General features: G+C 33.2%; 4 protein-coding genes and 1 long non-coding RNA gene across 8 annotated transcripts; 2 read left to right on the forward strand and 3 right to left on the reverse strand.

Moving 5' to 3' along the window:
* Positions 1-873: 873 nt before the first annotated feature.
* On the reverse strand, positions 874-2,322 carry LOC131647123 (uncharacterized). 2 transcript variants are annotated; one of them, XR_009297744.1, is made up of 4 exons: positions 2,044-2,322; positions 1,903-1,962; positions 1,619-1,711; positions 874-1,166 (listed from the first exon to the last, which is right to left on the reverse strand). It is a non-coding gene; the product is annotated as an uncharacterized LOC131647123 (long non-coding RNA). The 2 variants fall into 2 exon arrangements; XR_009297743.1 differs by having other exon boundaries at positions 875-1,166; positions 1,903-1,969.
* Positions 2,323-22,128: 19,806 nt separating this feature from the next.
* On the forward strand, positions 22,129-23,731 carry LOC131652559 (protein CDI-like). 2 transcript variants are annotated; one of them, XM_058922453.1, is made up of 2 exons: positions 22,129-22,286; positions 22,568-23,731. In XM_058922453.1, the coding sequence occupies exon 2, from the start codon at positions 22,570-22,572 to the stop codon at positions 23,386-23,388; it is 819 nt and encodes a 272-aa protein (XP_058778436.1). In that variant the 5' UTR covers positions 22,129-22,286; positions 22,568-22,569; the 3' UTR covers positions 23,389-23,731. The 2 variants fall into 2 exon arrangements, with proteins under 2 accessions (XP_058778436.1, XP_058778435.1); XM_058922452.1 differs by lacking the exon at positions 22,129-22,286 and adding an exon at positions 22,411-22,430.
* Positions 23,732-24,090: 359 nt separating this feature from the next.
* On the reverse strand, positions 24,091-27,684 carry LOC131652558 (uncharacterized). 2 transcript variants are annotated; one of them, XM_058922451.1, is made up of 5 exons: positions 27,534-27,684; positions 24,973-26,947; positions 24,750-24,865; positions 24,541-24,653; positions 24,091-24,417 (listed from the first exon to the last, which is right to left on the reverse strand). In XM_058922451.1, the coding sequence occupies exons 1-5, from the start codon at positions 27,643-27,645 to the stop codon at positions 24,310-24,312; spliced, it is 2,424 nt and encodes an 807-aa protein (XP_058778434.1). In that variant the 5' UTR covers positions 27,646-27,684; the 3' UTR covers positions 24,091-24,309. The 2 variants fall into 2 exon arrangements, with proteins under 2 accessions (XP_058778434.1, XP_058778433.1); XM_058922450.1 differs by having other exon boundaries at positions 24,973-26,974; positions 27,534-27,660.
* A 3,493-nt stretch (positions 27,685-31,177) lies between these two features.
* LOC131652560 (uncharacterized) lies at positions 31,178-35,144 on the reverse strand. The gene is made up of 6 exons (XM_058922454.1): positions 34,591-35,144; positions 33,115-33,280; positions 32,682-32,858; positions 32,522-32,605; positions 32,036-32,117; positions 31,178-31,941 (listed from the first exon to the last, which is right to left on the reverse strand). The coding sequence occupies exons 1-6, from the start codon at positions 34,956-34,958 to the stop codon at positions 31,508-31,510; spliced, it is 1,311 nt and encodes a 436-aa protein (XP_058778437.1). The 5' UTR covers positions 34,959-35,144; the 3' UTR covers positions 31,178-31,507.
* Positions 35,145-62,136: 26,992 nt separating this feature from the next.
* LOC131647124 (uncharacterized protein At2g34160-like) lies at positions 62,137-63,527 on the forward strand. Its single transcript, XM_058917036.1, has 5 exons — positions 62,137-62,353; positions 62,553-62,601; positions 62,964-63,026; positions 63,121-63,188; positions 63,289-63,527. The coding sequence occupies exons 1-5, from the start codon at positions 62,207-62,209 to the stop codon at positions 63,349-63,351; spliced, it is 390 nt and encodes a 129-aa protein (XP_058773019.1). The 5' UTR covers positions 62,137-62,206; the 3' UTR covers positions 63,352-63,527.
* Positions 63,528-70,481: the final 6,954 nt, after the last annotated feature.

Below are 70,481 nucleotides of genomic sequence, written 5' to 3' on the forward strand. Positions count from 1 at the left end.
TAGGAGTTCCCCACAACCCATACATGGGTGAACTCTCAAAACACTCAAACACACTAAAACCTCAGATAGTCAAACATAAATAGGGCTACCCCTCATGTATTTTTTTTATCAAGTACAATTGACGTCCATCGTTGAACTAGATAAAACTGACACGAGTCACACTCACCTTCCATTCATCCGCCGCCTCAATCACCCTCTTAAACATATTGGTAGAATGATGTGTCACAACATCTATCAACGTAGACGTACCCAATTATACCATAGTGGAAGGGTTCAGTAGAGGTGGAGAATTCAACTTTTCTCGTTGAAAGTATGTTCGGCAAGTTCTGGTGGGAGATGGCATACACGCAGACCTTAAATTGAATTTTAAAAAGGAGCTAGAACTTGAAATCATATTTTCTAGTAGAGACACCGCTGACATCCACTCTCACAACATTGATCTCATGGTCATAACAATGAACTATGACGATTGAGATATAAAGCGGGTGTTTATTAACCCCTGAAGTCTGACAGATGTCCTGTTTTGTGACGCATTTGAGAAATTCCGCACTACAACAAAAAAGAGTTTAGACAACGGCAGAAAACCGCGGCTAAATGTCTAAAAACCGTAGCCAAAGCCTTTAGCCTACGGTTATCGAGGCGTGGAATATGCTGCCGTTGCCTATTCTTAGAGGCTACGGTTTTGTCACTTTAAGCCACGGATGAGTAAACGCGTTGCCTAAATATGAGAATAGGCTGCGACTTTGTAACTTGTTTTAGACCACGGTTTTATTTAGGCTACCCTTATATAACCGTTGTCAGTTTGATTAAACTACGCTTATTGAGTTATTTTAGTCTACGGTTTTTATTTAGGCCACAACATAAAACCGTTGCCAATTTATTTTTTTAATTAAAAAAATAATTATAGACTACATAGAATTTTTTTCTTAAATTATAAACCACATATAAAATAACAAAGTTACAACTACAATAAATTGCATCTTAAGGATTTTACAATAGCATCACAACCTAGTTTGTTAGACGTTCTTTTTTATTTGTACAAGAATAATTGGCAAATTTGTACAAGAATAATTGGCAAGTCCAAAATAGATCTGTTTAAGAGCCATGATATCTCTTGTGTCTCAATCTCGAACTTTATAAACATTGTCGTAGGTTCCTTGTCCTACCTGCAAGTGTAAATAACATAAGCCAATTCAACTATATCATACTCCCTTCTAATTTGGTTTTCTCAAAGCAAACTATAAATGAATAATTTTCATTAACTTACACATTCGCGTAGTAATGAACAAATTAAACTCAAAATAGAAACCATCGAATCAATTTGGTTCCCAATTGCAATGACACAAATAGTACAAAGAAAATTAAAGATCCATAACTCACAAATTGATACGATGAATTTTTACTACTCCATAAGATACAAAGATTCTTATTAGACATGATACAAAATACTAGTTTGATAAAAAGAAAAACTGCTATATGATAAAGAATGAGGACAATCACAAAACAATAAATCTAGTGGTATGATATTTAATTAGAGGCAGCAATCCAAGGCATAACAACATAATTCGACACACTTGCTAACAAATAAATACAAAAAAGTTTGAGAAATATAACTCACCAAGTACATCAAAGTGTCATCCCATTCTCCATGCCTCAACTCAACTCTTAACTTATACAATCAACATTTAGTTTGTCAAAAACCTATGAAGTCCTGTTATAGTAAAAAAATTGGGAATTGTTAAAATTAAATTGTGAATTGTTACAAAATATCTTATATAGTAAAAAAATTGGAAAAGATCATCTGAGTTAAATCTTCTAAAAGTCCTGTTATCTTTTTATAAAATTTTCTCTCAGATTCCATCAGTGGCCTATGTCAGTAAATTAAATTGAAAGAAAGCATACCTCTTGACAAAGATCTGAATTTCTTCTTCTAATAGGAGTCAAGAATGCATACAAGTTTATCTAAACACTAATAAACAATAAGTAAGTAAAAGAATAATAGTCTCAGAAAAAAACAATCGAAATCATGGACTATTGGCTTACCTCCATCAATTTCAAGATCTTGTAGTCAAAGAAGGTGCAGAAACCCCTTCCAAAAGAGTACCGTACAATCATTCAGTAAAACCTAGATGGGTATCCTCCTCTCTATTTTGATGTAATGACGTTACAAAACAGCCCAGTGCGAAAGAAAATCGATATCTAACAACCAGCGCGAAAGAGAATCGAAATCTAACAACTATGACGATTTTGAAGCGAGAAGAAAGAAAGGGTTTTGCGGTAGCGTTAATCTGAGAACAGAGAAAAGGGTTTCAAAGGATAAGAGGCAATTCAATTTTGAGTGGATAGGGTTTTCTTGACAGTATATATTTATTTAATTTAAATTTAAAATTTAAAATCTTTTTAAAGGTTTTTTCTTAATAGAATTAATTTTTAAATTTTTATAACTGCTTTGTATAAAAATTTATCTTTAGTTTACTTGTCATTTTAAATTTGTTTCTATAAAATATATTTTAGTAAAAATTATATAAAAAAGTAAAATTTATATTTAGTTTACTTGTTAATTAAATATATTTCTATAAATAATTTCTATTTTGATAAACTTTTATTTATTTTTACATATAAAAAATCAATGTCTTGAAAAGATATAAAAATTATATGACACAAAAAAAAAATTTTAAAAAAGGAATCTAAATATATGAAAAGATATAATAGTTATCAATTATAAATTTTACCAATTTTACAATAAATTTTAATTAACTACTTTAGTGATAGCTATCAATTATAAGCATAAAATTTATCTCCTTTTGAATTTTTATTTATTTCAGAATAAATTTTTAACGTAATTTGGTGTATTTAAATTAAAATTATAAAGTATAAAACTTAAATCCTTAACATAATGCATTTTAATTTGTGTGGTGTAATTCAAAATAAATTTTTATAAATAATTATTTAAATATTATGATATTTACTTTAAATAACTTTGTATATTAAAATAGTAAACTTTGATGATAACGGGTTCATTTAGAAATAAGTTTAAAAAATTAAAAAACAAGTTTAGGTAAAACACACTTAAAACATAATAAATGCATATTGGTATAATGGCCACGTGCATTTTTAATTTAAAAAATATATCACCACCAATTCAATTCTGCAGCGATAAGAAAAAAGGACGGTTTTCTTATGCCCACAATTTTTAACCGTTGCATAAGCTTAATAGGCTACGGGTATACTATGCCCATAATTTCTAAGCGTTGTTTGAGTTAAAAGGCTACGGTTATATTAAGTCCACACTTTCTAAAGCGTAGCTATAAGAGAATACGCTACGGTTTTAAAAAAAAACTGACAACACATAATAACCGCAGCCTATTATGTCTTTAAGCACGGTTTTTCAGCTGTTGCCTATTCTTTCGTTGCCTAAAGTCAAAAATGGTGTAGTGCCGGTTAGACCCAGATGACATTTGATTGTTTGAGGTTTCATGGTCGGGCTCTTTGGCGATCACATGCATGTGAGTGGCCACATAACTCCCATAGCGACGTTTGGGCTGGACGAGAACATGAAGACAATCAATGTCAAATATCTCAAAGTAAATGCCCCATCGTCATACAACATCATCATGAGACGATTCATCCTCAACTTGCTAGGGGATGCCCTGCCAACCTTACATTTGAGCATGAAACATCCGCTACTTTACAGGAGGTTTAGGATAGTCCAACGGGAGCAAGCAATCGTCCAAAGAATGTTAACACAACCCAAGAATGTTTTCCCGTATTATTTTTTAAAGTGATTGTAAAAAATGTGGAATTAAAGTTAATTGTAGACCTGCATGGTGCACCAGCTTCACAAAATGGAACTCTTTTCTCACTCACAATTTCCTTATTACTTTAGATCAGGGTCGGCCCTGGGTTAGGACAAACAAGCCCACAGCCCAGAGCCTCATATTTTATGGGTTTGGGCTTTAGAAAGAATAATAAACTATTTATATATAAATATTCGATTGCAAAGTGAACACAAATGCAATTAAAGTGCAGCGGTTGTGTTGTGTTATGTGAATGAGAAGGTTGTGTGTTCGATCCTGAAAGAAATATATCTAAATTTTTATTAGAATCTAATTTTTATTTTTTGCCCTGGATCTCTAAAATATCAGAACCGGCCATGCTTCAGATCTTACCGATATATTTTCATCTTATCTCTTGTATTTTATGCATGAAAGAATCTACTTGAAATTCATTTTTATTTTTATGCTACTAGGAATCAATTTTATTTGTTGCAATTTTTTTCATTGATTGAAAGTTGATGACTCATCCGTTTAAGTGTTACGACTACTTCATCAAATTACAATAGATTAGATTTGAATTTTTTTAGTGAGTATTTGTCAAATACCCTACTCGGTCTTAAATATAAATAAAAGGTGAAATATATCTGATTAAAGTTGGACTAAATATATTTGACTTTTTCTTATATTTAGGACTAGAAAAAATAGTTTATATTGAGTCAAATTTTACTTACTTTATAACAAAATATTTTTACTGTTAGTTTATAAGTTCCATTTTAATAGCATGATACTGATAGAAATTTCACGGCAACTATCATTTTAATAGCATGATACTGAGAGAAATTTCACTGCAACTATCAAGGCAATTAATGTTGATCCAGTCCATTAAAAATATATGATATTAAAATGTAGGGAAGAGATACCTTAAAAAAAATATTACACATACAATTAAAATTTTTAAATTTATTATGTCATATATATATTTTAAAAATAAAAATGTAATTTTATGAGATACACCTCTTATTGATTACTAATATAAAAATATTTGTGTATATTTCTTTTTTCTGATATGTTAAATCAAGGCAACATAAAAAAAAATAGAGGGTTAGTTGCACTTAATGAAATGTTTTTTTGGTTTATAACCACTAATATAATCCGGTTCAGAAGTCAGTTCTAGTATCAATCACAGTTACAGGGAATTGAACCGTGATTTTTCTATCAAATTCAAGATCAATCACTATTGAACCAACTAACCACTGGTTACAAGCAGTTTTGATCCTTATTTTTATTACAGCAATTTTGACTTATTATTTTTTCTCTTTTGTGATTTGATAGCTCCCACAAAATGCAATTTTATAAATATATATATATATATATATATATATATATATATATATATATATATATATATATATATATATATATAGGGGACGACTCAAGTGAGAACACTTGGTTATTATGAGAAATGAGAACAATGAATCACGACCATTAAATTTTGATTTTGTTGATTTTAATGGATTTGATTGGTTTCTCTTTCTATATTGATTTAAAATAAATATTAAGGATCATAGAAAGAGAAACCAATCCAGTCCATTAAAATCAACATAATCAAAATTTAATGGTCGTGATTAATTGTTCTCATTTCTCATAATAACCAAGTGTTCTCACTTGAGTCGTCCCCTATATATATATATATATATATATATATATATATATATATATATATATATATATATATATATATATATATATATATATATAAAAGTAGATTTAAAAGTGAAACAATGGGTTAGAACCATTGAATTGGATTGAATATATATTACAAATCAAGATGTTACATTTACTCGATCTCAATTTTGGAACCCTCCATTATCGGAAATTGAATCCAATGCAGTTACGTTGTTGCCGCAATCACGCTGTTTTGATCTCGATCATACTGCTCAGAAAAAACAGATTTATTTTTTCTAAAACTACTCAATTTAAATCAGAACCGTCCGATCAAAATCGGACGGTTAAATTCAATTGAATGTGTGAATGCCGGATGATGCGACTGCAGGGAATAAGTCCCCATTGTCGGTGAACATACTCAATCCGTGTTTTCAAATCAATCAATTATTATTACAATTAGGTCATTTTGAAAATTGAAAAAGATTACATTTCCATGAATTAGCACAATCATGTAAGTGTCAAACAAAAATAGGTGAATATGTGATATGAAATGTAGAATAATAATTTTAAAAACTTCTTTTTTTGGATTAATTATTAAGAAAATATTTTAAAATGAGCGATAAGAAATCATTATAATATAGATAAGCTATCATATACAGACCCAACAGAAAATGATAGTAGAGACCACACAATTTTTTTTTAAATGATTAGTATAAATTATTATAATATAGATAAGCATATATGATAAAGACTACACACAAAAAAAAATGATAGGTAAAGACTACACAAAAAGCTATCATACCATATACTCCACCTTCTCATACTATTTTACGCGTATTAAAAAAAAAAAAAAAAAAGTTGAATTCTTATTTTGGGTAAAGTTACATTCAATATAAAATATTTTGAAAACAATCAAAAAAATATATTATTTAATAATTAATTAAATAAGATAAAACTAAATGATGCAATGTGATTGGTGAAAGATACATTACCCAACTTTTTGTGATAGACAGAAAAGTTGTATAAAAGTATGAAGGAGAATGTTATTTTTACTATAATACCCTTATCATGTATTGAAAATTATGAATTTTTTATTGATTAGAGAGTAGAATTGGAAAACGTGTATTAAAAATTGAAATGAGTTACTCATTTTAAGACATCATTTTATTCTATATAGGTCACTTATTATGGGATAGAAGAAATATGATATACCAAACAAAAATACTCAAAGAATTGTATTATTTATATATAAAAAAAAAAAAAGAAATATGCATTTGAAGATCTCACATTATATTATAAAGGGTCACACTAACTTTTGTCCTAAGAAAATATGTTAAAAGTTAATTGTCGAAATTTTTTATTAGAAATTGTGTAATTTTTTTATTAAAAAGTTATAATTAATATTTTCATTGCATTTTTTCAAGACAAACTTTCTATTAATATATTTTTTAACATGTGCCCTTAGGACACGTGTTACCCTAAAATAAATAACAAAGATGTTCCAATTATGTTAGGTGTATGGTTATTCAATATAATGATTTTATGTGAGAGTTTGAAAAGGGAAAAAAAGTTTTGAATTTTTTTTAATTTGTTTTGAAAAAATATTTTATATAAAATGATAAAATACAATTAAATATTAATATATTTTTAAGTTTTGAAATACTATAATAATATATATTATATTTGAATAATTTGTTTAAACTCTCTGAACTTATCTCTAATAATTTTTTCAGTTTTCCAAATTAGGAAAATTTTAGTTTTTCATAAAAAATAAACTCCAAAATTCTCTCCATCTAAATCCTTCTATTATTTTCACCAAATCATTCTCTTTTTTCAAAGTCATTCCCTCTGTTCCTCGGTTTAGTTTGGAGACTAATCGCTTCAAGTTGGTCTTTAGAAAGAAGACTAACCGCTTCAATTCATTGTTTGTAGTGTAAAGACTAACCACTTGAATCTACTGTTTAGAAATAAGACTAACTGCTTCTCTCTACTGTTCGTTGTTTGGTTGCACGTTAGACTGAAACTTCATTTTTTCTTGTATAAAGAAGTTCGAGAATTCAATCTACTAAAAGCTCTTAAAGATTATTATATACTTTCAAGATCTTGAAGAGAGGATTATGTCACTTCATTTCGACCGAATCTCTATAATTCCCGGTGTCACTTTTCTTAACATTAACTCTTTATTTAATGCTTATTTATTTTTTTGTTGCTAATTTCTATATAAAAAAAATCAACAACCAAACTAATCCACAATTTCTAAAAAAAATCAACAACCAAACTTTAAAAATATATGTAAAAAAATCAAATAATTGTTTTTCTGAAATCCACAATTTACACCCCTCGTGTGTGGAGTCACGTGTCGAAGACTCATCTCCTTCCCTCTCATTCCTTCTAAAAATTTACAACCAAACTAATCCTTAAGATCTGTTTGGTTTGGGCTAGTTGGATGAGAGGAAAAAAATATTTTTAATTAAATTTATTTAGTTCAAATTTAAGAAGGAGAGATAAGGGGAGAGGAGTAAAATTCTTTCTAAAGACACTTTTGTTTCACCCCTCAAATCGAAGGAATTTTGTCATTGTTTCTATATTGCGTGGGGGTGAATTATGTCCCAATATTTTTTGAGTTCATAAGTATTCGGGGATCAGTGTGAAAGTTAACAATATGAGTATAGTTATGAGTAAGGTAATCAGAGTCAAAGTAATTTATGGTTAGAGTAATAATTCGTTGAGAATTGTTATCTCACCCCATGTTTCTTTTCTTAACATATGAGCAGGTGGCTGATAAGGACAATGGCAAGATATTTGACTATCGCAACCTTTCGTTTTGTTGTGCATTTATTATGTTATTATGGGTGTATTTGATTTGTAAAATATGAAGTACTGGACAGAACAGTACTAGACAGTACAAAAAAACTTTTTGTATTGTACTCTGTTTGGTGCTTAATGCACTGGACAATTTTTTTCTCGATTTTTTTGATATATCTATGCACCTGATAAAATAATATAATTTTTACTAAAATATTATTTATTGATATATAAAATATAATATTTATGAATAAAAAATAAATAATAAGGAAAAAAAAAGATGAAGAAATAATTTTTTTACTCAACTTTGTTTAATATGTTTACGCAGCAGACAAAATAATATAATTTTTTATATAATATTTTTTATTGATATAAAAATATTAATATTTATGAATCAAAATATTAAATAATAAGAAAAAAATAATAAATAGAAATATTTTTCTCTACTGTGTTTGATATGTCGATGAATCGAACAAAATAATATCATTTTTATTATAATATTTTTATTGATATATAAAATATTAATATTATATTTCTGATTTAAAATATTAAATAATGAGAAAGAGAGTAAAAATTGGTATTTTGATTTTTTTTTATAATTTTTGTTTTGGACAAAAAGTTGTCCCATGGTTTAGTGGGGGACAAGAATTCATGATTTTGTCCAGTCCCTTACCATATTTTTTGTTCAGTACCATGATTAGTTTCTGCATCAAACAGGGTCCAAAAAAAGTTGTCATGTCCAATACCTTATTTTTTAGCCAATCAAACGTACCCTATGTGTATGTTATGACATTTTGTACTTAGATGCAAAAACAATGGAGCACCATTGTGTAATCTTATGTAAATATGTTGTTTTCAGACTATTATGCATGTAAATCAAGTACGTATAATATTCAAGTTAATATTTAAAATATTTGGATGGATTAAATATGATGTTGGTTCTTATCAAATTACTTTTGCATGCAATTTTAGTTCTTACAAGGATTAAAACTGCATGCAAAACTAGTTTAAAGGAACTAAAAGTCAATATTTTTTATAGGGATTAAAAGTCAAAAGTGATAATTTTGTAGGGACTAAAAACATATTTAATTTTATTATCATTGAGGTGTTATAAATTTGGAGGAGATGGAAAGAATATAAATTTTAATATTTAAATTTTTTTTATATTTATTAAAATATCCTCAATTTTATTTTAGTATTTTGAAATTTCATTTTCTTTTGTGTTATTGTTTCTATTGTGTGATTTTTCTCTATTGTTTTCATCAATTTATTATAATTGGTCTCAATCTTTAAATTATTTTTACTTTTTTACTAAATATGAATTATAATCACTATATTTTTTATTTTTAGTAATTTTTATATTTATGTTTATTTATATTCGCTTTTTTTCTAATTTTTCTATGCATTCTGTTATATTTTCTTTTATATCAAATTTTAAAAACTCATTTTATTTTTTGTCTATTACATTGTAATATATATAACGAGATAGAAAATATGTTTCGAGATTTTCATAAATAAAAAAGTCAAAAAGCAGTAAAAATGTCTGGTTCGAGCGGTTCGCTAATATCAGGTTTGATCGGTTCGATTTGCGGATCCATTCATTAATGTTAGAATATTGAATATATATTTTATATTAATTTAGATATGCTATAAATTAACATAAAATATATTATAAGATATTTATAATATTTTATTTTAATAATTAATGAGTTTTATTTTGCCATTTGTTTTGGATCTGTTGGGTTTTAGCAATTATAAATATGTATCTCTTTAGTTATTACAGTGTGGTAATTTTAGAATTTTAGAACAAATGTAAGTACATAGTGCACCTAATATGGGGTGAAATAGGTGCTTTGAGCGATTTTTGGTTTTAGAGATGTGTTACTTAAGTTTTCTAGTTAGACGGTGATTGTGGAAATAGTAAAGTGCAGAAAAGTAAAGAATACAAAGGGATTATACTAGTTCCTCTCATAGTTCGAGAGTACGTCTAGTCCCCTTACAACATGTAAGAGATTTCAATAGTTGTTAGAACCATGTACAAGCCTAACCCTAGTCTCTGTACATAAGTTTCTAACCAAATCACTAAGGCAAACCACCTTATGATTTAACAAAGTAGAGAAAGAGAACAGTCCTCTCTTTTTCACTATCTTGTTTCCAACAATTCTGAACAACGTATATACACAAATATGAATTTATATAAGAAGTTTTAAGTTGTAATGCTCTCTATTGATTGTTAGAATTGACCTTCCCTTTTAAGTAATCAATTCACAAGTATGATACACAAGTGCTCATAATTATAATGGTGAAACTTTTAGAGATGCAACGAAATTGAGTGCAGAAAATTTCACACAAAATTTTATGACACAAGGCACTTGTTTGAAATTGAGAAAATAAGTTTAAATTGTAATGAAAGAGGTAAGTTTTCAAAATATGAAACTTATACATTCATTATACATGTAGAAATGAGTATAATACCATGAATCAATGCTTTGATTGGTAGATGAAATTTAGAATATGTTGGAATCAGTGATAATCAGTGAACACATAATCGTAAACGGTTATAGCTGAAACGTTTGTGAATACAAGGTCACATTCACAAAGAAGTTTTTGATCCATGGCAAACTCCACAAGCAAACAAACAACAAGGCTTAAGCAAAAGAACTCAAGGAAATGCTAGGTTAGCTATTCAAGACAAATCAGGTCGACCTGCTATGTATCTAGGCCGACTCAAAACTAAGAAAACAAGAAAGATTCAGAAATACCACAAGTAGGTCGACCTAACCACACTCCCAGGTCGACCTAAACTGAAGAGTTTTTCTCATATCACTGTTAGGTCGACCCACTCACATCCACAGGTCGACCTAATCTGAAGAAATCTCCAAAAAGCTGAATTAACTGATTCTAGGTCGACCTAACCTACCAATGGGTCGACCCAACTGGCAATAAATTCATTTTGACTCATTTTACCTCTGTTAGGTCGACCTAAGCACTAAGGGAGGTCGACCTATCTGCTGAAAACTTCCCAAATCATGTGTTCACTCTGCTCCAACATACCAGCAACTATATATATCATTCCATGTTAATTATTCAAAAAGACCAACAACTGAAAGATACACAAAGGCTTCTCATCTTCGTTCTTCATCATCTCTAACACAATTACACATAATCATTCTTGTGTTGAGGGTTAGTGATCAAGTTCGATAACGTCCATGGAACGGAATTGAAGATTCCTAGTGGGTGAAGATTTGTGGGGTTTTTGGTGAATAAAATCTGAGGGTTTTGTCCTCCAAGATAGGTGAATTTTGGGGGGTTTTATCAAGAGGTTTCATCAAGGATCAAGCTGAGTGTGAAGATTGAGGAACTAGGGTTCAAGCAATTCAAGACACTGCAGAAAGGATCAAAGTGAAGCTCTGGGAACACCTTGATCTGGCTCAAGATTAAGGGGGAAGAAAATTCAAAGGATCGACAAATTTGGTTTATTGTTTATTCGCTTTGTTATTTTCTTTGTATAAACTGCTTTCAACATTAATGGAAGATTTCCTAATTTCAATTTGGAATTGGGGGCAGACGTAGTCGTAGCGAGGACGATCGACGAACTGCCTGAACAAATATCGTGTTCTTGTCGCTTTTATCTTTTCATTTAAGTTCTGTTCATATTTGGTTATAATTGCAAATTGATCAACGATTCGAGTGTTAAAATTGTGAATTAAGAACTTGTATAAACATCACAATTCATCACACATTGAATTACTATCAATTTGATCATTATCACCAAGTGTTTGTGTTTTTGCTTCTTTCACTATTACTGCATTGCAAACATCGTTCATCATATAAGAAGTTAATTGATTTTCATTAGAGCGACATATTGATTCTATAGGGTATTCTCTTATCGTTTATCTCAAGCTGTTTAGTGGTTTTAACACATATACAATCGTTTCAATAGTGGTCCGGAATAGACGCGAGTCGATTCAGAACCGCTTTCGCTTAAAGTTCAATTAACTCCGAAAAACTCTGTGAGATCTATTCACCCCCCTCTAGATCCTTAGGCCAACGTCTAACAAGTGGCATCAAGAGCTCTGGTTTATTCCGTGCTACGTGAAACACTTATTGGAAAGATGGCTTCTGGACCTAAAGGGGCTCACAATAGAGCTCCAGTTTTCAACGGTGAAAACTATGGCTATTGGAAGGATTGTATGTGTGTTCACATCAATTCAATTGATAGGAACATCTGGACAGCTACTGTCAATGGTCCCTTTCAGATCACCATGACAAATGCAGCTGGTGCAGTTGTTCCAAAACCAGAAAATACTTGGGATGCTGAAGATGAAAAGAGATATGGATACGATTGGAAAGCGAGAAACATTCTAATCTCAGCTCTAGGAGTTGATGAATACTATCGCGTTTCCCATTGTAGATCCGCTAAAGCTATGTGGGACACATTGCAAGTTGCCCACGAGGGAACGGATGATGTCAAACTAGCTAGAATCAATACGTTAACTCAAGAATTCGAACTCTTCCACATGGAAGATGGTGAATCCATCGAAAACATGCAGAAGAGATTCGTTCACTTGAAAAATCGTTTAAATTCTCTTGATAGACCTGATTCCAATGCAGTTGCTACTAACAAAATCTTAAGATGTTTGAACAGGGAATGGCAACCCAAAGTTATAGCAATAAAGGAAGCAAATGATCTAAACACCTTAGACATTACCACTCTCTTTGGTAAACTAGAGGAACATGAACAACACCTTAAATGCCTTGACATGCATGAGAAAAGGGCAAAGAAATAGAAGAACATGGAGAAAGAGGTAGAGAAGAAGTCAATAGCTCTAAAAGCTTCAAGCTCCAAGACCTCAAGACAAGAGCTAGAGGATAGTGATACTAGTGATGAGGAAGACTCCGATGATGAGGAAATGAGACTATTTGTGCGAAGATACAACAAGTACATAAAGAAAAATCGAGCAAAACTCTCCGGAAAAAGCTTGATTAATCATAGGAAGCAATTAGACAAGTCCAAACAAGATGATAACAATAAAAGAAAATCCAAAGGCCCTTGTTTCAATTGCGGCAAAGATGGTCATTACAAACCGGATTGTCCATATCTCAAGAAGGAGAAAGACAAGAATCAAAGCAAAATTCACAACAAGTCTAGAAGAGCCTGCATAACATGGGAAAGTGATTCCTCAAGTGAATACTCATCAAGCGATGAAGAAGAATCGACAAACCTATGTCTTACGGCTCATCAACACAAGAAAAAGAAACGTGTAAGTCATCTTAAACCTGAACTTGTAGATAAGGTATCTCATGCTCAATTAAAATTAGCCTTTGAAGAACTACATAGAGATGCAATTGAAGCTTTCAAACTTTTGGCCTCAAATAAGAAATTTTTTTTGTATCTTGAATCAAAAGTTGAGAAGACCGAAAAGGACATGGAAGCTTTGAAACAATCTATGCTAGATATTCAAAAGGATAAAATTGAGGAAGATCCTACATCATGGTTTGGTTGTGAGACATGTCATATTTGGCAAAAAGAAGTAAGAGATCTAAAGGCCAAATTAGATAAGGCTCTACAACCAAAAGTGACTTTTGCGGTTGATCCAAATAAGTTCAAAAGATCGTATACTCCTTTATATAGTAAATACACTTTTGTACCAAAAGTATCAACTAGCAAAATAGCATACTCTCATCATATTACTTGTCACTATTGTTGCAAAAAGGGACATACCATTGAAAAATGCAAATTTAGGAGGATTTTAGTTCCTAAAGGAGTATTTCAATGGTTGCCTAAGTGCAACAATTTCTGTACTCACCACCTAGGACCCAATGAAGATTGGGGACCTTCCATTCTAAATTAATTTTGCAGGAAAAGTGTCTTGACATCGCCGAAAGGTGGTGGTCCCTTGATAGCTGATGCTCAAGACACATAAAGGGAGACATATCACTTTTGGTATGTCATCTATGAAGACAACAATCGAAGAACTATACTTGGCAAAGGAAATGTAGGTGACCTGGCCACCACTAATGTATATGATACATCACAAATACAAGTTAACCCGAAAAACACAAAGGACGCATTACTTGATGAGCAATTGGCAAATTGCATTGCAAGGAAATTTAAACCTATTCTAAGCAGAATAATGTTTGGGACCCTGTCCCGCATCCGGGAAAACATCAAGTAATCGATACTAGATGAGTTTTTCGCAAAAATCAAGCAACCAAGTCATGAAACATTCTATCAAGACAATTCATCATCAAATCTAGGAGTGTGGCACACTGACAAGAGGATTCCACACAATGATGACAAAACACCTACACATTGAGAAAGCGGTAACATGTTTATTGTTCACTTCCAAAAATTTTATCGATACTATAATATGCTATCAATTAACATGCTTATAGTGACTCCATGTATGATTATTCGCATTTCTCACTTACATATGTATGTCCTTCATCATCAATCATAACATATCATGTTTTTGGGAATACAAGCTAGTAACTAAGCATAAATCCATCACATATGCACATCACCATGGCACATCAAACAATTGATGCAAGCTAGGTCGACCTACTATGCATCTGAGTCGACCTACAGAAGTTAATTTTTCACAGAAAACAAAAACACTCAGTTACGTCGACCTACCCCTCTTTTAGGTCGACCTAATTTGAAAATTCTTCTTGGTTCTTCTGCTAGGTCGACCCAGCCTTCATTTAGGTCGACCCACTGCTGTAACAATTCCCAAAATTGGGTCTGTTGGTCGACCCGACCCATCCCCATACATAACTAATCTTTCCTCTTTCCATTCCCACTCATTCTCATATCATTGTGTACGGCCAACCCTAATTCCTCAAGTTCAAAGGTTGTCAAAAATCATCCCTCTCACACAAATCATCACCAAAAATGCCTCCAAAATCACGAAAGGGAAAGGATATTGCATCTGGTTCATCTTCTCGACCGGTAAGTGCTGTCGCTCTTGTTCATCCTGATTGTCAAGAAAATTTTGAAAAGTGGCAAATGAAGAGAAAAATAGTTAAGCAATACATCTATAACCCACATGTTGCCAAACGTATGCACATACCTGATGTTGTTAATCTGATTGAGCATCAAAACATTCATCCATTGGTGTCATGTGACACTCCGTACTGTGAGAACACTGTTAGGGCATTCTATGCAGGGTTTCAAAAGGAGGATGGCTGCAATTTTCGATTCAAGATGGGGTCGAGATCACATGTTGTTGACAAAAGGACCTGGATAAGCATCTTTGGTCTTACTATTGTGGGAGATGAACTTCGTATAGAAGACGGTGGAATCCCAGGGGTCTATGATCATGTGGGATACATGAAATCAATCCTCAAAGATCCATCCATCCTGGACAGGCCAAATGAAACAATCACAGCAGGGCACTTGAAGAGAGATCCTAGGCTCTTAAATTGGGTCATATCAAGAGTCATTAGACCACGAGCAGGAGATTTCTCAAGAATTGAGCGAAATGAAATTGTGTTAATGTATCTGCTTCAAAACAGGACGCGTATACACTGGCCAAATTTCCTCGCAGCTAAGTTCCATGAAATTCAACAGAAAACTACTTCTCTATGCTATGGCTCAATCATTCAAACGATTGTGAATCATTTCGGCATGAAACTTGATGGATTGAATTACATTCACATGAAGCAGCATCAGGACTTCTCCCAAACAACCTTACCCTCATGGGATATCATTGGGATCCAGATAAGAAAACTTACTATCTCATTCAGAAAGGAACCGAAAAAGTCATATACAACTATGACGATCCCACAGAATTTGGGCACATTACAGGAAATGAAGAGGAAGGAAATGACCAAGACATACCGAATGATGATGATCAAGAGGAGGAAATTCCTTGGAATCATCCTGCTCCAACTCAGCCGGATCAGTCCAACATCATCTCCATGCTTGAAAATATGCAACTCCTACAGCAACAACACTTCGACACACAGCAGCTTCAGTTCCAGAACATGCAACAACTTCAACAAGATCGATATGACGAACAACAACGTCAATATCAATCACTATACAGCCTGGTTCAAGACCACAAAAACGACTTTGAGACGTTTGCATCAAACTCTACTCTAAGACAGAATCAGCTTGAGGAGACTGCATTGAATCTTCATGCAAATATAAGTCAAAGCTTCAATACTCTAAACCACTCCGTGCTTGATCTGTTGGAACAAGTTGAAGAAGATCGTCCTCAAACATTTCAAAGAGGAAGAGGAAAACGGGGAAGGTGTTAGGATGCATCTCTTTTCATTCCATCATATCATCACATCTCATTCCATCATTGTCATGAATATTTGCTAAAGCTTTCTAAGTACTTAGTTTAGTTTCCTTTTAAATTTATCTGAATATTATGTGTGCTTAGTTGTAACATTAAAAGTCTGTGTTTGGATATTATGTCACCTCTACTTGCTTCTGTTAACTATTATGTGTGCTACGTTCCTACCTTATCTATTTTTATGCTGTCTCTTGCCCCTATTACTCGTGTGTTCCTTTTTTTGATGTTGTCAAAGGGGGAGACAGATGCTGAGAGTACGGGGGAGAGCAATAGATGTTGAGAGTACGGGGGAGAGCAATAGATGCTGAGAGTACGGGGGAGCTCAGTTATGGATGCTGAGAGTACGGGGGAGCTCAGTTATGGGTGCTGAGAGTATGGGGGAGCAATCACTACTTGTCTGCTGGAAATGTCACTGAGTGTTTGCCATCATCAAAAAGGGGGAGAATGTGAATACAAGGTCACATTCACAAAGAAGTTTTTGATCCATGGCAAACTCCACAAGCAAACAAACAACAAGGCTTAAGCAAAAGAACTCAAGGAAATGCTAGGTTAGCTATTCAAGACAAATCAGGTCGACCTGCTATGTATCTAGGTCGACTCAAAACTAAGAAAACAAAAAAGATTCAGAAATACCACAAGTAGGTCGACCTAACCACACTCCCAGGTCGACCTAAACTGAAGAGTTTTTCTCATATCACTGTTAGGTCGACCCACTCACATCCACAGGTCGACCTAATCTGAAGAAATCTCCAAAAAGCTAAATTAACTGATTCTAGGTCGACCTAACCTACCAATAGGTCGACCCAACTGGCAACAAATTCATTTTGACTCATTTTACCTCTGTTAGGTCGACCTAAGCACTAAGGGAGGTCGACCTATCTGCTGAAAACTTCCCAAATCATGTGTTCACTCTGCTCCAACATACCAGCAACTATATATATCATTCCATGTTAATTATTCAAAAAGACCAACAACTGAAAGATACACAAAGGCTTCTCATCTTCGTTCTTCATCATCTCCAACACAATTACACATAATCATTCTTGTGTTGAGGGTTAGTGATCAAGTTCGATAACGTCCATGGAACGGAATTGAAGATTCCTAGTGGGTGAAGATTTGTGGGGTTTTTGGTGAATAAAATCTGAGGGTTTTGTCCTCCAAGATAGGTGAATTTTGGGGGTTTTTATCAAGAGGTTTCATCAAGGATCAAGCTGAGTGTGAAGATTGAGGAACTAGGGTTCAAGCAATTCAAGACACTGCAGAAAGGATCAAAGTGAAGCTCTGGGAACACCTTGATCTGGCTCAAGATTAAGGGGGAAGAAAATTCAAAGGATCGGCAAATTTGGTTTATTGTTTATTGCTTTGTTATTTTCTTTGTATAAACTGCTTTCAACATTAATGGAAGATTTCCCAATTTCAATTTGGAATTGGGGGCAGACGTAGTCGTAGCGAGGACGATCGACGAACTGCCTGAACAAATATCGTGTTCTTGTCGCTTTTATCTTTTCATTTAAGTTCTGTTCATATTTGGTTATAATTGCAAATTGATCAACGATTCGAGTGTTAAAATTGTGAATTAAGAACTTGTATAAACATCACAATTCATCACACATTGAATTACTATCAATTTGATCATTATCACCAAGTGTTTGTGTTTTTGCTTCTTTCACTATTACTGCATTGCAAACATCGTTCATCATATAAGAAGTTAATTGATTTTCATTAGAGCGGCATATTGATTCTATAGGGTATTCTCTTATCGTTTATCTCAAGCTGTTTAGTGGTCTTAACACATATACAATCGTTTCAATAGTGGTCCGGAATAGACGCGAGTCGATTCAGAACCGCTTTCGCTTAAAGTTCAATTAACTCCGAAAAACTCTGTGAGATCTATTCACCCCCCCTCTAGATCCTTAGGCCAGCGTCTAACAACGTTTTCTAAAATTTGAATTTTTTCGAAGCTGTAACCGATTACATCATTTGGTTAACCGATTACAACTTAATTTTTTTCTAAAAATATACAATTTTACGTTTGTGTAACCGATTAACCATATGGTGTAACCGGTTACACCTGCTGCAACTTTGAAAAATTACTTAAAAACCAATTTTATTGCAAACCATATGATGATAAAAGATAAGTTATGCATCAGATGGACATTATTTTTGTAAGCGCTATAGTAGAACATATGATGGAATGGCTACTTGTACCTTAATGATGCTATCAAAGTCCAAAGGTCCAAGATCATCTTCATAACCTTGCTTGAGATACAGGTTTTGAAACCATAGCTATGACTCATGAAGCTTTTAACCATCCTTTGACAGTGCCCATAATCTAGAGAGATTACAGTTGTCTTCATTAAAACACAATGTTGGAGAAGTTTGACTTCACACAAAAGGGAAAAATAAGAGTTTAGGAAATTCCAAGAGAAAACTTAGAAAGATAAGGTTTTTCAGGAAACCTTTGGAGTTATCTAAGGGGATTGGGAGATACTTCTAAATACCTTGGGTTTGTGTGATTCTTATATTGAGAGTTGGAGAGATCCGGAAACACTTGGATAGAGAATAGGGGTTTGTTCTTGGGAAATTGGAAGGTTATTTTCTTGTAACTTATTTGTAATCTCTTGCAAAATAATTTGGAGTATAGTGAGTTAGAGAGTTTCTCCCTCTTCTAAACATAGATCATTTGACAAAACTAGATAAACAAACCTTTCGTGCTTCTTGGCTTATCTTATCTTCTTCTGCTAAACTCATTGTTTATTGGTTATTATTATTGAAGATCATTTATTTTGGTTGCTACTGTTCTTTGTCCCTACACATCAAATTTCTTGGTGTGAATTGATCCTTATCATTTTCACAACAAGTGACCCCCACTGTGGGGCAAAGGGATATATTTTATTCTAACAATTAATGGGTTTTTATTTTGGGCTTTGTTATGGATTTGTTGGGTTTTAGCAATTATAAATATGTATCTCTTAAATTATAATAGTGTGATCATTTTAGAATTTAGAACAAAAGGAGGTTTAGTGAATTCCAAGGGAAAAGTTAGAAAGACAAGGGTTTTTGGGAAACCTTTGGAGTTATCTAAGGGGATTAGGAAATACTTCTAAATACATTGGGTTTGTGTGATTCTTATATTGAGAGTAGGAGAGATTGAGAAACACTTGGGTGGAAAATAAGGGTTTGTTCTTGGGAAATTAGGCGGCTATTTTTGAAATTGTGGTGCTTTCAAATAGATGTTAAGACTAATGTCACAACACTAAAACTCAATGTCAAGACATCACCTAAATGGCAGAATATTTTTACCAAACAATAAATAATGCAGAAGTAAATTGCAGCAGAAAAAAGACACAGTCAATTGTTAACCCAGTTCGATGCAACATCACTTACTCTTGGGGCATCCAAGCCAAAAAGGAAATCCACTATGATAGTATTAATTCAAAGCTAAACAACCCTAGCTTACAACTTATCACCTAATCACTACCTTATGCTATTTCCACCTAGGACACTCCTAGATATGAGAACCCCCTCTCTCTTCCAACAATGACCTCAGTGATAATATCAAAAGACCAAAAATAGAAGAACACACTTCGAATTAAACACAATACATTCTCTGCTTAAATGCTCATGAGTGATTGATAATGAACAATCGACCAAACTCTATGTATCAGCATGATACATGAGTGATATACATAAACACAAAGCACACTAAAGTGACTCTCAAAATCTAAGACTCTTAAAGGAAAGCTTCCCCTTATTTTTGTAAAAGTTCTTCTTGATATTAGGTTTAGATATTTCTTTAAATACTCCTTAGCTGTCCATGGGCTTCAAAATCTTCACCCAAATAGTTATTGATCCATAAGTTGAAGGTTGCACCAATTATGTAGAAAAATCTCCTTGAATCTTGGAACAAAACATCATAAGTTTTCTAAATTGTCTCAACATCTAATTTTAGAAACTTATGCACAGTTGGAGATAAAATCAATTGTTCCAAATAAAATCTTCTTGACCTCAAATAAGTGAGCTATATCCATAGAGAATCTCACAAAATCAAATGAAATCTTTCAAGAAAGTAACAACAATTCTTGTTATATCAGTTGTTCAAGATGTCACAACATCTGCCTTCTGAGATGTCTTACCAGCATGTTAAGACATATGTCACAACATCTTGTTGTGAACCATGTTTTAGTAAAATTGATGCCAATCATTACTAAAGAACTTACAATTTTCTTGTAACTCATTTGTAATCTCTTGTAACAACTTTTGGAGTATATACAATTGAGCCTGCGACTTTCTGAAGTTGTTTTTTGGCCATTATGGACCACCTCATTTGTTTGAACATCTTCAAACGATGTGGCTTCGACAACCATCATTTCTTGAGAAATGGCCTCTAGAGCCGATATTATCTTTTTTTCATCCACATATGCCAAAATTTGAGCTAGTGTGCTCGATTCAGACATCATCATCGTCTGCTTGAGACCATCTGTTATAGCCCTCAATGGTCTCGTGCTCCCACATAAAGCTATGCATAAGGTGTAGCTTTATGGAGTAATAAACTTTAGCCCCTTGAAAGTCAAAGCCTGTTCCTGCGGGAGTACATGGCAAAATGTTCTCCAATTGTTGGTCAAAATTCCCTGCCAATATGGTTCACCTTTGCACAAAAAAAACATTTATCCGCTTCTATATGTTCCACGATCTCGTCAGGCTTCTAAGTTGTGATTTGTTGGTGCATGGAAGAAGGAACACAACCTACCCCATGTAACCACTCTCAACCAGGTAACAAATTGTAATTCGCTTTGGTTGGAGTTACCATGAATAGTGTTGGTCTAGTGGTGGTCCCTACAACCACATCTACTTGTATAACCCCTCCAAAAGGTTTATTGGGCTTTTCTTCGTAGTTCTACAATACCATATTATTAGGCTTCAGATCTGTATCGTACTTGCCCATTTTCTCGAGTAAGGAATGTGGCATACCATTAATGCAGACTCTATAGTCGACCATAACCTTGTTTATTCCTACCCCTCCAACTTTAACCCTTATATATAAATATTTTAGATGTTGCTGCATTGCCATGTCGAGTCTCTCGAATATGGCTTTATCTTGATGGACAAAACCATCATTCATAAACATAATAGCATAAAAAGAAATTGAAAATGAAAAAATAAATGTGGCATTTAACGTGTTAATATATATATATATATATATATATATATATATATATATATATATATATATATATATATATATATATAATTTTTATTAAAAATAGGATAAAAAATCAGTGAACTAATAAAAAATACTTTAATATTATTTGTTTAACTAAATAGAATTAAATAAATGTGGGTTAAAATAGTTAGTAAAAGAAAAGTTATGATTTATTTTCAGTAGTAAATTAGAGAAAAGTAATCAAAAGATTGTGTAATAGGAAAATCTAAAATTGAGAGAATCTCTCAACTATGAATAAAATAAAGTAAATCAAATCAAACTATATAGTATTACTAATAATAGGTGGATTATTTAACAGTGAAACAATGGGTTAAGGTACCTGATTGGAAGAGATTGAACATAGCATTCTATAATCCAGCTATTGAAATACACTTTTCTACGCGTCAATCAAATTGCTAGATTTACTCCTTTCATTTCTGTGGCCTATATATAGCCCTACATTGTCGGTCTAAATCTCAATCTTTCTCTTCAATTTCCTCTTTTTTTCCAACACACTCTTTCTTTCTGGTAATTACTATTTCTCGTTTTATTCTTAGTTTTTTGTTCTTTCATGTAAGGTTATGATGTTTTCACATTGTTACAACTATTGGGTCGTTTAGAAAATTGAAAAAGATTGCATTTTTGGTTTCGTTTTTGTGAATTGTCAAATGGGTTAGAACTATTGGGTCATTTTGAAAATTGAAAAAGATTACATTTTTGATTTGGTTTTTGTGAATTATCAAATGGGTGTGTGTTTGATTTGATATTCTTGCATAGATTAATTGTGGGTTTGTTTTTGTTTTTGACAGAGATGAGTTTGAGCAATGAGAATGAGAAGAATCAGTCTTCATTACCAACTAGTAATGGTAATGGAATAGCTGTTGTTGATTCTGCTGAGAATGGGAATGTGAATTCAAAGAAACCCTTCAAGATCTTTGTGGGTTATGATCCACGTGAAGAGATTGCGTTTCAGGTATGTAGACATTCAATCATCAAAAGGTCTTCAATTCCTGTTGAGATCATACCAATTAAGCAATCAGATCTGAGAAAAACTGGTCTATATTGGCGTGAAAGAGGTCAATTTGAGAGCACTGAGTTCTCTTTTACAAGATTCTTAACACCTTATTTAGCAGATTATCAAGGTTGGGCTTTGTTTGTGGATTGTGATTTTCTCTATTTAGCTGATTTTAAGGAATTGGTAGATTTGATTCAAGATAAGTATGCTATTATGTGTGTTCAACATGATTATGCTCCGAAAGAGACGACCAAAATGGATGGTGCTGTTCAAACTGTTTACCCTAGAAAGAATTGGTCTTCGATGGTTTTGTATAACTGCGGTCATCCTAAGAACAAGGTTCTTAGTCCTGATACTGTGAATTCTCAGACTGGTGCTTACCTTCATAGGTTTCAATGGCTTGAGGATGATGAAATTGGTTCTGTGCCTTTTGTTTGGAATTTTCTTGAGGGGCATAATAGGGTTGTTGAAAATGATTCCTCTACTTTACCTAAGGCCATTCATTATACTCGTGGAGGGCCGTGGTTTGAGGCTTGGAAGAATTGTGAATTTGCTGATCTATGGCTTAATGAGATGGAAGAGTACCTGAAACAGGCCAAAAAAGAATCTGCATGAATCGTGATGCATTTCAACGTTATTGATATCTGCATGAATCATGATGCATTTCGATGTTATAGGATTGATATTTGTATTATTCTTAATTTCAAATTTGTTATTGTGCTAAGTCTGTGTATCTGATGATGCAATTATGAGAATAGGAGGAGTATGAAGGTTGCTAGTTCATATCATCTTATATAGTTAGTGTTCTATTACAATGGCATTTTAGGGTGAGTAAATGCCTTTCATGATGTATTTGATTTTTTTATTTTAAAGACCTCTCTATAGGCTTTAAATAAGAGGTCTGAGTATAACTTTGTATCAGAGTATTTTAATCAATAAAGCTTTAATGTTACGATTATGCATTGTTCTTGGTTTTTGATCATAAGATAAGATGAACTTCAATATAGTTTTGTGCATGTTCTGCTCATAGTATGTCTCTAATGTAGAAATTTGTATGCATGTTGTATGCATGATAGCGAGGTTGCAAAAAAACTTGAATGGAGCATGATTTGAATTGATTTGAAACACGCGTGATCAAGTCATGCCACGAGTGCGATGTTTTTTTTAACAAGTCGGTATACTAACATAATTGTGTTCAGAGTATCTCTGAGTTTGCAATACTTACACACCCTGTGCAACAACACTTGTGCTAAACTCCGGTGATCCGCGAGTGTGATGGTTAAAGGATATGACAAGAAAATAGAATACCTTGTTAAATGCCTAAAAAAGATCTTTATTTTGGTTTAATCTGTTACAATTGTTAAATGATGAATTGCAGCACAACAGAACTTAGACTAAGTCAGTAATGAGTGCTTATTTTGAGTCGAATCAGTATTATTTTCTATACAACTTTTTATGAATAAGAAACAAAAAATATGAGAGTATTAGCTGTTTGTGATGATATACATATATGATATATCAACACTTGACAAGTGGCTAAAGGCCTAACAATTGTTTCTTTTTAAATTTTGATATCAATTCTTCTTCAGATGGAATCTCAACACCTGCTTCTGAGGTGTTAGACCACCATTCCATGATTTCTTCCTGCACAAAAGGAAAAAAGAGCATCATCTTACCCACTTGAAAGTTTCACAAGAGTTAATGGAATCAAAATGACATGGAAACTAATAGCTTCAATTACAATAGTCCTTGATAATTGATTATTACCTCAAGAAATTCTTGATTGGATATATAATGACTTTCTACCATACACTCTATTCCTTTTACTTTCACTGACAGAGATTTTCTGGTATGCTGTTCCAAACTATGTCTCCCGGTGTCTGTCATACACCAGAATAATTAAAACATGTTATCTCGAGAAAATAGATCAAGGTATGATTCTACATTGAATGACCAAGGTGTGGTTTTCATTATACCAATTATATAAGCTACATGGTATCCAGTTCCCCCGAGTCCTTCTTCCAACTTCCCAACCCGCAGTCGCAAGAAAAAACCATCTAGTTCAGATATCGATCCATGAGAAGTTATCCATCTGATACAATCAAACAGAGAAGTTCGATTAAGTTGTTTATAGTTGATGCAGTATTATACAAAATGTGACAGTATGTCGGTATTAGTTAATCGGCTTGCATTACTTACTTCAGGATATCGGAGCGGGACAATTGAAGCTTCTTCACTGCATCAAAGATCTCCTCAGGCATATGTGAGATCTTCCTTTCAGCCAATCTTAATGGAGATGTTGTAATAGCCTTGTCATTGAATTTGTTTTCCTTTGAAGAAGTAGAACCGCAGTTTTTCTTGCATGATGCATTGCATTCTATCTTGACAGCTATAAAATCATTTGATTTCTGCTTCAAACTGATATTCTCATCTATTTCGTTATCGATTCTATCATGGACCAAGGTTTTAACTTCAGGTATTTGCTCTGAGTTTGCGAATCCTGGTGATGATGAAAGGTCGTTGAACAAAGGGGAAGTTGACTTCGGAGCAAATCGAGTTAGCCACAGACTTCCTGGATTGTCTCTTCTGTGATCGATATTCTCTGTTTCCTTTCTTCCGGATGGTGCATTGGAATCTATGTTATCAGAATCGTTAGTATTTTGTCTGGCAGAAGATGAATTTGATGCCATTTCTTCCTTGTCCTTACTAAGATCCATGTTTGAACAATTTTCATTCCCTAGTTGCTTATTTTTTCTACTTTCCTTACTGTTAAAATAATTCAACGGTTCAATGTTAGGCTGCGACGGACCAGCATCATATCTATCTGTAGATGCTTCAAACTTGTTTGATTGAAAATGTCGTTCGGCAAGGCTATTATTATCTGGAAAACAGGTTATTGGAGTAGCATTTATTCCGTGTACCATGTTACTTGGCTCGAAATCCTCGTTACTTTCTCCTTCTCGGTGAAACCTTCGTGTTCCTACTTTCTTCAAGGTTGGACCATACATGGACTGAAAAATGGATCTGAATCCTGTATTTTTCGGTTCAGGATCTTGATTAGTTCTGCATGTGATAAGTTTCTCTTCAAACCGTGCATTATGATGATCTGCATTTGCATTTCTAAGAGCTAAAGTGTTTGAATCATTTTGAATAGTTTGCGAGAGCCCTTTCACCATGCTTGAAATCCAATTATTGAATGAGCTTTCTTGTTTAACGTACGATTTGGAACCAGAAGTTTCTTCAGCGTTGTTTTTCACTCTTTTACTCCCGATTACCAACTTCTGTTGTTGAAAGTTACGCCGCTTTTTACCTGTGGAAAAAAACCTAGCACTGTTACAGCTTTCAACACTTGAATTGCTCTCACTATCCATTGATAATCTTACATTTGCATCCCCGTCTGATAAGAACTTTTCCTTGCCTTTGTTTTCCGCCGCGCGAATTCCACTGTTACATGGAGAATGTGAAACCGGAAGAACCTTATCGGAAAGTAGCACCATTTCATTGTCCTGAGTTTCGTTTTTAATCTCCTTAACAATAACTCCACATGTTGCAGCACAAGCAGCTTCAGCGTCAACATTTCTTATATCATTTTCGGCACTAGATTCAAATTCTCCCAAGGGATTTCGGCTGGAGGACGCTAAATTAGTTCGCGGATCACCAGAGCCTCGATATTCAAATATAGGCTCAACTACGGTATGTAAATCATCCTCTATTTCTACTACCTTTTTTCCTTTACCGATATTATTTTCTTCTCCAACTTTAGAATCTGGCTTGACATCTGAATCACTCATTGTATCTGCATTACCTCTATCGACACACGCGACAGCTATAGGCTCTTGAGTGATAGAGTTGCAATAAGTAACACTTTGCGGCGGAGAAAGAACCATATAACAGCTCGGTCCAACAACGCGAAAAAGAGAACTGTTTTTATCAGCACATTTAAGACTTAAACCTTTTTCCGGAGACCAAACGATTTCGGATAGAGGATCAGTTGTAGCTAATTTCATGTCAGCTCTTGAAGCTGCATTTGCACCTGCACATGATTCGCTTTTAAAAATCTTCCAATCGCATTCGTTGGCATTATTCATAAAGAGTTCACTATCAGTCTTTGCTTTTACTTTCTTGTTTTCTTCTCCACTCATCTTCAGAAAGATAAACTCTTTACATGAATTTCCTGAAACATTATTCGGATCGAAATTACCTGTCATGTTGCATCTTTAAATGAAATAATTCTGAGCGCAGAGCACATATATCAATGTAAATGTCTGAGGCAACTAGTTTCTTACTAAAAGTAACATTAAGCATAGCACCAAATTACTTAACTGAAATATGTATTACTTAGCCCAATTAATGATCGAGTAAAGTTATCTGTATGGACTAGCCCAACACAGAAATTGCTAATATCTAGCGGAATTTGAACCTGGAGTTTTAAAGAAACGCACTGTACTAAGAAAACACTATTATTGATACTACTATTAACACTAACAGTGAAAATTGTTTATACAGAAATAACATGCAAAAGGATAATAAACTGCGCTGCTACCACTAATTAAACACAAGAATATAAAAATCAACAAACCCTACAAAATAGTATTATGTTAATACAAGTAGGATATTATTAATTATTATATTGAAGTTAGAATCTAATTATGCAATAGATTAAATTAGTGGATAAGATAAAGAGGATAATAGTGTTCTCTAAACAAAATAGAATCCTGTAAGTGTTAAGCAATGTAAAGAAGTGATAGAAAGAAACATACCAGTTATGTTTGAATGATTCAGAGAAGAGAAGAATGAAGATAGAAGGGAAAGTGAGGAAATGAGTGAAGTTTTTCGGTTGCAAGTTGCAAAGTTTTGAGTGACAGATGTCATGTCATGACAGTTAATGTGAAGCTGCCTTGCCTTTTATTGCTTGATTTTTTGTATTCTTTTCTGTTATATGAGGTTGAGGTGGTGACACATGGAGACATTCTATGCCAGTGACCACTTATATATACGGTCATGATATTTACTCAATACAAACATTTTGTAATCATTGCTTGAAATAGTATCTGGATTTTATGATTTAACACACAAATCAATAAAATGTGTATCACTTTTTGTGAAATGGTGGTCTCTTTGCTATTATGTCAACTAATAAAAGATGATGCTAAACTCACTAAATTTCACTTTTATATTTCAAAAATTTATATTTGAATCTTTCCATTTTATCGACTTTCATTTAGTGTGTTTAGGATTGACGGTGAGTAAAATTAATTTTGACGAAATTGAGTTTGATAGAATTGATTTTAACAGAATTGAGTTGAACATAATTGATTTATGTGCGGGTACAATAATATGAAGTGATTGTTATTAATTAATGTTGTTGGGATAGTTTTTACCAAAATTTATTTAGAATATATAATTACTAAAATGGTAATAAATTCTAATAGAAAATAAAAATAGAAGAAGTAATTGATGAAAATTAAGGAGGTAAAGAAGAAAAATTAAAGCGAGTTGTTGTAACCAAAATATAATTGTAGAATTGATTCTTAGGAACCTCAAAATTTATGAATTGTTGCTTTTAAGATAATTACTTTTAAAGAAGAAGAATTGATTTTGGAGAAGAAAAAAAACAAACATAAAAAATATATCATATTTCATGTTAAAGTAAAATAAAAGTGTTTTGAGGCTTGTAAAAGGAAATTCAAACATGCACATAATACGTCTTCTGCCAGGGGAGTTTCTACCTCTAATAGTGGGAAACACTTAAAGAACCATTTCTTCTTGGCCACTTCTCTTAATGAAGAGGCTAATGCAAAGGTTTGTCGTCCAGAGCATAGCACATACTCTATGTGTATGGACATATTTCGAAAGTATGGACTCAAAGTCACTCTTTAATCGGAGTCGGGATGTATCATTACCGGGAGGAAAACTTGTCTGAGGAGGAATTATATTTGAAAGCTCAACTAGTGGTCTTTTATTAGAAGCTTGGTTTTGTGGGTAGAGTAGTTCCGGCTGACTTGGCCTCTAGAACACAGTTAAAAATGTGTATCCAAACCCGCTGGCTGCTGGACGCTAAATCTGAGGGGGAAGGGGGAGTACCAAAATATTTGGTGGGTGATCTTGAAATTTTGTCACATCCTTACATGACACGAGACGCAGAAGAAGATCTACCTAGACTAGCTCATCAAGAGATATTAGAAGGGGATCAGACTAGGGCGGACCATATCATTAATGTGTTGTCGATCTGTCAGTGTATTGTGGCTATTGGGAGGTTGAGCATAGAGAGAGGAGACTTTAAGGAAGACACACTTGAATGACTATCATACATGCCATGATAGGCAAGTAAGATATGTCTTGTGGTACATGAGGCATAGGAGGAACCAGAAGGTCTGTGGTACATGAGGCATAGGAGGAACCAGAAGGTCTGATATACCTTGTAGTTGACTTTTTTGTATTTTGGTTTGTATTTTATGAACAATATATGATTTACATTTGAATTAATATATAATATTTTGATTGAATTACATAAGTGTATGATTTAATTGAATAACAATTATATATACTATGTATAAATGAGTTAAAATATAATGCTTATTATAATATGTTAAATTTATAGCAAGTTTACTGTAAAAGAGAAAAACTTATTGTCCTTAAAGTTGGTACGAAGCTTAATTTTCAGATTATACACTTAAATGTAAAATAAACATACTATTATAAGCTCAAAATGTGTCCTGATGATGTGGAAATGCTTTGTCATTCAACGTGGAAGATCATGTATTAATTTAACGTGTTTATTATACTCTTAATCAATAAAAGTTAATGAAGTGCATTTTTTTGGTCAAACATCAGTGTATTAGCGAGTAGGGGTGGAAATAGGCCAGGCGGATAACAGGGGCCTACAGGCTAGCCTATATAGGCTCAAGTCAGGCCACACATTATTTTTAAATAGAAAAGGTCTAGGCTTTTTTATAAGCCTATTTAGTTAAAAAGGCTAGGTCTCAGGCCCTAATAAAAGCCTTTTAAACCTATCATGTCGGTCTATTTAAATAAATATAAATACCTTTTTATGATCATTATGTTATGTTTTGTACTTTGAATTAAAATACATAAATAAAACTTTGTTATCTTGAAAAACTTATGAATATAAGATGAAAACACCGAATGAACATTGGAAAATAGTCTCCTAGAACTTATGCAAATAGGTAAGTCAAAATAATTTAGTCTATTTAGACATTATTTTAATTATTTATTTACATATGTCTAAAACAAATAGGCTTTTATATAGGCTAACATGCTAACCAGGCCTTCGAAAAGGCTAGGCTCAAGCCTACAAAATAAGCCTACGACAGGCTACAGGTCAGGTTTAGGTTTCAGTTTTTTTGACAGGTCAGCCTTAGACTTGACAAAGCCTAGCTCGGCCCAGCCTATTTCCACCCCTATTAGCGAGAATCGCACTCACACATCTAGTGATTAATTTTTACTTGATCAATTTAAATATATTAATGGTAATGCTAACTTGTCCTTTGGGACAAAGGCACAAATTAAAAAACAAATACAGAAAGATTTTCTTGAAACTTGTGTATTATCTTTAACAAAAGGTTATAATTAATATTTTTTATTATATTTTCCAATATAAATTTTTTATTTTTAAATTTTTTAACATGTGCTCTTAAGGATGATGTTAATCAGTGCCCCGGACATTGGATAAGAAGTAATAAATGCTCTAAGGTAAAAACTTGAAAATAGAAAATTTATATTAGAAATAAAAAATAAAAAATTTAACCAAGCATTTGGACTCCAGTGGTAAAAGAGCTCTTGCAAAGGACAATACTCGAGAAACACCGAGTTCGATTGGGAAACAATGTTTGATCACAAGTTAACGTTACCCTTTTACATTGTCAAACACCCTTTTACATTGTCAAACATAACAAGCACCCATATATACAGCTTCAATAATCTCTCGCTGCAAAATAATTAAATGTTGTCTGTTTACAGTTTGTTTTAGTTTAAATTAACTTGTAGGCCCTTATCCTGTTATCAAATGCAAGCAATTTTTTCATAGGATCTATTGGTGAGTAGTCTCTCAAACAACTCCACTCCTTGTAAACCTATCCTTTCCTACTTGGAATGTTACTGTGATTATTTTTGTATTCATTTACAATCGTCTTCATATAGTTGTCCTCCTTTTACAACGCAATGACGCATCCCTTGTTTTTTCAGTTCTACAACCCTTCTGCTATTGGAGCAACAAGTTTCACTTTCGTAAAGCTGTGTTTAGGTTGTAAAAGGGGGATAACTTTTCTGAATTGGAACCATATTTTATGTTTTTTTTAATCAACTCATTGAATCCATAACAGACATTTGAATACTTTGTATATATAGATATCTAAGAAGACTGCATGGAAGAAAGAACGTTGACATTAAATAACTGAACTTTATAGGCCAACCAATTACACATTTAAAAAAACTAAAATGACTGACTCAGATACTCACGGATCAAAATGATATTTTACAGTTCTGCAAAAGGATCCTCCCTCTGTACGCCCTTAAAGAAAAGGCATGGAATTGTGGCTTTGCATTCTAAAACGCACAAAAGCAACATGAATCAAAAAGGTTGAAACTAGCAAAAAAATATAACCATAACCACAAAATTAGCATTTGATAGTGATAAATATGGTTTAAATATAACTTATGAGGAATCTTCTTAATGGTGATTATGTAAATTAAAATTGATGAGATCCTAGATCACTCATCTCCGAGCAAATCTATGCCCTGCTCCCAACAATAACGCTCGCCCTACTGCACCACTTTGAATACCCAAAACCACAGCAATAGCCCCACCCAAGGCCACCCACTTCCAGTCCAGACCAGGACCATTTTGCTGAGTGTTGCTGATGCCTTGCCCCCTCTCTTCAATCAAAGACGCAGCGTCTGACAAATGCAAGTTTCTATCAAAAGAAATCTTGGTTGTTTTACTGGCCATTAATGCACATCTCGATAAAGAAGCATCTGTTTTCCTAGCATTCTGGTATGCTCTCATACCAGAGTGCAATTTCTTGACAGCTCCCCACATTCCATGGCGGACTCCTAACTTTGCAACATCTTTTGGAATTCCCATGTCTTCATGATGCAAAAGGGTAACCTCGCATGCAGACAACTGACCGTCACCTTTGCGAGATTCCACTGCATCAATTTCGCGCACTCAATTGTTATAACACCACTATTAAATAGTTAAATGTCAACAAGCAAATAAGATAGAACTTTGCCCATTTCTTACCAGGTTTGATTACCCAACTAGAGAAGTATTGATCTACACGCCTGGGCTTATCACGTTTTGGCAAACTTGGATAGGGCACCCCCTACAACATTGAAGATTAAAAACAAACCTTGTGTTTACATATATAATTAATATTGTATGTATTGTGTCTTTTCTCAAAACAAAACAAAAAATTGACAGCATGTATATGGGTTTAGGAAAATTTAGATTGGCTACATAAAGAAATATCAGAAATGGATGGTATCAACTAATAGAAAGCTCGAATTAACAAATTCTTAGCATGGCAAGTTAAAAAACACCGAACAAGAATAATTTATGCTCAACTGTTTTAGTGATAAATTGAAACTTTCGCTATTAGTGCCTTCACAATAACAGGATTTTTCTTTCTGCCAACAGAAGAATGGTAGCTAGCTAATGCGAAAGAAAAATAAACAAGATAAAATGCCACAAAATTGCAATGAATTATGTTACAACTCATATTCATACCTTTGTCACACAGTAGTATGCGTTTCCAGCCTGCCAAATCCTTCGAGCGATAATATATTCTCGATCACTACAGAAAAAGGGGAACTATAGACAGAAAGTGTAAGTGAACCATGTCATTGTACACTAAATATAACAGTTACTATATATTTGGTCTAAATACCTTTTTAATCCAGTGAACAATCGATGTCCCATCATTAGGGCATTCCTCCAACACTTTGCAGTGTGCGAGCATAGCATCCCATTTGGGACGAAAATCATCATCCCAGAAGAAATCCCTCACCAACTCAGGAGTTGCGTCTTCAAATACAGTTCTACTACGGTAAACTGTAGAACCTGTCTGTTATAAGATCCATCATCAGAGACAGATATATTTTAGTCAAAATATAAAAAGAAATAGTCATCAACATAGATTATGACTATGTAATGAGCCTTTTGGGTGTTAAATAGTCATCACATAAACCCACTTTAAACTAGGAAGTAAAAATGCCTTGAATAGAAAGGATGTCTAAAATAATAATTTATACGTGATATGCATATTTTGTGGCAGATTATAGACTATCCCCGTGAGAAGAAAATTGAAAGTCAGAATCTACCTCAGAGTCATAACGCCAAGCTTTGTATTGCATATTTGGTGTAGACCTCTCCATAAAATTTTGCCAGTCCATCACTCCATCCTTCCCTTCAAGAAGATGAAGAAGATGTTCCAAATCAGCCTGTGTAACTGTATTCTGCTCTCTTTCATCCGCCTTATCACCCAACCTAATGAATGTGCAGTAACCAGGTCCAAAATTAATAAAATGCTTTACTCTTCCGCCATCAATGCAGCAATAATATATAAAAAGGTCATCCAAGAACTAGAAGTAAGCACTTTTAAGTAGGAACATCAATTCGATAATTAATATTTGCGCGTATTTCAGTGTTTTCACTTGGTGATAATGAAAAACATCGGATTGTTAAATTGAATTATGCTATAGTGCTACAGCACCACTATAGTGGCTACTCGACAATATTTTATAGCGGTTTGTCCAAATTACCCTATGCTATAGCGATATAGCGCCGCTACAATGGCTATTTAACAACATTGGTGCATTTGTGAAATTCATAATATAGTCAAAAGAAGCTGATTGTCATATTGAGGGAAATTAGATAGGCAGAAGAAATGGGGATAAACCATAAACATAAACTCAAAACCAATGTGAAGTACTAAGTAGACGCATCACAACAAACTACTACAGCATTATGAGTGCTACAATCATACTCTCTTTGTCTCTTAATATCTATCTATCTATTTATCTATCTATCTATCTCTCCTTTTATTTTATGAAATACTACAATCATAGTCTCCACTCCAGGATAAAATTAGAAATGAAAATATTAGAGAGAGTGTCATGGTAGCGTCTATAGTAGAGAAAATGGGCATGTAGAGAAAAGACCGATAGATTCTATGGTGAGGGTAGACCAGATGGAGAGAAGGCAAACAATTAGAGAAAGGGGAAGACCTAGAAAGACTATCAGCGAAGTTATTTGAAAAGATCTCGAGATTAATGCTTTGGATAGAAGCATGGTCCCTGATAGAACATTATGGCAAAAGTTGATTCATGTAGCCCACTCCACTTAGTGGTATAAGGCTTAGTTGTTTTTGTATACTCTAATAAAAGGCAGCTAAATAAAAAAGAAGATTTGGGAGGTAGCCACTAAATTATCCCTATCCTCAAACAAACACAATTAGATGATACTCTAGATCAATTCATACAACAAGAAATCCAGTTCCTAAAAATGCTGAAAATCCAAATGCAAAAGCAACCATCACATACACATATACTACACATCCCCAGTACATCATACATAATTCAATATTTTGATTTTCTTACTCCTATCCACAACATTTTTTTACAATTTCTTATGATAAGCTAACTATAATACCAACCTCTAAAATGAATCTAATCAGAAATCATCACACGTGTCGATAAACATTTCAAATTAATCCACATTGTATAAGATAAATCTCAATAGAAAAACCTAATAAATTGAATTCAAACCAAAATATGATGATAGTAAGGTTGCGTTACCGAGTGGCGTGTTTGATTCCATCGGAGGAGGTTGCGTTATCGGAATGCGAAGACGGATCTTGAGCTTTGGCCTTGTTTTTGAAATTGGTCCAATAACTACGGCAAATAGAAAAAGCAGAGAGAGCGGTAAAAGCTAACCATAACCGACGAGCACCGAATCCCGGCGGCACCGTCCATAGGAAGCGAAACTTGCTCCGGAGACCGATAAAGAGAAGTCCGGTCCACCGCGGCCGCCACGACCACCCGATCACTAACCCGATCATGACGGCGAGCCAAATCGGAACGGCGCATAGCAAAATATCGATGAATGTTTCGGTTATCGAGGGTTTCTTCATAAACTCCATAACATCAAACAAATAATCCTCCATTATAGTTCAACCGCGAAATCAAAACTAAAATGAAATTGAAAATGAAATTGAAATTGAAATTGAAATGAAATTGAAATGAAATTCAGATGATGTGGTTGATGATGAAGATGAAATTGGAAACCCCTTTGTACAGGACACACCTAACAACGAGTTTCATCTTTCATCCAACGCAACATAGCACGAGATAATAGATTTCGCTTTTTGAGTTAGAAGCGGGACACGTGGCGTGATGTGTACCGTCGATGTGGTGGCATTGATTAATAATTAAGATTTGTTGAGTTTGGCAGCTCGAGTCTTCGACCTTATCTGATTAGTCCGAAATGTAAGTGTACAGTTGTTGGAGAAAGCGGATATATATGTTTATTTGTTACGGTTGGTGATGCTCATTGCCTGTAAATTCTTTTTTATTTGAGCTTGATTAAGTGCACTTCCGTATTTAATGATTAAGGTGCACCGTCGATGTAAAATATATTCAATCAAAAATTTTTAATTTATTGAATTATTTTAAAAATAAAGATGTGATTTTTCAAAATACAGTTTTTTATTAATTCATCTGAGTAAGTACATATTTCTTTTTATCTTAGACCTAATTTTTTTTATTATATATAGAAAAAATACTTTAAATGGGAAATGGAGGAGACAGAGTTTCAAGGTAAGATTTCATTCATATTGATATTATTTAATTCTCTTGCAACTAGGCACTAGTCATAAGACTGTGTCCATATTATTTAATTTTCTTGCAACTAATATTTTTTAATAGACCGACACTATTAAATAATTGGAATTGCTAAAAAAAGAAAGTGGGGGTGATTAAGATTCGAAACATTGTCCTCATACAAATTGATAAACTATTAGAATGTAATATTGAAGTCAACTAGATTAATAATTGTTGTGAAATTAAAAGACAAAATATATAATAATTTATTTATCTTATCACACTAAACTAGGAGATATAACTCTCTAATTCATTATCTTTTTAAAATGTTGTTACTAAAAATTAGTATAAATGAGTTATAAGAAAATACTCACTCAAATTTTAAAAACAAATTCTATTTTTTTTAATAAGTAATTTTCAATCTCTTCAATTTTCTATATATGAATCACAAAAATCTAAGGTATTTAGAAGTGTTTTTCAATCTCCTATTAGATATCTCAAATGATTTTCTAAATTCCATGAACACACTCTTAAGAATTTATCTTTGTTTCTCTAAGATTACCAGTAAGATTCTCAAACTCTTCTCTGTCTTCAGCTCTAAAGTTATGAAGGTTGTAAAGACAATAATAATGGAGATATATTTTATAACTGCTAAAATCAGACCAATTAATAACCAATTGAAAACTCAACCTATTAACGTACGAATCCAAGGGCCAAAAAGCAACGAAACCCATGACACACGTATCGAGAAATTTGGACCTCACACATTGTTGTGTCGCCGCTGGCTCCACCTCTGAGCTAATTTTTAGTTTCTACAATCTCAAAACATATTTTCTTTCTCTTTATCTCGTAAGGCTTCAAGGCATACTTCAAAAATATTCACCCTGCCTTAAAACGCGAATGATGTCAATTTACTCATTAATCACATTGTTGCTCTCTGCTAATTTAATATTTATTAGACAGTTTTTATCAAGTCCAAGACTTGCTTGAACGTTGATCTTGCCACTTGCATCCTCTTGCTCCCAACCATATATTTCTACTTCAATAGTCTAACAAGCCCACAAACATGGTTTTTTAACCATTTTTGAGTCCACATGTTTTCAAAGATCTCCCCGAAGTTCCTTGTTTTAGAATTTTACAACCACTCAACCATGTCCAAAGCATAACACCCAAAACCTTCATAATCGTTCCTTTGCGATGGTATAATCTCCCTCCTTTCCATATCATGAGTCATGTGATAATTAGAGGCATTTGTAATCATTTCCACACTACTATTAGTTTCCATAGTAGGAAGTTCATCTTAAATTGGATTTTCTTTGCCATAGTTTCTAAAATTTCATACTTGAGTCTTTACTCTTCTTCCTCTGACGAGACTCAGTGAAGTAATGCATTTATGATTAATGGACTTCGATCTCCAGGTTCTACTCCTAACAGTCCACAACCCTTTCTACGTCTTGAATAACCATTGAAGAAATAATCAACAAGTTTACCATCAAGTCGAATTGGCTTAATTTGATAAATGAGCAAAGATTTGACGACCTTCAAAATAGAGTAAGTTACAGTTTTCCTACTCCAAACTTCAATAAGTGTTTCAAAGTCTAATTGTGGTAATGGACACATATCGTTCAGGTAAGTTGTTTTGGCATCAGCTTTACCCTAGAAAATCCATTAGAGCTCAATGATCAAATGCATTTTTATCCCTTGTCTTATGCAAAATTCATTAAAGTTCTCTAAAACAAGCTTCATGCATCCACTATGCCATGACCTCAAATCATATAGTGTATTATTTTCATGAAAGTCTTCACTAGCAGATGATGAATGAACAACAATATTGGAACCTTCTAAAATATATAAGCCTCATATTTTAGACCTTTTAGATGTTATTACTTCACCATGTGAAATATTTAACACTGCATGTTTAACTCTAACTCAATAGCTTAGAGCATCAAACATGTTTATGAATAAGAGATTTCGCCTGAGCACTTGAATATATCTCACATTGTGAAGAAGAATCTCACGATCAACAAACATTTTGAGTTTGGTCGTACCAATACCATTTCGAGTATATGATCCAACCGTTTTCATTCATCAAACTCAACACCACTAGTGGGCTAAACACTTAAAATAATCATCATTAGAGATAACAACAATTTAAACACAATTTTTATTGTCCTATCTCTCGAGACAATCATTTTTGAAGTTACCAAGTTTCTGACAAATAAAGCATTTTAACCATGCTTGTTAAATCTCTTTGATTTGGACATCCCTCTATTCACAATCCCCCCTCTTAAGTCACTTTAGTCTTCACCACTATCATTAATATTCAAATCATTCATCTTTGAATTTTTTTTGATATTAGAATCGTCTAGACATCATCCAAAGTAACACTACCTTCTGTACCATAAAGAAGGGAATTCTTAAATTATTCAAAGGATATGGGTAATGAACTCAGCAAGAGTAGAGCCTTGTCCTCATCTTTAATCTCCATCTCAATATTCTCCAAATCATTAATGATCTTGTACAATTTCTGTCAACTCCTCTGCTAAGGATTTTTTCTATATCATTTGGAATGAGTAAAGTTGTTATTCCAAACACAACATTGTTGAAAAGGTGACTCCAAGCACAAGAGGGGGTAAATTTTGGTATTTGAAAATCGTGATTAATTTAAAGTTATTACTAAAAACAATTATTTGTGTTAGTATAGTTAAAAAGTGGGGATAATGGTAGCGGAAAATGGAAAAATGAAATGTAAAGTAAAGAAAATAAATTAAAGTAGAGAGTTTAAAGATTGTGCAGTGGGATTTATAGAGGTTTAGACAATATTTCAGCTTTTTTCCTCTAGAAAAAGTTCTCGAGAGTTCAAATAATATTATTGTATTGTTATATTTGTGATGGTCCCAAACGAGGGAGGCTCCTGGGTCCCCACCTCGACTACTGCCGCCCAGGAAACATCTCCATGAAACATGCGGGCTTGCCATCAGGACTTATGACGTGTGCAGTACAGTTATCTCTTATCGGTTATATGAGATGGAGTCACACATGACTCTCTGTGAAGTACGTAGTCAATAGTCTCCCCTATGCCCAAAAGACCTCTATAATACTTCTCCCCCGAGGGAAGAAAGGAAGAGATCTTAATTCATAAGCTTATACCTAAACACCCAACACATATACAAAGCTTCTCACCCCACATGAGTAGGTCCTTTAAACCACCATAAACACCACTGTACAAGGCTCCTCGTCGCCATGGGCAAGCCCTTACCACCATTATTTGTTATACACATACTAAGGCATAATATGAAAACAAAATAATAAAATTCGTCATCATAAAAAAGGGGGAGATTGTTGAAACAAACTCCGAATAGTTTTGAAGATTACAAACTTAAGCAATATTATCTAACTCCTTGTACAAGTTTTTTAATTATGTGTTAACAGGATATCAAGATAGTTGATCAACTTTGACTAAAAACTTGGTTTAGTTTTCATGATCAAAATAGAGTACATTTTAGTACAAACAAATTCAAATAGAGATCTAATTCATCTAAAACACATATGGCTCCTAAAAAGGGACACGGTTGAGGATTCACTAAAGCACCGTACAAATCTAGCGTTTTCAATAAAACACATTTGTATTCTGAAGAGATCCATCAAATCAAAAACTTGTCAAAGAACATATTTCAAGAAAGCTAAAAAACTAAGGACTCAAAATCTCATGAGTCGTACTTTTGTAATATCCATCCACTACCAAGGGTATAAGAAAACTCACTTCTCCAATGAATACTTGGTTCGTTCATCTTTAAAAAGGAATTTTCATTTGCTTCTTGAATCAACTTTTGAAAAACACAAAAATGAGGTTACAAAAAGGGGAAATCCAATTCTCGTTCAAATCTCTCTCAAAATTATACCTGGTTCTAGGAAACTCTACTCAAAGCTTCTCACTACCATATAATATTTTAGCCCTGTACTCACAAATCATTATCATACTTGTATATCCTCAAGTGATATAAAAAGCTTGGTAGCAAATTTTAATAGAAATCTAAAGTATCAAATACTTTAGTAAGTTTAAGCCTTTTGAGGCTAAGTGAAAATTAAAGCCACAAGCATCCCCATCTAGGGTGATTTGTGAAGAATAGAAAAATCTCACAGTGTGAGGACTGGATTAAAATTGAATTGGTGAACCATAATAAATTGTTTTGTGTCATTTACGTACAATTACATTTACTTTTATTTGTATATCCTCATCACACTACAAATTTCTTGATATATCAACCTGATACAAATTTTAAAATGGTCAGTATTCAACCCCCCCTTCTAACGATATTTCTATTTACTTTAATTGGTATCAAAGCTTTAGGCTCTGAACTGAACACTTAACCATGTTAGAGTAAAACGATCCTAACTGAAAAATGTCTTATCAAACCAAGTTTATAGTTGAAGGAGGATCGTCTCATAGACCCCCCCTTCTTCAATGGCTCTGACTACAACTTTTGGAAATTTAAAATGAAGTTTTTTTACTATCTCAAGATATAAATATGTGGTCGGTCGTTGAAACATGAAACTTTACTACAATGACTACTCCAACGGAAAACTCTCCAACAACTCCCAAACCTCAAGAAAATTGGACCAAAGATGAAGCTGATAAGGTACTTCTTAATTATAAAGCTTAATTTATTTTATCTTGTGCCTTAAGCAAGGAAGAATATTATAGAGTAGAAGAATGCAATACAACTAAAGAAATTTGGGACAAACTCAAGATTCATCATGAAGGAACAAGTCATGTCAAAGAATAAAGAATTGACATGGGGGTAAGAAAATTTGAAATCTTTGGGAAAAAAGATGAAACAATGGATGAAATGTTTGCTAGGTTTAGAGTCATCATAAATGAACTCAGATCTCTCGGTAAAAACTACACGACTCATGAACGAATAAGAAATGTTTTGAGAAGTCTTCCAAAAGTCTGGAGACTAATGGTAACTGCCATCACACAAGAAAAGGACTTGAAAGTATTACAAGTAGAAGAATTTATTGGATCACTTTGTGCTCATGATAGTCCCATCATGGAAGACAAACGAAAAAAGAAAGGAAAGGAAATTGCCCTAAAAGCAACTCAAAATACAGATACTTGAAATGAAAGCAACCAATCACAAAATCATTAAAGAAAGAATGAGGAACCAACAAAATAATTTTATGAATATGAGGATGATCTAGCACTCATCTCTCAGAGAATTCAACAGACGATGTTCAGAAGAAGTCAAAACAGAAAACTATTTCAAAACAAAAGAGATTCTCAAAAGGCTGAAATAGACAAAATTAAGATTACATCTGATGGATGTAACAAAATAGGACACTTAAAAATTGAATATTCTCAGCTCATAAAATTCAACAAAAAAGCTTCCTTCAAGAAAAAGTCTACGATGGCCTCTTGGAATGATTCAGATAACTCAAACTCAGAAATAGAGAAAGAAGAAGCAAATCTATGTCTAATGACAAACTCAGACATTCAGGTAAACATTCCTAACCTTTGTATAATATGCAAAGAAATGGAAATAATTTTTTATAATCTTTTAGAGGATTCAAAAAGTTTTACCCAAAAATATTTTTTTTCAAAGAGAACAAATCCTGAATCTTAATAAAGAAAATGAAGAACTTGAAAAATAAAATGATAGACACCTAAACACTATTAAGAATTTACACAATGCACATTCATCTCTCTCTACTCAACAAAAAAAATTCTAAATAAAAAATTAGAACAACCATGTACTCAAACAGAGAAGGAAATGAAAGTTCTGGAAAATTATATAGAAGATCTAACTCATGATATTATAAAAAATCACAATTAAAAATCTTTGATAGAAGCTGCAATAGGCTTCAAATCCCCAAAATAATTAAAAGATTATGAAAAAAATTCACTCCTCACAAAAAGGAATGTTCTTTGTGTAAACATATAGGACACTTAGAAAAGAAATGCTATCAAAAGAAAAAACGTTTTAAAAAATATTGCTAATGAAAAAAAAGAAACCTTGAGGATTCTATTAGGGGCCACTGAAACCGTTACCTTTTCACCATTGAAACTCTTATAAAGTCTACATTAAAACTAATAGTAACTCTAGAATGATGGTGATATGGCACTAATCCCTATGGAGATGATATAAAATACTTTACCCACCTAAAACACTTTCATCAAAATTTTAAGCGTTACATTTCCAAATCCTTATGGCCCATTTGGTGCATAGGATAAGAGACATGATAGGATATTTGTATCATATTCTATCTCAATCAAGTGTTTGATGACACAACATGATATGATAAGTTAATCCTGAAATTTATCCTATCATGCCTCACTAGTTTAAATTCTTATCCTAAATATGAGCTGGTTAGAATCCGACGGGATAGGATAAGAAAATAATTTACGCCAATAATATATATTTTCAAATAAAAACTAAATAAAGATTAATATAATATTAAATTAAAAAATAATTTTTAAAAAATATGTATGATATTGTCAGAGTAATTTTGTAACTTTATATAATATAAAAAAATTAAAACTTAATAAATTGAAATATTTAAAAATAAAATAATTATTAAGATTTTAAATAATGAATACTAGTTTTATTTTTTTATCAAATTAAATATATTTTTTTCAAGGGTAGTTTTGTTATATATATATATATATATATATATATATATATATATATATATATATATATATATATATATATATATATATATATATATATATATAGTATTATATTTGGTATCATGAGTGAATCAAACACATGATAGGATAAGTCTTATCCTGTCTATATCATATCATATTCTTATCCAGCTTTATATCCTATCATGTCTCTATTCTATCCTGCGCATTAAACGGACCCTTTCACAATTGAAACCCTTATAAACTCTACCTTAAATCTAATAGTAATGGTGGAACGGAAGTGATATTACACTAATCCCCGTGGAGACGATATAAAATACTTTACCCACCTAAATTTACTTTCATTACATTCAAAATGCTTTTTTAAGAACTCTCACGCTAAATCGTCAAAACAAATTTTTATTCATAAAATAAATACTTAGTCTAAAATAAAATATATAAAAAAATCAAATTAGTCCTTAAAATGGGAAAAGAAAACTCTTTCTAAACTAATAGAATTTGTGTCTGTAAGTAAAAGTGGCATCTCTAACCTACAAGGGTCCAAAACATTATGGGTACCTAAAAAACTTCTAACCTATGATATATGAATGTCTACTCTCAATTAAGAAAAGTCTCGGTACTTGGACAATGGATGCTCAAGACATATGACAAAAGATAAAAAAATGTTTTATTTCTCTTCAATACAAAGATGGAGGATTAATGACTTTTGGAAACAATGAAAAAGCCAAAATAAAAGGTATAGGAACCATTGGTAAGAATAGTTCCGTTCTTATAAAAAAATGTCCAATTTGTGGAAGGTTTAAAACATAATATACTAAATACAAGTTAGTTATGTGACAATGGTTATGAAGTTAACTTTAAGTAACACATGTGTATAGTAAAAGAACCTCTCTTAAATAAAATTCTTTTTATGGATCTAGACAAAAGAATCTTTATACCCTTTACTTAGATGACATTTCATCAGAATCTTGTTTTATATCCATTGAAAAAGACAAATGGATATGACACAAAAGGGTTGATCACACTAGCATGAAAATAATTTCCAATTTATCTAAACTCAACTTAGTATGAGGTCCTCCCAAAATAAACTTCAACAAAGATGCAATTTGCAAAGCTTGCATCAAAGTTAAACAAAAAAAAAGTAATTTTCACTCAAAAAATATTGTGTCAACTAATAAATCACTTGAATTTCTTCAAATGGACTTATTTGATCCTGTTAAAACAACAAGTCTAAGTGGAAAAAGATGTATATTTGTTATAGTTGATGATTTCTCCATATTTACATGGGTGTTATTCTTAAAACATAAGGATGACTATTTTGAACCATTCAAAACATTTTGTAAAAAGGTTTAAAATGAGAAAAGTTCAAACATCATAGGCGTGAGAAGTGATCACATAGATGAATTTGAAAACTTTTCATTCAAACACTTTTTTGCTGAAAATGGAATCTCACACAATTTTTCATTTCCTATAACACCTCAACAAAATGGTGTAGTAGAAAGAAGAAATAGAACTCTTCAAGAAATAGCAAGAACCATGTTGAATGAATCAACATGTAAGGCACTCCGATGCCAAAGTAAGTAAGAGAACAACAAGGTACAGCAGAAAGTGTGAGAGTTTGGGTGAAAATTTGGATTACCTTTCCATCTAAGGAGAGAGAGCTATTTATAAGTGTCATCATGTAGCAGAATGGATCTCCTATCTTTTTGGGCTTGGGAGTGTTTTTCAGCCCAAAATATAAGGGATCTTTGACTAGGTCTTGACTAGTCATGTCCGGGGTACTATCCGTTGCCGGGAACGGGGTCCCAGTGTGCTCGGCTAGTCCCTAGACGTGCTCGGAATGCTGGGTGAACGTTATACCTTTTTGGAAAGGGTGATTTGGGACAATGCTTATTAAACCGGGTTCTGCCAAGAGTGGATTGGGCCAATTGGAACATTTGGGCCAATCCAGAACAGGAGCCCCCAAGTCGTGGCTTCCGGACGTGGGAGCGATGACTTAAGGGGATTGCAGACGGACGTATGGAATTGACCGAGGAGAGTGTCGAGCGGGGCAACGATTTTCGATAAATTCGGTCGTCAGACGAGGAGAGGAACAAGTGTTTAGTGGGAGGAAGGTGACATGTGAGTGGTGGCCTCGAGCTTTGCGTTTCATTTAATGTATAATGATGATTGCAGGCCTAGTGATTAGGGTTTGGGGTTAATGATGACCCTTTTGTCTCCTTACCCCAAGCGTGCACGTCACGTGAGGGTTTCGTCATCTATAAATAGTTTTGGCTTCCCTTATTTGAACTTTTAACGTCTCCTTTATGCTCTCCTACCTCTTCAGTGTTTTGGTGTTTTCTCCACCGCGAACGTTCAAGCTTCAACTTCGGATTCTCCTTCCCGCCTTCACAAGTAAGTTCGAACCTTCATATTGTTAGTTTCTTAGGTTTTTTACTTAGAAATGAATGTGGTAGGATAGCTCTAGAGTAACTAATGATTAATGTCTTGTGAAGTGTTGGTGGTTCACGGTGGTGACGTTATGTTTATCGTCGTGACTGAGAGTTAGACCGTAGGTATTTTGTGAGAAATTGCGTCTTTGGCCCTGTTATCTGAGTTTGTCGTTAGATTGTGATTGGAATTCACCCTTTGCATGCGTTTTTGTACTATCTGGTGGGGTTTCGATCACAATCTTGGTTCTCCATGAGTTTTTCATCTCTGTTTTTGGTGCTCGACTTTTCGAGTAGGGGTTTGCCTGGGGACTTTTCTGTTCCCGGGTTAGTTTCACGCCCTTTCACTCATGTACAAATAATATATGAATTAAAGAGTATAAGAGAAAGTAATTTTGAGAGATAAAATTTCACATTAATACCAATGTTAACAACATTTATTCAAATGATCACATGACTAACTCATTAGTAACAAAACAAAAATGGATTCATAAGTATGTAGCAGCTTCATATATGCATCATGTCAAACCTTATGAATGTAAATGTTGTTAAAAGAGTTGAATGTCAATGAAACCTTGAATGTTAAGTTGTTCGTTGATAACAAGTCAACAATTAATTTGATTAATCATCTCACAAGTCATGAAGAAGAACGTATATTGATAAAAGACTATTTTTTTAAAGTTCGACAAAGATAATTTAAAGAATAAATATTGTAAGTAAGAAATATTGCAAGTAAGAAATAATTATTAAAAAAATTTAAAAATAGATCCCAAGTATATATTTTGTATCACAACGTCATAATCAATTGTGACAAAGAATAAAATATTATATTTAATACATCACTTTACATAACAGCATATATTTTATAATTTTTAATAGCCTGCAGTTGATTCTATACTATAACTTATCATCTTTTTCCTTTTTCTTTTTATTATTTTAATAAAAATATATTTTTATCCTTTTTAATATTTTTAAATTTAAAATAAATATTGTTTATGTCATACGTTTATAAGTTAGTTGAACTGTTAATTTTACCAAACATTTCAGCTATAAACTATCAACTAACTTGTCAGTTGACTGCTATTTATACCAAACAGATTATTGATCCTTTTTTATTGACTTCCTATTTGATTTCGTATTTTTAAATTTATTTAATAATTAAATATTTTTTCCTTTAATTTTAAGTCCCTTCATATTTTATTTTTGTAGGTTTAAGGAATGGGCTTAAAATTTAATTTGTTTGACATGAAATATTTTTAATTTTTTAAATTATGTAATTAAAAAAATAAAAATTATGAAAATCAATTTAAAAAATAATTTTGTTTTAAAATATTTTTAAAAAATTAAAAATTAAAAAAATTTAATTTTTTCTGTAAAAAATATAACTTTTTTATTTCTTTTTTTGAAAAAAAACATTTTTTTGGAATAAAATATCTATTTTTTTGAAAATATAGAATTGATTTTTATTCGTAAAAAACAAGTATTATGTAAAATATATGTATTTTTATAAATAATGTTTAAAAAAATTAAAATGAAAAAACTTTGGGAAAAAGTTGGGGCTTTGAGACAGTTCCGTTCGAAAATCAGAAATGGATGATCAAGTTCCGTGAAGAAATAAGAAATGGATGAGAGTTGGATAATTGTTGATCTTGAACGGTGGCTCTGACCTCCTTTACGAAGACACGGGGTGGACTTGCATAGTTAGTACTCCAATGCCCAAGTCAGTTCAAGATTCAAGATGAGTATAATAAAATTGAAGATTTGAGATTGTGTACCTTCTCATAGCATGTGGACTATTTTTATATATTGGGTCGAGTAGAGTGGGCTTGAGATGGATTGAGCCTTGGTCAATTTGTCCTTTGGCCGGTCCAAACCTATTTCCGCCAAGGCTTTACCGGGCATTGAAGGAGTTGTGGGAAACCTTAAGTGTCATTGACCGACCTCTATGTCGTAGTCTGGTATGGAATGAAATTGAATCGCTTGGGATTTGTTTTTGAAGAGTAATGTGGATAAGAAGCATTTAATACAGTTCCATCATTAAGATGCTTCGTCGCCCATTTCTGACACGTGCAGTGACTTGACCAACTAGGGTGTGGCGCAGTTCATAGAGTGCTTAAGTGCATTTGAGTTTGCCGTGTTTCTATGAGTGAAATTGTAGTTGTTGATCTTGTGATCTCTGTTCATAGTCGGTCTTGATCCTTCAACTTCCATTGCTTATAAATAGAGTGAGTCAAATATTTGGAAGTTCTTGCAACCCTTTATATTTCAAGCTTTCATTTACTTTTCCAAAGAAACGTATTTGTTCCGTTTTCTTGAGAACATCACTAGAGGTGATTCAGTGTCTTGCTTAAAGCGTTTTCCTTTTTCATTCATCCCGCTTCATTAAGTTCCCATAATCAGGTATAATTCTACCTTAAGCTTTACTTTTAGCATTTCTTATGTTTTAGTCAAGATGAGCGATAATACTGTTGATTTAGTGAGTGGCTAGGAAATGGAAAATTCATCTGGATCATCTCATGATTCTCATCATCCTTCCTTCAATGGTGATCACGTAGGACCAAAAATTATATCAATATCTGACAAAGAAACACATAATAGAGAAAAAAGATATATATATATATATATATATATATATATCATGTTAATAATAAGTTGAATTTGTTAGAAATAAATAATAAATCGATAAGGTAGATAACCTTTGTTGGCGACGTCTCAGTGGTCAGACTGTGACTGGGGTTTACGACCGTCATCTCTCCTAGAATGTCGGGGTGAATGTTTTTTGCGCTCTGAAGTGTATTCTTCGAATGGATGATGTTTCAGGTCTTCGATATCTATCTTCCCTTAGAGCTCCAAGGTGGAAGATCCTACTTAGGAATTCGGGGTGAGGCTCATTTCTCAAATGTGTTTCCCTTAGCTAGATGGGGCGTTGCAATAACCCATTTTTAGGACCAGTCTGTAGATGTGCCATTAGAATACCGACTACTCTAGAATTGTAGGTTGAGAACGGATGTGGAAGCATTTGGCTCGTTGAATTTTTGTCCGATGTTTTGACGAGGTGTTTTTTCTTGTCGGAACAGGAATAACTCCTTGGTATGAGAGCTTTCTGATCTGAGCCATTCCTCAGGGACGGTGAGGCTGGGTAATAGTCAAAAGGGGTTGTCGACATCCGAGGTGCCCTCCTCTAGGACGGGTGGCAGGTTTATCCTTTCACTTTTGTCGTTTTGATAAAAAGGGACTTGTTCTCCAGCTTATTCGAGCCCGGAGTGATGTCGCCCGAGAGTTTTGCTTATGTGCCTGGATACCACTACTCTCTATTTGGTGCTCCCCGGTTGGATTTTTTTGATACTATTGGGCCAAGTAATAAAGAGACTCTGGATTTAGCCTGAGGTCAGTCTGTTGACGGGTCAAATGTCATCATCTAGTTCCTTTTGGTGGTGTCTCGAACTCGATTTGTATCATACGTTAACTATAAACTTGGAGTATCTTATAGGTAGTAACAATAAGTATCCTTCTTGGGGTTGGAAACATGGGTAACATTAGACCGAGTGGCGGACTGCGAGTTCCCGAGGTGACCTTCATAGACATAGCTTTCGCACCCCAGGCACCTCTAAATCTGACTCTCAAATCCTTCCTTTTGCCACCCTATGCACTTTTGACAAACTCAAAGATTTGGACTTCAGAGAATCGTGGTTGAGAAAATGACTAGTTGAATCGGCTACAAAAGATCTTTGAACTACCTCCTAAGCACTTTTTAATTTTGATATTTGAGAAGGCCGTGAATGATGACTTGAATGAAGATTCTAGATTACCTGAGAACTTAGGAATTAAAAGTTGGTTCGGTCTTGATTCAGTAACCTAAGGAGGCTTCAAATTGGTAAATCAAAGATTTGGATCTGAACCGCAAGTATCCAAATATTGAATTTCTCAACTTGTTCGATGGTGTTTACGAAGCAAACATAATTTTCATGGAAGATGGAGGAATCGAAAGTTGATTCCCACAGTCGACGCCAATGTTCCGTTCGAAAACTAGAAATGGCGCTTAAGCTCTGCAAAGGAACCATAAATGGATAAGAGTTAAAACTACTACAGAAAACACATATGACAACAGTTATGAAATACATATAATGACGGTTGTATATATGTTGTTAGGTAGCATGTGATTGTAAGTATGATGCTTTCCATCACGTGTGTGTGGCCGTGGTGATAAACTAGATAGCACGCTACCTATCACAACAATTATCTTAAATAACTATTGTGATATATGTGTAGGTCATGAGTTTGAAACCCAGCAGCAACAATTTAATTAGAATAAAAATTAACATTTTACCACAATTATAAAAGATAATTGTTGTGGTATGTATACATGAGTTTATTAAAAAATATATGGATTGCTTGTTTTTTTCTAACCCTCACTAGACATATACAACTATTTAAATTGATGTAGAAGATGATAATCTGATAAATTAAATTATTCTTGAAAAACAACTTAAACGAACCACTGTTTTTCAAATTGCATGCATCCCGTAATTCATCTCTCGCTCTTTACCATATAGATTTTGGTTCAATGACCTAAGTTCTTTATAGCAACGGTTCATTATCTTCTAGTTTATTATGAAAACCATCAACTTGTTGATAAATTGAGATTCATCATCATTACAACTATCATCATCATTATTATTTAAAATGATGTTGATGATTATTATGGTGATAGTGATGATGATGAATCAGAATTAGTCAATAAATTGACGCGTTTAATAATAAACTAGAATAGACGGAATTGTTGGTATGAAGAACTTAGGTCATTGAACCAAATTCTATATGTTAAAGAGCGATAGATGAATTACGAGATGCATGTAATTCAAAAAATATTTATTGATCTAAGTTGGTTTTCAAATATAACTAAACCTTCATATTATTATTTTCTAAATTAATTTAAATGAATGCATATTCAGTGAGGGGTTAGTGAAACAAACAATCTACATAGGATGTCATTATGAGTCTTTCACACAAGTTTGCACCTTTCACTTCTATTTCAACCTCTCTTTGTATTTTTTTCTTCATAGCATCGCAAACCATTTATATATTTTCTTCATTCACCTACAAGTCAAAATATATTAGCATGAAATTGTAATTATAACAGATGTAGAAAGTTCACTCCTATAATCCAAACATTTTTATAATCCAGAAACTAGCATAAAGTTCAATCATCTCACATATCATATTATCCTACAAACAACATGAAACAGGCTATTGAAACATAAAAAACATAGTTCACTTCTTAGGTTATACATTCACTCATATTAAGTTAACTTCTAAAGCTATTTTGCTCATCTTAAGTTCACTTCTTAGATCATATTATCCTACAAACAACATGAAATATTATATATTATACATGTCGATAAAGTCACAGATTTGAAAACAAATTTGGTTATACATTCACTTTTTAGGTTCACTTCTATAATCTATAAACTAGCAGAAAGTTCACTCATTTTAAGTTATACATGTCATATTACCCTACAAACAACATAAAAGAAGCTATTAAAATATCAACAACATATTTCACTTTATAGGTTATACATTCACTCATATTAAGTTAACTTCTAAAGCTACTATACTCATATTAAGTTCACTTCTTATGTCATATTATCCTACAAACATCATGAAAGATAATATATTATATATATGTCAATAAAATCACAGATTTTGTTATACATTCACTTCATAGTTTCACTTCTTAGGTTATACATTCTCTCATCATAAGTGAAACAAAATTGGAAACATAAACAACAAATTTGGTCAATAAAATCACATAGGTCACTTCTTAAGTTCACTTATTAGATTATACATTCACTCATCTTAAGTTAAACAAATTTGGAAATATAAACTATTGAACCATGAAAGAAGTTATATTATATATTATGAAGACTAACCTTTAACGTAGCCATTTTCTAAGATTTGATGAAGTTAAATCACATTCCGCAAGCTTTGATGCAACAAAGGAAACCCTTCAAAGAAGACGAGCTCGCAGATTAAGTTTGGTGTTTCCATTTTGCATGTTTATAAAGAAAGGTTGTTGAAACGCTAAAGGAGACTAGGATATATGAGAGAGATGTTAGAATTTTGTTTTGATAGAGACGATTGTTATATACTGATAGCGAGATAGATGATGTAAAATTGCCCTCACTTGTAAGAACCTTAAGGATCAACAACAAATATAAGACGGTAAATCGAACAAATATGAGAGCAAAACCACGAGTCGTCCAGACCAAATAAATAGCTCCACTATAATCAAATAACGATACAAGAGAGTCTTAAATTGATTCTCAAACTATTACTAGCAACCGTAAATCACAAAGCAAATTATCTTACAAATAAGAATCAAAAGGCAGAGAAAATTATCCAAATACGCAGTTTTATAGCGAAGTAGATATCTTTCACCTCAAACCTTGTTTTGAAATTCTAAAAGGTCAAAAGTTAGCTACAGGTGCTGTGAACCAACCCTCCAAATTTAAGCTCAATCTAACAGTATACAAATCGGGGATCGTCGATTTTGTGTGACTGATTTCAGAAAAAACGAGAATATGTTTCTCTCATCTATTCTCTCTTTTGAATCCTTATTTCTCTCTATCTTTCTCGAACCTAAATTGACACTCTCCACTTAAATAAGTAAGACAAATGAGCTATTCATATTTGGATATTTCTCCACATAGGAAGGGAGTCTAAACTCAATAATAACTCCGCTTATATATGACACGAAGAAGACCCTCCGTCAACTCACTCAAATGATCATAATGAAAAACTTCAAAATGAAGATCTTTTGTGAAAAGCTTTCCGTCATTGTCTTTTATATTACTCTTTGTTTCTTAGCCAAATTGCAGCTTAATTTGTTTCATAATGTCACATAAGCAGTTTTGAAGCTAAACCTTCTAAAAAAAGGAAAAGTCAGATGTTCATACAAACAATGTCTCATTTAAGAAAAAATCACAAGGAAAATAGTATTTTATCTCGTTCTTTTGACAAAAGCATACTATTAAGGGGACAACTTCTCTACCCATCACAAAAAGTTGGGTAGTGTACCTTCCACCAATCATATTGCATCATTTAGATTTATCTTATTTAATTAATTATTAAATAGTATATTTTTTAGTTGTTTCCAAGATATTTTACATTGAAGCTAACTTTACCCAACTTTATGAGTTGGGTAGATAAGAATTCACCTACTATTAATGTTACCGTCAAAGACTTAGAATCACCTCCCACGTGACTAGACTTCACAGTCTCATTCTCATTCATCTCATTCAATTAAAAGTGAATACAAAAAGTATTTTCAATTAAGATAATTTATGAATATTTTAAATCATTTTTATATTAAACAAAATGAGTATGACTAACACGGTATTTCTCCTTCTTGTTCTTATTATAAGAGAAAATTTACATTTTCAATTTATTCAACGATGATATATCTAATCCATATATATTTTTGATCATTTCATAAATTTAAAAAATAAATTTTCTCTCATTAATAATAAGAACTAGAAGAAATAAAAAGCAAGGGACTACATTGTTATGATGATAGTCATAGGGATTGAAAAAAAAAAAAGAGAAAGTCAAAGCTTCATGTTGATTGATTTGGTACTCTATTTCATAAGAATCCCCCTGTCTCCTCTCATGCAGTGCAACAACTAATAAAGCGAAAGTGCAAAATATATAGTATATTCTTTGCAACACATCACAAGCAAAGGTAGTTAACAAAAGTTTTAACTTCAAATCAAATATATTAAAAATAGATAAATTATATTGTAATACTAACTTTGTTCACATCAACGCGGTTCTTCTTTTTCAGTCATACTTTCACACTAACAACTCTGTTTTCAAACAAATTTGATGAAAAGATGTAAAGGGTTATAGAAAGAAAATCACTGTTAACTAGCAATTGTTGTAGCAATGTGAAAAATCAACCATAAACTTGATAGTACCGACACCTCTGAAAAAATATGCATATGTGTTCGTGTTAGTATTTGAGACCGATACCTACACAAGACCAATATTTGTGCGGTGCTCAAAACTATTATCCGTTTTGACGTATAAACTGCTAACTTACAAAAATAGATTAATTGAATTTTTAGTAGTAATAATCTTTTGCAAATGTGAAGAAATTAAGGAAAGGAATACTGCACAAAAACTATTAAAAATAATCAACAGAAAAGAACTCTTACATGCTAGTTGGAGGTGAGCATTGAACTTTGTTGCAGGAAAATAATGGATTCAATTGTCAATAGGAAGAAGAAAACAGCGACTTACAAAAAAAACTCAAGAGTTGGGAGGAATGAAGCCTGGTCCGGGATCATTCTATTGCACCATTTGATGGCCTTTAATTGCTTAAGAAGAATGGTCTAGAACCAGACAACAATCCCCTAAACTAGTTAGTATATGTGAACAGACCAGAATCCTCCAAAATATTTAGTATATATATGTGTTTGTGTTGTTATGATGCAGAGAAAAGTGGGAGAGAAATTATGATAGAGGTAATGAAGAGAGGACTATTTGATTTTGATTTGGCCATGCAACAATATGTTTTTCATGGGCCCTTTATTCTCCTTATATAGGGAACGTGTACCCTAAAACATGGCGTGGTTTTCCACTAGCAATGCCTTATGCTCCCCATTTTACTATAACCTCTTTTTTGTTTTCTTGAGTAAGGGAGGAGGGAATAAACTAGAGTTTATCTTTTTCATCACAAATGAAAAAAAATTACTTATAGAGTTTTTAGTTCATTAATTCATAGTTAATTTTATTAAATATTATAAGTTTAATATTACTCAAAGTCAAAGTAATAGGAAAAGTTTAAAATAAATGTCGCGTTCGCGTAAAAATTTCTGCAATTTTAATCGATACAAATGTTATGATGCTGATTGTGGTCGTTATAGTAAAAATTAACCATAATTTATTCTTTATCACAAAAATAACAAATAATAATCAATATCGATATTGACATTTTTTGATATTGGTTTATCACGTCCGTTTTCGTGATAACTTTAAAATCATATTAGCTATTTTGACAACGTTAATGTATAGTAGTGTCTTGGTTCTACCTATCCTTAATATGCATTGTTAATTTATCATTTCAACTCCAAGGGAACACAAATTAATTATGTTAATGAAAAGGAAAACAATTGATAGTGTAAATAGGGCCCATATATATGCCTCATTCATAGCAAATGGTTTCAAATAAAGGTATATAGGTGCATTAGTGATGCAAAAGTGACACCTTTTTTCTAGCATAAATTAAAAAGACTTGCAAAGTTTCTTTTAAGTCTACCTTCCTCTTTAATGACCAATCTTACCTAACACGACACAATTACAAACTTTAATGTGACATTGCTTATTCCCATTTTGTTATAGTAAAGAACATTTTATTTATAAGATTAGTGTTGTCAAAGGGACTTAATTGTAAAATGATTAAAAGTTTTAGACACATGTCTTTTGGTTGTCACTTCATAAAAAAGTAAACAAAGAGAAGGGGAAACTTCTTAGATAAATGATACTCGCAATGAGTGTGGTTCTAAGTGTATAAAGAAAGAAACAATGGGGTTATAAAATAGAAATTTTCTAAAATTAAAATTGACTAGAAAAGTTAAAAGATATTCATGTGCTTCTCGTTCAAGTCTAGCTTAGAAAAAAGAGAACTATATGTAACGAACATGTGATTATTCTGGTGGTTAGAATAACTTTAAAGAGGGGTGTAGTTAGAACATGTAGTAATTAGATACTGGTAGCTTTGCAAGAATCTCGTTTGGGTGGTGTAGTTGTTCACACTTCACAGAACTATTAAAAGTTTGGCCTTCAAGAATTATGTGATTTTAAAAATTGTTCCAAGAAAATATGCTTGCTCAAAAATTAAAGTTAAATAGTTTAAAGACAGAGATTGTAATAGTAGAATTTTTTACAAGATTATGAAAAAGAGAAGAAGACATAACCATATTGGTCCTATTTCTTCTTCGAGTTCTTTACTTGAATCGGTTTTGGATGTTAAGGAGGAGGTTTGGGATAACTTTTCAAATAAGTTTGTGGAACCGGAGCGCGTGAGAATGAAGTTGGAAGGGACTTCTTTCAAAAGTATTAGTATGGAGGAGAGGTTGGTTCTTAACAATCCTTTTTTAGAGGAGGAGATTAAGATGCTATTTGGGGTTGTGGGAGTTTTAAGAGCTCGGGTCTGGATGGTTACACCTTCTTGTTCATTAAAAATCGTTGGTCTTTTCTTAAAGAGGATTTCATCAGTTTCTTTAATTACTTTCATTCCGGAGAGGTGTTATCTAAGGCGGTGATTTCTTCTTTCTTGACTTTGGTTCCGAAATCTCTAAATTCGGTGTCGTTGGACGATTATAGACCTATTTGTTTAGTTGGTTGTATGTACAAAGTGATTGCTAAGCTCTTGGCAGGGAGATTAAAAAGGGTGTTGAATTCCATTATTTCTCCGTGTCAAAGTGCTTTTGTGTTAGGAAGACAATTACTTGATGGTGTTTTGGTGGCTAATGAAGTGGTAGATTATGCCAAAAAGGAGGGGAGTAATTGTCTTCTATTTAAAGTGGATTTTGAAAAGGCGTATTACAAAGTGAATTGAATTTTTTTTAAGATTCATGTTGGAGAAAATGGGGTTTGGTATGGTTTGGAGAAGATGGATAAACCTCTTGATTTTTCAAAGCAAAATGTCTGTGATAATTAATGGTAGTCCAACTAAGTAGTTTGTTGTGGAGAAAGGGTTGAGGCAAGACGATCCACTGTCACCTTTTCTTTTTGTTTTGGTAGTAGACGGTTTAACGACGTTAGTGAGGAAGTCCATTGAGATCGGGGAGTATTGTGGCTTCGCCGTTAATGGGAGGTGTTTTGTTGATATTCTTCAATTTACGGATGATACATTATTGGTTGAGGGAGGTTCTTGGAAGCATGTGTGGGCTATCAAGTCGGTGTTGAAAGCCTTTAAGTTAGTATCGGGGCTTGGTATTAATTATCACAAGAGCAAATTGGTTGGTATTAACACTAGTAGCAATTTTTTGGAAGCCGCGTCGGTCGTTCTAACTTGCAAGGTGGAATTTTGTAAATTTTCTTTTCTTGGGATTCCGATTGGAGCCAATCCGAGGAAACATTCGACATGGGTCCCTCTTTTGAACAAAATGAAGAAGCATTTATCGGGTTGGAACAATCGGTTTCTTAATCTTGGTGGGAGGATTACTCTCTTAAGTCGATCATTTGCTCTCTCACTATATTCACTATGTCTTTCTATAAGATGTCAGTGAAGGTGACTAAAAGAGTTTACTAGTATCCAAGGCTCCGCCAATTGCAGTGACAGATCTAAAATTAAATAATAAAATAATCAAAGGCTCCGCCAATTGTGGCTGATCTGAAATTAAATAATAAAATATTCAAAAGCTCCGCTAATTGCAATGGCATATCTGAAATTAAATAATCAAATATTCAAAAGCTCCGCCAAATGCAGATGCGGATCTGATCTTAAATAATAAAATATTCAAAAGCTCTGCCAAATGCAGAGGCGGATCTAATTTTAAATAATAAAATCAACCAAAACGCTATGTCAATTGTAGTGACATACATGTATTTAAATATTAAAATTAATAACAAAACATTAATATATATTAAAATAAATATATTACATAATCGAAATATTTATAAATATATTATTAAATTTAAATTATTTATTATTATAATATTTTTAAATACTAATAGTAATTATAATATTTTTTTAATATATATTAATGTTTTATTATTATTTTTAATATTTAATTATAATATTTAAATTTAATGTTTATTATAATTAAAACAAAAAAAATGACATTACACCGCTCTGTCCATTCATTGGGTGGATAATCCATAAAAAAATAAAGGCTCCGCCCAGGACGGAGGTACTATAGTCAATTTTTTTTGAAAGGATGGTATATTTGAAAATAGTAGTGAAGTGAATGGTATATTTGGATTTTCTTTCTAAAAAGGTGGTATAGTGGTAATGTTTTAATTTCTCAATTTACTTGGTGTAACGATATTATCAAGATATGTGTTTCATCTTGTAAGAATTCTATGGTGGCTTTTTGTAAGTTTGGGATGAGTAAAAGTTTTAATACTCTGTTTTGGGAATTATTTGGTTGGAGGAGTCTAGCTTGAGAGAGGAGTTTCCGGATCTTTACTCAATGTCTTGTTTGCAAAAAGTGTCGGTGGTCGGTACGGGGATTGGTGTGATGGCGTGTGGTGTTGGGGCGATTTTGGTATCAAAGATGTTTTGTTGTCTTCAAATATTCGGTTGAGTAGTGCTTATCGAGTTTTATGGATTGATACTTATTTTATAACGGGAATTGTTTGGCTTGCAACTTCGTGGTCTATTTGGTTATTACGAAATGAGATTTGCTTTCTGAATGATGGTTGGAATGTTGATAATACGATTTGTAGTATAAAAATTATGGTTTGGAAGTTGTCATTATTAGGAGAAATTACTAATTCTAATTATAGTTTTTACGAGTTTAGCAAGGATCCGTTATTTTTTTTTGTGTAAGCAAGATGGAATATATAGGAGAACTGAGGGTTCTCAAACCTGTTTACACGAAAGGCGGAAGAAAACCAAAATCCGCCGAAAAGAAATTACAAACCAAATATAGCTATGAGAGGAAAAATAAAGGGTCTTTAGTAAACTCATAGAAACTATATATTGGGTGCGTAATTTCTCCGAAAAACGACCACTTCCATAACAAATACTTGATATTCCAAACCGTATTATCAACAACCCAACCTTCATTGCGGAAGCAAAAACCGTTTCTAGACAACAAAAAAAATCCACAAAATAGCTAACCATATCACCCCACATTTACCTTCCATAACTTTCTTTTTTTTACAAAAGAGGAACCAATCCATAAAGCTTTGTAAACAATCTTCTTCCATCCCACTAATCGGTTTTCCAACCCAAACCGCTATCTCTCTCCAAACCACACCCGCCTCTTTACACTTGAAAAAAGAATGGTCGCAACTTTCCGGAATAGAACCACAAAAAGCACACAAAGAATTCTCTATCGACAAAGAAACACCCCTACCCATCAATAAATCCTTGGTTGGTAACCTATTAATTAAAAGCCTCCAACCAAAAGCCTTAATATTAAACGACACATGCACCTTCCAAATTAAATCCTTCACAACATCGAATCTATTCGGAGGGTCAAACGGATAGTTAAAACCGGCCAAAAACTCGTAACAAGAAGCAACGAAAAACAAACCTCCTCCCAAACCGCTCCACTCAACCTTATCTCTCCCCTCCAAAAGGACATTTCGGCCCAACAACAAAAGATGAAGCATGCCATGCTCGGCCACCACCGAAGGATCGGTATCATCACCCAAAACCACACCGAAATTCCCCCACTTCCACACTCCATCAACCCAACCTCCCATACTAGCCACCGATACCCTTTTCAAACAAGAAAACGAAAACAACTTGGGAAAAAGCTTCTTTAAACAATAATTATCCGCCCAACAAGATTCCCAAAACGGAGTAATATAACCATTTCCAACCACAAACCTACATTTCGACTCTATCGGGTCTTTCGCCGAACAATTGCCAATCGAAATCAAATCTTTCCACCACACCGAAAAAGAAGAAGAAGAAGTGGAAGAAGAAAAAAGAGAAGAAGACATACCTCCACAAAATGAATTCATCACCAAATCACCATACCGGGCTTTTAGAACATTGTACCAAGGTGCTTCTTCCCCTTCTAAGATCCTCCACCGCCATTTATTTAGAAGTGCAAGGTTGAAAGTACCAACATCCCTAAAACCAAGCCCGCCTTTAGAAGTCGGAAGACAAAGATTCTTCCAACTAACCCAATGAATCTTCCTTCTCTCATCCAAACCCCCACACCATAAGAAATTATTTTGAATCCTCTCCACTTCCTTAGCTACCGAAGAAGGCATCTTGTAGAAAGACATTGTGAAAATGGAAAGAGAGCTAAGAATCGATTTAACTAGAGTGATTCTTCCTCCCAAACTTAAGAAACAGTTTTTCCAACTCGACAACCTCCTCCTCATCTTAGAAACAAGATGAGCCCAAGACTCCTTTTTCCGCGGATTACATCCCACCTTAATGCCAAGAAAAAAGAAAGTACTCTCTTCCACCTTGCAAGGATCCGTTATTATTTCTCTCGTAATTTCAATTGGTTGGTAATTTCTTTCTTTTTTGTCGAGTTGTTTTCCCGTTTTGTTTTGTAAACAGGTTGGAGAACTCTTACTTCTCCCATTAATATCATCTTGCTTACACACTCAAAAAAGTTGTTCACAGAACTATTGCAGAAACTATTAAAGGATTTTAATGATTAATAATTTAAATAAAGTTGTTTGTCTCAAATGGAATTTTGTTCGATCAATGATAAGATGTCACACAATATTAAAACAATACGATTTAAAATTAACGAAAAACAAATAAACACATTAATAACACAAATAATTGTTAAATCAGTTCGATGCAACGCCACCTACGTCAGGAAGACATTGATCCAATAAAAAGAAATTTACTAATTCGATAGTCAATAGTACAAGACGATCTCATCTAAATTCTTCCAATTCAATACCTTTTTTCTAATAATACATGTGAATTTGAGACACCCCACTTTTACTCAAATACTCTTCTAAGTATTTCTAAGAAAATAATTATATGAGATGTGATTCAAATTATAGTTATAGACAAAATGTTATATTCTTCTAAAATAAAAAATCCTCAAAAATAGAGTATTACAACGGAAAAAATACAAAGACTCAATAAAATACACGCATAAGACTTCTAAAATATGTCCCTCAAACAAGGAGAATTCTCTTCTTAAAAAATGAAAAAAAATCTAGCCAAAAAATCCAGCAGGGTTAGATAAAAAAAAAAAACCTGAATTCCAAAAACAACAATTTGTATCTTCTTCATTCCAATCAAATTCAAATCATATCTAATTAACATATATGATTAAATATAATCTTCCTCAAATTGATTTGAGTGAAAATTAACATATATGATCCACACTCTTTGTTCTCACTGCTCATTTAAAGGATAAAAATCAGAATGCATTTGGTAATATTTTTAAGCGGAAAAAAAGTTTTTAACTAGAATAAATGATATTCAAAACAATCATCTTTTTATATAATTTAGAGGAAGACCTTCATAAACAACGGAATAATATTCTTTATAAAAAAATATATTTTCATGGTTTATAAAATCTCACTGTCAATGGATCTTAGAAGGTGATCACACTAAGTATTATCACTTTAAAATCATCATTAGAAAAAAAAATTTAACTTTGAGAGGTGATACTGGTAATTGGATTGATGAGCCTTAGAATTTGTAAGCATTGGTTTGTCAATTTTATGTTGATGTATTCGTTGAGGTAAACATGGACCAAGAACAAGTGGTGTCTTGAAATAATAATTTGAATTCAACAAAAATCTATCTTGATAGGTTAATTAAGTGCCAATATTTCTTCTTGTTGCGAGACAAGCCAGAGCAGTAAACATTCACCAAATAAAGTAAAATGCGCTTCCATCTCTAATACCAAAAAAAAAAAAACTCCACCCACAATACTTTTTTTTTTTATATAGGCAATGAAATTCTCATTCACACAGAGTATAAGGGATACTCGCCCGAATTACAAAAAGTATTCGATACCGAACCTCATAAAAAATCCAGAGGATGTTGGTTCCAAAAGAAAAAACAACAAAATACAAAAGATTTCTGGTCCATCATGTTCCACTGCCAAGACATTCTTCCACAATGTAAGTACGCCACTAATGTTTGAGTCTAACAATTAACAAAAATAATAATTCTCACTAAATTATTTATAAGCTCTACTTTGGAATACCACATGTAGATAAATCATATTTGACGTTGCTTTGATTTAGAGAATTGAGACATCTTTTCACTCTTTCATTGATGGAAACATTCATACTTATAATTTATATAGATGAGTTCAATTGAAATATCTTCGTACTCTTTCATTGATCAATACGTTCATACTTATAATTTATATAAATGAGTTTAATTTATATGCTATTCAATTTCATGCAGGAGTAACTACTTCTAACATTTTGTTAAATACTCCATCTATTTTTCAATAATTGTCAGTAATAGAAAAAAACTATTTGTTTTAAAATAAATGTTATTCTCACTTTTTAATATAGAAATAATTGTTATTTTTTCAATTATGTCATTTAATTATTACTCTATACACTACTTCCAACACATTAATAAGGTTAATTTATTAAAAATGCAATATCTTATGACAATATTATTACATTTTTTAATATATGTACAAAAGCCTTAAACGACAATCATTTTCAAACGGAATTATTTACAACGCCAACTATTTCATAACAACCTCTAACAATTTTTAGGTGAAAGAGTAAGCTTTGGGCTTTCATGGACTGAATAATTCAGGCCTACATATATATTTTAAAGGGATTGTTCAATACACCCTATAACTTACTCATATACCCCATCAAAACTCTAAAAATATTACTCCCTTTATTTTTTATTATAAGTCATTTTAGAAAAAAAATATATTTAAATATAAGTCATTTTAAAAAAATATATATTTAAATATAAGTCATTTAACAATTTCAATAATTAATGATATTTTTTCTATTATATCCTTAAATATTTATTATTCTCTCCCCTTTCAATTATGTAAATTTATCTTTCACATGTTATTAATGAAAAACAATTTTATAAAAATCTTTATAATTTCTCATTTTCATATAATAATAATTATCTTTCTTAATATGTGAAAAATCCAAAACGAGTTATAATAAAAAATTGAGGTAATATTAAAATTCCAATTTTAAAATTCCGACGTGTTAAATATAGTTAATAACCTCTTCACTATACTGTGGGTTACACAAAATTCCATTTATCAGTCAACCACACACTTGGTTCATTTATTTTTAAAGTTTAACACAATATGTATAGTCCTAATAAACTCAATTTACACAGTACCAGATATTAAATTAATATAACATCTAACTGGACCGAATTAATACACGGATCCATTTGCATGCTACAATTAAATAAAATAACTTACATAAATACCGACTAAAAACATGTTTAATTATGAAATTATTTTTAAATAAAACAAAAAAAAACTGAAAGAAAAAAAAAAACGAAAAATTATGAATATAGAAACGAAAGTGAACTAATAATACCAAAATAATTACAAAATAAACTTTTAAAAGATAAAATAAAAAATTACTTCAGTACTAAAATGAAATGATTGAGAAGTGACACGAAAATCGAGACTGAATTCAGTTTTGACTAACAGAAAACGGTTACACAGAAAGGACACGCGTCCTTACTTTATTGGAAAGCAGTCACTATATAAGAGTCCCCGTAGGCCGTAGCCTCCATTTCTCGCTATAGAAGCTTTTGAATTTTGAGAGTAATAGCAAACTGCGAAATTTCCCGCGCTCAGAGAAACTCAGAGATCGAAGAAAAATGGAAGCGATTGTACTGCTAACAACAACCGGTGAGATGAAGAACATCAAGGTCAACAATGGCGAGGTGGAGAAAGAGAAGAAGATCTTCCGCATTCAAGTTTCCAAAACCAAGAAACCACTCTTCTTCTACCTCAATCTCGCTAAGGTATGAACTAACTGAGACGCTTGTTATTATTTTTCTCTAATCTTGTTTTTGATCTTGTATTCAATCGTTTTTCTTGATTTCGTTTTTTTCATTGATAATTATTCTCTAATCTGGTTTTTGATTTTGTATTCAATCGTTTTTCTTGATTACGTTATTTTTTCATCGATGATTATTGATCTTGTATTTTTTTCTGATGCAGAAACAATTGAAGACTGACAATGACGTTGAGCTCTGTGCACTTGGAACCGGTAGAATTTTCTTTAATCTTTTACTTTCTTTTAATTTACAGATATAGGTAGATTCTGATTAGGTTCAATAGGAAATTTATCTAACTTAGAACAGTGAAGGTGTTCTTGATTATGTAGAGTGAGAAGTAGAAAATTTAGATTTAAAAATCAATTTATAGATGCATGATCTGAGAAGTACACACTTGATTAATTTATAAAATCAATTTTGATTAGGTTCAATTGAACATTAACTCTCAAAACTGTAGGTATTGTGCATTTTTCATCTTTTATGTGATCTGAATTTCTTGAATTTAGAACAATAATATTTCAGTATGTGATGTTAGAGATAATCACATTTATTTTGTTTTTGAATTAAATCTCAGCTATTCCAACTATAATAATCATGTCTGAGATTTTGAAGCGCAATGGATGGGCAATTCAGAAAAGTAAGATCATTTCTTTAATCATCTCTGAGATTTCAATAGATCCACTCATAATTTTAAGCTTCTTTAATTACTGGAACTGGTTTTCATGATACAGGTATAGTGACATCCACTATTGAGGCTAAGGAAGACAAAGAAGGTCGAGTAGGGGCTCCAAAGGCTAAGGTTCTTCTTCTTCTTCCATTTTTCTTTGATCTGGTTTATCACTTAATCGTTCAATCTTGTAAATTGTAATAACATGTGATTATTTGATACTTTTGTGCAGCTTGATATTTTGTTGGGAAAGGCTAAGAGTGTTGACCAAAGTACTGATGGTTCAGCAGAGTAGTAGAACTAATAGGAGAAGATGAAACTCTACTGCTTGTAGAGTATGTTGTAATAAATGAATTTGCGGTTCAGATATATGTTTGATGTTTTTTCAGCTTTTGGTTCAAGACTATTGCAATTTCAGTCTTGTAAAGATTGTATTTCTGTATAAATGTACTACATTCTCATGGTTCATCATTTTACTGTAAAAAGCTTTTGGAGTTAATAAATGTCCTGCAATTTGTTTAATCTGAGCGCCATAGTATAGTAGTTATTTGATACACGAATGTTAGCTTGTGGTTGTGGATGCAACTTACAATCTATAATTTCTCTTACAGATTGTAAATTATTGTTTTGTAAAACTGTTTTATAATGTTTTTGGAATTCAATTTTGATATTTTCTAATTCTAATTTTGGATTTGAAAACACACAGAAAGCCAATAGTTTTATTAATGGCACACGTGTATGTTCAACAAGAGAAGTTGACAGCGTATGTTACGTAAATCATATAATAGTGCAAACCTTGAAGTTAAAGGAAATAGAACAGAAATTGGAAGATGAAAATACTCGATACTTTATTCAACATACTGCAGTGGCTTTTATAAAGCCTTACAATTTGAATGTAACTAGAATAGAGAAAAATAAGGAAAGTAAATTATAACAGACTTGAATAAATCAACTCCTAAAATATAGCTTATTTAGACCTATTCTTTAGCTTTAATCCTAAACCCAACAAATTCCTCCCCTTAAACTGATACATGCTTAATCAGCATCAGTTTACTCATCAGGTCTTTGAACACCAAGCAAGCCTCTAAGTTTAACAAACTGATCCAACTTAATAGGTTAGTCATTATGTCTGCCACTTGATCATTAGTTCCACAAAATGCTAACTTCACGGTTCCTTCACTTGATAAATTGCGTAGATAATGATATCTAACATCAATGTGTTTTGTCCTTCGATGCATAACGGGATTCTTGGATAGCTTAATTGCTGAACTGTTATCACACATTATGTGAATGCAGTTAGAGTCTTTGACACTTAACTCTTTCAAAATTCCCTTCAACCAGACGCAATGACACGCGCAGGCAGTGGCAGCTACATACTCAGCCTCGGTAGATGAGAGAGTTACAATCCCTTGTTTTCTTGAACTCCAACAAATTGCTGCTCCACTTAGTAGAAAGACGTAGCCCGACGTACTTTTTCTATCGTCCACATCTCGTGCATAGTCGCTGTCTGTGTATCCCAACAGATTCGCATCCGTGCTTCTCTTGTAAAAGATTCCCAGCTCCAATGTTCCTTTCAAGTACCTCAGTACCCTTTTAGCAATCATCATGTGTTCTTCTTTAGGTTCAGCCATATAACGAGAGATTAAGCAGACCACAAACATCAAATCCGGACGCGTTACCGTTAGATACATTAAGCACCCTACTAGTTGTTTGTACAGCATTGCATCAACGCCTTTGCTGCCTTCCTTTGACAAAACAGTACCAGGAACTATTGGATTCTTGACAGCATTACAACTCCACATATGGAACCTTTGCAAGACTTCCTTAGCATACTTCTTTTGGCACAAATGAATTCCGTCTTTACTCTGATAGATTTCAACTCCAAGAAAAAACTTCATTTTGCCCAAGTCTGTCATCTCAAACTCCTTCTGCATTGACAACTTGAACTCTATGCACATATGCTCATCATTTCCTGTATATATTAAATCGTCAACGTAAAGACTTACCACCAATAGTTTGTTTCTATTTTTCTTCAAGAACAAGGTGTGATCATAGTTGCTTTTCTCAAATCCTTCCTTCTTAAAGTAACTATCAATTCTGCTAAACCAAGCTCTTGGGGCTTGCTTTAAGCCATAGAGCGCCTTCTTCAGCCGATACACCTTGTCTTCCTCGCCCCTTTTGATAAACCCTTCTGGTTGATCGATGTATACCTCCTCCTTTAGTTCGCCGTACAGAAAAGCACTTTTAACGTCAAGTTGGTAGACACACCACCCGCGTTGAGCTGCTACTGCCAAGAGAATTCTAATGGTATCCCAACGAGCCACTGGCGCATACACTTCATTGTAGTCTACTCCCGCTGTTTGCGAATACCCTTTCGCGACGAGTCTAGCCTTGCACTTATCCACCTTGCCTTCTTCATTCAATTTTGTTTTGTATACCCACTTAACACCAATTTTCTTTGCTTGATGTGGTAGTGACACAAGCTCCCATGTTTGATTTCTCTCTATAGCTTGAATTTCAAGCTTCATGGCCTCCTGCCATTTTTCTTCCTTCACAGCTTCATCAAAGCTTACTGGATCATCATGAGAGATATATAAGGCTAAGTTTTGTTCTAGTACTTCTTCTTCAGATAGGCCTTCACCGCTTTCATAGTTACTCATCCAACTAGGCTTTCTTCTCTCTCGTCTTGTTCGTTCTTTAGGTGTTAACTCTCCAGTTTCGGGAAACTCCTTTGTACTGTCGTATTCAATTTCTTCAGCATCCCCATCAGTATATTCTGCTTCAGATTCTTCTGTTACAGATTTGTCATCTCCCCATGCAAGAACATTCTGTTTTACCTCTGTTGCGCTCAAGTTCCAATCCCATTTACTACCTTCTTCGAATATGACATCCCTACTTATAATTATTCTTTTTGTTATCGGATCATACAACCGATAAGCTTTAGATTCATCGCTGACTCCAAGCAATATGCACTTGTGACTTCGGTCGTCGAGTTTAACTCTTTTCTGTTCAGGGACATGTACATGTGCAATGGAGCCGAATACTCTGAAGTAGTCAACCTTTGGTTTTATTCCTGTCCACCTTTCTTCAGGTACCATGTCTTTTACTGCCTTTGTAAAGCTTCGATTCAAGACGTGAGCTGTCCATCTCGCAGCATCTGGCCATAGTGATCTCGGCATCTCCTTCTCTGACAACAAACAACGCACCATGTTCATGATGGTTCGATTCCTTCTTTCTGCCACTCCGTTTTGTTGTGGAGTGTATGCCGCTGTCAATTGTCGCCTTATGCCATAATCTTTACAAAACTGGTTGAATTTATTTGATGTAAATTCTCCTCCCCTGTCAGTTCTTAGTCCGCATATGGATGTCTTTGCTTCCTTTTCAACAAAACTTTTGAAGGTTTTAAATGCCTCAAAAGATTCTGCTTTATCAGCAAGAAAATAGATCCAAGTTTTTCGAGAGAAATCATCTACAAACACTAACAAATACCTTTTACCACTGTGAGAGGTGGGACTGATCGGTCCACAAAGATCTCCATGAATTAACTCCAATTTCTCCGATGCCCTCCAGCCACTCTTCTTTGGAAATTTTCCCCGCTGCTGTTTTCCCACGTTGCATACCTTGCAAACTTTGGCTGCTTCTTTCAACTTTGGTAACCCTTTTACCATTTGTTTTTGCTGCATTATTTGGATGGACTTGTTATTTAAATGTCCATATCTCTTGTGCCAGAGATTCTCCAAGTCTTCTTCCTCCATCTTCAAACAACTACCGGGCAATGGTTTCATCTTTGCATAGACCACAAACATACGATTCATAGTCATTGGAGTGTCTACTATCAAACCTCTTTGATGATGATAGATTCTGCAAGTACCCTCTTTAATTATAATCACCAGACGTTTCTCCTGTAGCTGTCCTATGCTCAATAAATTGTTACTGAGATTCGGGACATAGTACACGTCAGACACCGTTTGTGTGATTCCTTGTACTTCAAACCTGACACTGCCTTTTCCTTGAACCGCCATCCTTGAGCTGTTACCCAATCTGACAGAATGCTTGAAGCTTTCGTCGAACTCAATAAACCAACTTTTGTCTCCTGTCATATGGTTTGAGCACCCGGAGTCGAGAAACCAAATACCTTTTCCTTCAGCCTTACTAACTTCTGTGTGCGCCATTAGGAGAAGTTCTTCTTCCTCGTCGAACTCGGTATAGTTGACTCCTTTTTCCAGACTTGAACATTCAAATTGATAATGCCCTTGCTTTCCACATCGAAAGCAATTGATGGCTGACCTGTTAACGAAAGATCTACCTCTTCCCCGACCTCTGAAGTTGCCGCCTCTGAAGTTTCCGCCTCTGAAGTTTCCGCCTCTGAAGTTGCTGTTTCCTCTCTGATATATGCTTCTACCTCTTCCTTGTACATTCCTTTGCTCGTTCTCCACCTGTAGAACTTGCTCTTCACTCCTTTTCTCAATCACCTTTTGTTCATGTACAAGCAAGGATGCTTGCAATTCATCTACTGTGAGATCATCAATGTCCTTGGACTCTTCGATGGAGCATACCACAAAGTTGAAGTTGTCCGTGAGACTTCGAAGTATTTTTTCAACAATTTTGACATCGTTCATGTCTTCTCCACAATTCCTCATGTCATTGGCAGTAGACATGACTCTTGTGAAGTACTCAGATACACCTTCTCCCAATTTCATTTCAAGGGTTTCGAATGTTCTGCGAAGCCGTTGCAGCTGTGCGCGCTTCACTCTAGCAGTTCCTTGATACTTAACTTTCATTGAATCCCACAACTGTTTGGCTGTCTCCTTCTGGGTGATAGTTTTCAAGATGCTCTTGTCTATGGACTGAAAAAGATAGTTTTTTGCTTTAAGATCTTTGAGTTTTGCTTCGTCGAGTGCTTTGGCGCTTCTGGCTTCGGTCCCTTCGAGGCCAGTTTCGATGACGCTCCAGTACTCCTTGGAACGGAGGAGATTCTCCATAAGTAAGCTCCAGTGATCGTAGTCACCATCGAATTTCGGAACACATGGTGTTGAGAAACTCTCTGCTGCCATTTTTCTTTTCTTCTGTGTTTTTCCTCTCAAACACTATTGCAGACTTTCTTATTTCCTCTCAGTGTTTTTCCTCTCAAACACTCACTTTCTATATCACTCTTATCAGGCCCTTTCGAGCTCTGATACCAGATAAAGGAAATAGAACAGAAATTGGAAGATGAAAATACTCGATACTTTATTCAACATACTGCAGTGGCTTTTATAAAGCCTTACAATTTGAATGTAACTAGAATAGAGAAAAATAAGGAAAGTAAATTATAACAGACTTGAATAAATCAACTCCTAAAATATAGCTTATTTAGACCTATTCTTTAGCTTTAATCCTAAACCCAACAGAAGTTCACGCTTTCTTTTTCCCTATAAATATTTTTATCATTTCTAGGTACGTTCTTTCAGTGCTTTGTTGAAAATCTTTAGAAAGCAAAACTATAATCAAAGTGTTAGAGACATTCATTGAGAAATCATCATGTCACCTTGACACCTTCACTTTATTATCCTGTTACTACTACCTTCAAAAACGAGGTAGAATATCTTGACAATGATGAAAATCCATTAATGGGTTGTTATGCTTCTTTATATCCAAATTTGCCTATTTTGGAAAACAGAATTGTTGCCAGTTGCCACTTGGTTGAATCAGAGTTAGTCTCTCTCTTAATCCTTGAACAAAACAAGAAGCAACTCTCTGGAACGAGGAACCAAACACCAAAGCATTCGAATTATATATGGCTCTGTTCGATGTCAATTGAATACATACACTAAACATATCATTGAGCGTCGTATATGCAAGTCTTTGGAGAAGCACTCAAAGTTAGAGAACTATGGTGGAACCAAATATTCTAATGAATACATCAAGCACATGATTACAGTACTTGACTACCACCAAGCTAAAGGTGCGTTGAAGTGAAAAACTTTTGTTACATGTACCGGCTAAAGAAAGAAATATGGGTCGCATTCGCACTAATCTCCATGTCTAGATGAATAATTAAGTGAACCATAACGTCAAAAAATGATGGAGAGAAATACATCTCTAATTGACACAAGATGATTGCAACCTCATGTTCAAACTCACCTAAGTTTCCGGAATCAATAACTTTACTACATATAGCATTAAAGAATAAGCACAATCTGGTTATAATTACCCTTACATTTTTTTGGTAAAATGCTACGAATATCTATTGGTAGAAGTTGTTGCATCAAGACATGAAAATCATGAGATTTTAAGCCAACTAATTTGATAGATTTCATTGACACAAGTTTCTTCACAAGTCACTATGTAAAGTATCATACACACGACTTTCTTAAAAGAATCTACTTCAATATCACAAATTATATATTCTAGGTTATCATTCATATCCTCACCAACTTAATCTCTATGTGATGCAATTTTTTTTGTCATCGACAACTGCAATAACACTAAACCTTCAACATCAACACAACAACTACGAATAGTACATAAACAACAACAATATTATATCCTAAGTCTCCAAAACAACAACAACTTCAATGACATTATTTGTACAATCATGGAGAAAGTATTGCGTACCGAAAATGTCATGATATAGTCAAAGAAATATGTTGGTTTGAGTTTCCTTATTTGAGTTTCCTTCCTCCTTTGCTTACTTCACCAGACTTGAAAGATGGAGTTTGATTTAGGGTTTAGTGGAAAAGATGAAGAATGGTGTTTCGTTCATTAGGTGGAGAAGATGAAGAAGATATTTTGTTCGCTAGGACGCAAAAAATTTATGATAAATGAAAAAGTAAATGAGAGTTGACATTTTGATGTTGGAATAAAATATTGTTTGGAGTTTATATCTTGGTTGGCAGTAAACGTTGAGGTTAAAGTTCAGTCCAATTTTATTTAAGTAAAATAATGAGCAACATTTACTCCCGGTTGGCAACAAAGTTGAGAGAATAAATGATTTATATTGAAATTAAAATAAAAATAAAATAAGGATGTCATTTTGATTCAAAATAAAACACGAATTTGGAGGATTTGGAAATCGAAGTTGGACCCTTGAGCAACATTTTCTGTCGGTTGAACCAAAAAACCAAGGGAATATATTTAATTTAAAAAAATTAAAAGGTCGCGCGGCAAGGTTTTTGATGTCGATTTTTAATTGACCGAGGTGAAAGTTTTATCATGAAATGAACTATTTGTAGTAGTGATTTATTCACTTTTGATATTTTTTCTGACCACTACTTCAACCACCGCTCAAACTACAATTGGTTACAGGGGTGGGTAAACAGGCTTGTTCTGTTCAACATGCTTGTTTTGCCCGTAATTTTGGCAGGGTAGACCAAATTTTTAGTCTCACACCCTTTAACATGATCGTCTCACTTGTTTTTTGCAGGCTTTTGCGAGCGTTGACAT

This window comes from Vicia villosa, linkage group LG2 (assembly GCF_029867415.1).
Source record: "Vicia villosa cultivar HV-30 ecotype Madison, WI linkage group LG2, Vvil1.0, whole genome shotgun sequence".
Classification (NCBI taxonomy): domain Eukaryota; kingdom Viridiplantae; phylum Streptophyta; class Magnoliopsida; order Fabales; family Fabaceae; genus Vicia; species Vicia villosa.

Bases quoted from the DNA above. Each gene is read 5' to 3' on its own strand.
- LOC131652558 (XM_058922450.1), bottom strand. From the start codon at position 27,645: ATGACATCTGTCACTCAAAACTTTGCAACTTGCAACCGAAAAACTTCA. The intron at 24,654-24,749 runs GTATAATGAAAA...GGTGTATGACAG, and splicing joins CCATGTAGCTTATATAATTG to ACACCGGGAGACATAGTTTG. The intron at 24,418-24,540 runs GTAATAATCAAT...CCTTTTGTGCAG, and splicing joins CCAATCAAGAATTTCTTGAG to GAAGAAATCATGGAATGGTG.
- LOC131652560 (XM_058922454.1), bottom strand. From the start codon at position 34,958: ATGGAGGATTATTTGTTTGATGTTATGGAGTTTATGAAGAAACCCTCG. The intron at 32,606-32,681 runs GTATTTAGACCA...TTCTGTCTATAG, and splicing joins TTGTTCACTGGATTAAAAAG to TTCCCCTTTTTCTGTAGTGA. The intron at 31,942-32,035 runs GTAAGAAATGGG...AAATTGATGCAG, and splicing joins TAGTTGGGTAATCAAACCTG to TGGAATCTCGCAAAGGTGAC.
- LOC131647124 (XM_058917036.1), top strand. From the start codon at position 62,207: ATGGAAGCGATTGTACTGCTAACAACAACCGGTGAGATGAAGAACATC. The intron at 63,027-63,120 runs GTAAGATCATTT...TTCATGATACAG, and splicing joins TGGATGGGCAATTCAGAAAA to GTATAGTGACATCCACTATT. The intron at 63,189-63,288 runs GTTCTTCTTCTT...ACTTTTGTGCAG, and splicing joins TAGGGGCTCCAAAGGCTAAG to CTTGATATTTTGTTGGGAAA.